The 66,021-nt window shown below is 57.4% G+C and overlaps 6 protein-coding genes and 1 long non-coding RNA gene across 12 annotated transcripts; 3 read left to right on the plus strand and 4 right to left on the minus strand.

The window, feature by feature from the left end:
• SRRM2 (serine/arginine repetitive matrix 2) lies at positions 217 to 18,684 on the plus strand. Of its 5 annotated transcripts, none has more exons than XM_005662196.3 (15): positions 217 to 449; positions 3,597 to 3,870; positions 4,758 to 4,865; positions 5,066 to 5,230; positions 5,406 to 5,483; positions 6,218 to 6,280; positions 6,390 to 6,422; positions 6,635 to 6,685; positions 6,858 to 6,950; positions 7,635 to 7,833; positions 8,996 to 15,642; positions 16,342 to 16,626; positions 17,709 to 17,822; positions 17,906 to 18,013; positions 18,101 to 18,672. In XM_005662196.3, exons 2-15 carry the CDS (start codon positions 3,629 to 3,631, stop codon positions 18,108 to 18,110), a joined length of 8,196 nt encoding a protein of 2,731 aa, XP_005662253.1. In that variant the 5' UTR covers positions 217 to 449; positions 3,597 to 3,628; the 3' UTR covers positions 18,111 to 18,672.
• On the minus strand, positions 19,042 to 23,135 carry ELOB (elongin B). Its single transcript, XM_003124746.4, has 4 exons — positions 22,854 to 23,135; positions 22,594 to 22,728; positions 21,238 to 21,343; positions 19,042 to 19,201 (listed from the first exon to the last, which is right to left on the minus strand). The coding sequence occupies exons 1-4, from the start codon at positions 23,118 to 23,120 to the stop codon at positions 19,089 to 19,091; spliced, it is 621 nt and encodes a 206-aa protein (XP_003124794.2). The 5' UTR covers positions 23,121 to 23,135; the 3' UTR covers positions 19,042 to 19,088.
• On the minus strand, positions 26,862 to 29,939 carry PRSS33 (protease, serine 33). The gene is made up of 6 exons (XM_021086741.1): positions 29,357 to 29,939; positions 28,974 to 29,000; positions 28,697 to 28,859; positions 28,209 to 28,480; positions 27,796 to 27,965; positions 26,862 to 27,587 (listed from the first exon to the last, which is right to left on the minus strand). The coding sequence occupies exons 1-6, from the start codon at positions 29,400 to 29,402 to the stop codon at positions 27,429 to 27,431; spliced, it is 837 nt and encodes a 278-aa protein (XP_020942400.1). The 5' UTR covers positions 29,403 to 29,939; the 3' UTR covers positions 26,862 to 27,428.
• Positions 36,825 to 38,590, minus strand: LOC110259940 (testisin-like; the record flags this gene model as incomplete). Its single annotated transcript, XM_021086742.1, has 2 exons — positions 36,825 to 37,688; positions 38,364 to 38,590. Coding segments are annotated over 2 exons (615 nt in total), but the record flags the coding sequence as incomplete, so codon positions are not given.
• LOC110259941 lies at positions 38,648 to 39,042 on the minus strand. Its single transcript, XR_002342440.1, has 3 exons — positions 38,953 to 39,042; positions 38,826 to 38,855; positions 38,648 to 38,732 (listed from the first exon to the last, which is right to left on the minus strand). It is a non-coding gene; the product is annotated as an uncharacterized LOC110259941 (long non-coding RNA).
• Positions 43,077 to 47,718, plus strand: LOC100737333 (testisin-like). Of its 2 annotated transcripts, XM_005662218.2 has the most exons (7): positions 43,077 to 43,166; positions 43,264 to 43,293; positions 43,387 to 43,413; positions 43,590 to 43,755; positions 44,431 to 44,714; positions 46,948 to 47,102; positions 47,405 to 47,718. In XM_005662218.2, exons 1-7 carry the CDS (start codon positions 43,100 to 43,102, stop codon positions 47,639 to 47,641), a joined length of 966 nt encoding a protein of 321 aa, XP_005662275.1. In that variant the 5' UTR covers positions 43,077 to 43,099; the 3' UTR covers positions 47,642 to 47,718. The 2 variants fall into 2 exon arrangements, with proteins under 2 accessions (XP_005662275.1, XP_020942402.1); XM_021086743.1 differs by lacking the exons at positions 43,264 to 43,293; positions 43,387 to 43,413 and having other exon boundaries at positions 43,560 to 43,755.
• Positions 59,065 to 61,807, plus strand: ZG16B (zymogen granule protein 16B). The gene is made up of 4 exons (XM_021086744.1): positions 59,065 to 59,173; positions 59,258 to 59,336; positions 59,553 to 59,658; positions 61,327 to 61,807. Exons 2-4 carry the CDS (start codon positions 59,282 to 59,284, stop codon positions 61,673 to 61,675), a joined length of 510 nt encoding a protein of 169 aa, XP_020942403.1. The 5' UTR covers positions 59,065 to 59,173; positions 59,258 to 59,281; the 3' UTR covers positions 61,676 to 61,807.

Below are 66,021 nucleotides of genomic sequence, written 5' to 3' on the forward strand. Positions count from 1 at the left end.
GGAAACTGTCGAGAATGCGTTGCTTGCATTCTCGGTCCGCTCCTCCGACCGCGTCGGCAACGGGCCGACGGGAATCATAGTTCTTCGACAACGGAGTTGCCCTTCCCTCGGGCCTTAATTAACTACACTTCCCGGTGCAGTCTCGGCGCCTGCGCACAAGGCCGTGGAGAGTACTACGGCTCCCGGCGTGCCCTGCGACGCGCGCGGTAGCGTGCTGACGTTCTTAGTCCGTCGTGCTGACGTGCAGCGCGGCCCAGGCGGGGTGCGAGTGGCGCAGTCGGAGCCCGCTGCGGCCCCTGAGGAAGCGAGGAGGCGTCTGTGTCGGCTGAGACGGGCGGACCGGGGAGGCAAGGCGGCGACTCCAGGCGCCGAGGGACTCAGGACCTCGAGCGGCGGCGGCGGCAACAGCTCTCCCCCTCGGAAGCGGCGGGCGGAGGCGGCGGCGGCGGGTGAGGGAGCGCGCGAGCCGGGTGGGGGAGGGGCGGCGGCCCCGGCGCTAGGCCAAAGCGCGCGGAGAACGGCTCAGGCCGCCGCGCGCACGCGCGCTGGCCACCCCTAGCTCGTGCGGACGTTCTCGCTTGCCTGCCTTCCCTTCCCCCTCCTCGGGGTTCTTACCGCGCGCGGGTCTTTATTCCTCCTCCCCTCCCCCATGGTAACGGCGCGCGCCGCCGACTGCCCTCGGCCTCGCGCGCGTTCTCGGCGAGGAGGGGGGAGCGCGCGACTCGGCTTCCCGGCTCCCCAGCGCGTGCGGCCGGGAGGCCCTCCTGCAGCTGTCCTTGCCGACATTTTCTCGGCGGGGAGGGGGCGGCGGCGGCGCGCCGGGGGGGGGCGCTCCCGGCTCCTCACCCCTGAGCCTCTCGGTTTGGTCAACCCGTCCCTCCCGGAGGCTTGTGGTCCGGCCTTGAGCCTCCCAGACTACGGGGCGCCGCTCAGCCCCCTCCCTCTCCCTCAAGGCCGAAAATAGGCCCTGGTGGCTCAGCCAGTGCAGAGAAGGCCTTGAACTTAAACGCCCAAGAGATTTAAGACAGTTCGGATGCGTTACTCTCTGTCTTGAAGCGTTAAAAAAGGGAAACGTTTAGGAAAAAAGTCCTTCAGTCTAGGTACGTAGAGGCAGGCCATGTACTGCTTTCTCAGTTTTTCTTTTGTTTCTTTCGCTCCTTCTCTTTCTTTCCTCTTTCCCCGTGTTTTGTTATTTACCAAAAAGTTATGTTAAAGTTAGGGAAGAGGCTGCCAGCCTCAGGAAACGCTGGACTTTGTCTTCATTTGGCGCCCAAGTCTTCTAGTTTTTGGTTTCCTCTCAGACGCCTCTTTAAGATATATTTTGGGTCGAAAAATTGAGAAAGTGTTTTGTGTTTTTTTTCTTCTCCTGAGTGTGTGAGTTTGGATTTCTTCCTGAGCGAGTATTTTCGTTTTCTGGGCTGCCTAGTGTCCACTCAGCTACCACACTGCTCCTGTACTGAGCTTATTGCGCTGTTACTCAGGTCCATTTTTCTGCACACTCCCCACCCCTTTTGGTGCATTTCTCTTCTTAAATACCGTATTATTGGATTTTGAAACTCCTTTCTGCTTAGTTAGTTTGGTACTGTGATGATTTTCCAACAGTAAAAAAACCTCCCTTTCGTCTTTCTTTGCAGCTTGCTTTTGCTTTTTTGCCGCATGCTTGGGTGATGATTTTTTGCATATGCACAGACTGCGAACCCCAGTTTAAGAATCCTTATGTGGTTTTGATGATCTGTGTGTGTTGTTGATACACTTTTTTGTCTATTCGTTCTTAAAATGTTTTGAGCGCCGTCTTGAATGGTGTGTTTGTGGCTTCGTTATTGGCTCATTCCCTATAAGCGTTCCCATCTGTTGTGACTTAATAGATTTTAAAGTGCACGCTTATCATCTACTGGTTTTCCTTCTCCAGGGAGTGGGAGGATTATTGTGTGAGGAGGTATGGAAGTGTGGGTGAATGGTTGAGTTGAAGAATTAATTGCAGATCAGAAGCGTTCTGCAAGGGAAGCAGAAACCAAGTAGGGTATAGAAAGCCAAAGAGGACTTAGGTTTAGAGTGGGGCGGAGAAAAATAACAAAAAAAAAGATAAAAATGGAGGTTGAAGGATTTCATATGCTATAAAGGTTTTCATTTATTTTCATATAGTTCCACTGACTTTTCGTAGATTTAGCTTTATGTGTCACTCCTTTACCCCAGTAGGGATTTTTTTTTTTTTTTCCCTCCAGAGTCTGCAATTGGGATTGAACAGAGTCCCAACCTTAGAGTTGAGGGTTAAGGGGCTCCAAATTGTTAGAGTTGGGCCATTGCCATTTCAGTCAACATCTCTCTCCACTTAGGTGTGGGGAGGGCTTTTAGTACCTTCATCCAGATGTTCCTTCTGGGGGTTTCTAAAATGAAGCCTTCCCTTTTATCCAGTTATATATATTTTTTTTCCCCTCTGCTTTCACTACTTTCTCCCTTTGTTCCTTGGGTTCGTTCCTGGGGTTGTTTCCCTCACACATTTCCCCTGTGAAAACTACCTTTGACAGGATGAGTTGGAGAAAAAAAATATATAGCAGGAGAAAGGAATAGAGTATATTTAGCCAAGAAATTTAATCAGAAAAACTAGGGTTTGAGGGCTCTTCAGAGCCACACCCGGGTTGGGACAGGTTGAGAGGGTAGAAGTTCTGGTGGCAGGTGCAGGATGATGAGTGAGAGGGCGAGGAGGGCTGGAGGAGGAAGCCAGGAAGTGAGGTCCTGGGACTCTTAGGGAAAGCTGATGTAACGAATGTGAGGTACGAAGAGTGGGAGTTTTCTGAGTAAGGGTAGGGGAAGGAATGTAGAGAAGGGGACAGTTGAAACAGGGCAGGCTAGTTTGATGTGTTCAGAGAATTGAGTTGAAAATTAATATTTATCAGGAACTGGTGAGACTTGGGAGCCACACACCACACGAGAAAGCCTGTTGGGAAGGAATCCACGTCAGTTGGGATAGTTAATAGGAAGCGGCCCCTTGTCTGGGAGGTGAGGTGTGAGGGTTATATACAAATCAAGGTTCATGTGTTTCGGATGTTCGTGCTGGCCTTTAGTCTGGGCCACTTGTTTGAATACTTAGGGGCTATTTAGTCGATTTGTATTCATAATTTCAGGGTACTTTCAGGGTAGCATGAAATCTTTAGGTCAATTCTTAGAACAGTCTTTAAACTTGGAATGCAGGCCCTTGGGTGCCACAGATCTTTCTTTGGTGTTTGTTGTGCCCAGTTTGGAGGCCTCAGTTGCCAGGGGTTAGGAGTTAGTTGGGCCAAGGGAGAATAAAAGGACAGTGTGGAGAAATTTGGGATAAATAGTATCTTTGGGGTGGGAAAAGAACGAGCTGCAAACAGGAATGGCTTTCACGCGGTGAGGGAAAAGGTTGTAGGGCTGGGCTGTGATTTCGTGGAAGGAATGCAGAGTGACAAGGATGAAGAAAGGCTTTTCTTGGGAGACCAGGAGGATCATGCAGCTAAAGGTTTAGTGTGGAGTTACATTTTGAAATAGGATTGAAGAAGAGCAGGGATTTGGGTGGTGGTGAGTGGTTAGTTTGGGGCCAGGGGCCTGACCCGTGTCTCCCCGCTCCCCTTCAGGAGCGGTGGTGCCCCCCCCCGGGCACGGGGCCATGTACAACGGGATCGGGCTGCCGACGCCCCGGGGCAGCGGCACCAACGGCTACGTCCAGCGCAACCTGTCCCTGGTGCGGGGCCGCCGGGGTGAGCGGCCTGACTACAAGGGAGAGGAGGAACTGCGGCGCCTGGAGGCTGCCCTGGTGAAGCGGCCTAATCCTGACATCCTGGACCACGAGCGCAAGCGGCGCGTGGAGCTGCGATGCCTCGAGCTGGAGGAGATGATGGAAGAGCAGGGGTGAGGGAGGGCCGGGGGAGAGCCAAGCACTGAGTGAGTGCAGAGCTGGGGGCGTTAGGTGGGATGTAGGGAGCTTAGGGCTGGTTGAAAGAGGCCTGGAGTGGAGTTGCAGGAGGGGAGGAGGTAAAGGATCCTGTGAATTGAAAGGAGTTAAGGGACAGTTCAGTGGGAGGTGAGGAACCTGTGTCTGGAACACGAAAGGGAACCTGAGGGAGTTGGAATTATTTAGCTGGAGGCACATGGGGAAAGAGGGGGGCCATTGAAGAACAAAAATGTGCTTTAAGGGAGTGGTGGGGAAGCAGACAAGGCCAGAGACATGAGTTAGGTAAGCTGATACGTGGTGTTATTGGTAGAGTAAAGGGACAAAAATGGATTTAAGGATTGAGGCCTTGGAGAGTAAGTAGCAAAGGCAGGAGAATAGGAGTTGGAGTTATACCTGGATAGGGGGGATCATGGGTTGGGTAGGGAAGTGCAATTCTGAAGGAGTGCATTCAGAAAAAACAGGCAGAAAACCTTTTAGAGCAGTGGTTTTCAAACTTCAGTGGCGTCCCTTTTATATAATGCATGCTACTTTTGAATCCCAGGAAATGAAAGACCTGTTTTTGTTGAAGTTGAGGAGGAACACCTGGAACCCTGCTTAACTTTCCTCTCTTGGCCTGGAGTGTAGCATGTTTAAAATCCACTGTTCTAGAGGGTATAGTAAGTGGAGGGCAGAAAGATGACAGAAGAGCAGGATTTAGTAGAGGGGCCCTTTGGGTGACAGTGAGTGAAAAGTTACGTGTGCATGGAGAGGAAGGGGGATCCTGCTGGGAATGAGGGAACCTTGAACTAGGGACTGGGGAGAGTCAACTAGTTGAGTTCTAACCCCAAAGGGATTTGTCCTTCAGGTACGAGGAACAGCAAATTCAGGAGAAAGTGGCGACCTTTCGACTCATGTTGCTGGAGAAGGATGTGAACCCTGGGGGCAAGGAGGAGACCCCAGGGCAGAGGCCAGCGTGAGTGTTTTCCTCTCTTGGGTTTTCTCTGGGTTTTATTCTGCTCTGCTTTTGTCTTCTCTGTCCTTACCTTGGACCTTTCTTCCTTCTCTCATCGTCTTTTTCTTCCTGCCTGTCTGGTTCCTGTCTACAATTGTGTGAACATAACTCTGCTTTTTGTTCTCTGTCTCCTTCAGACCTTTGACCTTTTTTTTTTCTAGGGTAACTGAGACTCACCAGTTGGCAGAACTGAACGAGAAGAAGAACGAGCGACTCCGAGCTGCCTTTGGCATTAGTGATTCCTATGTGGATGGCAGCTCTTTTGATCCTCAGCGTCGTGCTCGAGAAGCTAAACAACCAGCTCCTGAGCCTCCCAAACCTTACAGGTACACAAGACCAAGGAGCCAGTGTCAGTTTCTCATCCTAATTCTAAGCATTCTGGGTTTGGTGGTGGTGGTGGTGAGGTATTCTCAAATTCTTGACATCTTGTTTTTCTAAAGTTGAAACGTCTAACAAGATTTGTCTTAGCACCCATTTCTGCCTCTTTTTATCTTTGCTTAGCCTTGTCCGAGAGTCTAGCAGTTCTCGTTCACCAACGCCAAAGCAAAAGAAGAAGAAAAAGAAGAAAGATAGAGGACGGTAAGTTAGTTCGGAAGTTATTCTGGTAGCCAGGAGACCCATCCTGTCATGCTGTCATGTCTTCTCACTGTCTCTCTCTCTCTGGCAGTAGAGAATTCTTTTTTTTTTTTTTTTTAAGGGTTACACTCTTGGCATATGGAAGTTCCCAGGCTAGGGGTCAAATTAAAGCTTCAGCTGCAGGCCTACACCACAGCCACAGCTACTTGGGATCCGAGCCGCATCTGCCACCTATACCACAGCTCATGACAACACCAGATCCTTAATCTGCTGAGCAGAGCCGGGATCGAATCTGCATTCTCATGGATACTAGTCGGGTTTGTTATCACTGAGCCAAGATAGGCACTCTTCTTGTTTCTAGGAATCAGGAGAGAGTTGTCAGAAAAGTCAGGGGAGAGGGAGTTATCCTTCGGGTCTCAGCTGGGAAAAGAAATAGTGTATGCTGCCTCATTGGGGAAGGGTTGGTTGATCCTGCAGCTCTGCAGAACTGGTCAGGAGCATTTTGGATTTGTTGAGGGTTTTTTGTTGTTGCTGTTACCATTTTGAGGTTTCCTGGTATTAGTAGGAGGTACCTACACTTCTTGGAGAATAAGTCCTGGGCTTAGGCCTAGTACATTGGTGATAATTGGAGTTGTTCTGTGTTTCAGAAGCCTTTCTTGAGACAGATTTTAAGTGGGTGAGTGGGCAGGCCAGGGAAGGAGCCACGCGGAATGACTGTTTCTCAACCCCCTCTTCAGCAGGTCGGAGAGCAGCTCTCCTCGACGAGAGAGGAAGAAGAGCTCTAAGAAGAAGAAGCACAGGTATGAGGTGGGAGTACATGGAGTATCAGAGAGGGTTGGTGAGTCCAGGCATAGGCAATGGTTTATGTTTTATGTTTTTGTTTTTGTTTTTTTTTTTCTTTTCCAACAGGTCAGAATCTGAATCCAAGAAAAGGAAGCATAGGTGAGAGCTCTGTGGCATAGGGTACATAGTGGCGCACGGAGCAGCGAGCCATTGTTCGATGGCCTTGCTTACTCACCGAGGGGTTTTTTTCTCCTTGGAATAAAGTTCAATTTCTTGATCTCCTGCTGTCAACTCAGTTCTTTCTCACTTTTCATTTTCTTTCTTTCTTTAAGAATGATTGTCATTTTAAATAACCTTGCCTTATTTCCCAGGTCTCCTACTCCAAAGAGCAAACGTAAATCTAAGGACAAGAAGCGGAAGCGGTGAGTGAGTTTGTGTGAATTAGCGGGGGATTAGAGTAGATGTGTGCCACCTTGGGGATAGGGTTGACTTAGTTATGTCCCCGACTGGTAGAAGCTTGAGAGACAGATGAGGGGACTCTACTGCGGGTGTGACAGCTCAGCACCCTGAGCTGTGGCGGTGGTCTCCCTTCAGGTCTCGAAGTACGACTCCAGCTCCCAAGAGCCGACGGGCCCATCGTTCAACTTCTGCTGACTCTGCTTCCTCTTCTGATACTTCTCGAAGTCGGTAAGGTGTGGTCCAAGAGGCGGGGAGGGAGAGGGACATGTGGGTTAATCAATTTAATATTTATTGAGCGCCCACGGTGTGCTAGGCGCTGCACAGACCATTCGGAAGACACGGTCCCTGCCCTCTAGGAGCTGACAGGCTAAAGCATCAGGATGGACAGACATAAACATTTCCCCTTCTCTTTTTTTTTTTTTGTTTTTGTTTTTGTTTTTTGTTCTTTTGTTCATTTTATTTTATTTTGTTATTTTTTTGTTTTGTTTTGTTCTGATGTATATGGACTGCCAGAATAGGGGGGGTGGTGGTTTGTTCGTGGTGTCTGGGGGAGGAAGGAATCCTTACCCTGGCTTCCTTAATCGGGGAAGGCTTCCTGAAGGAGGTGGGCTCAGAGGTGAGTTGTGAATGAAGTGGGTAGGGAATGGACTGGGTGGAGGGGTTTGGGGGGTCTGGGGGAGGTAAACATGAAGGGGTAGAGGGAGAACATCTTTGGGGATTGATGCTGAGAGGAGAAGGAACGAAGCGAACTGGACTTGAATTTCAGTATGAGTGATTTGAATCTTGTGAATAAGAGATTTCTTGGAAAAGGGTTGTAGTCAGGAAAGGTGGATGGGAGCTGGGGAGGGGGTTTTCCATTCTCCCCTGAACTGATTTCCTTCCTCTTTTCCCATCCTCAATTACCCCCCTCAGGTCTCGAAGTGCTGCAGCAAAAACCCATACAACTACCTTGACTGGCAGAAGCCCTTCCCCTACTTCTGGGCATCGAGGGGAGGGAGATGCGCCTTCCAGGGAACCAGGTACTGCCAACACCGGGCAGCCTAGTAGCTCGGAGCCTTCTGCAAAACAGCCTGGCAGTCCTTATGAGGACAAGGGTAAAGACAAGAAGGAGGTGAGTTCCTGAGTTAATGGATGTGTTCATTGGGTTTCAGGGCTATGGTTTTAGTTAGGATATAGGTATTTGAAGTGAAAGAGAACTGAGAACTCATTAAGAGAAGTGGAATGAGTTTTGTTTTCTGCATGTGTTTCAGTCACTCATCAAGTTCTCTTCCAGATCTGCAAAATCCATTAAATTGTGTCTTTCAGACTTGAGTGGTTATTACTAGGTTTTACATCACTATCCTGTTTGTACATGTACATTGATAGAACTTGAACAAAAGTTTTTTATTGCTTATTAACCTTGCTAGTATCTGTTCGTATGGTTTTTGTTTTTCCTTTTAGGTCCGCAGCATATGGCAGTTCCCAGGCCAGGGGTCATAACGGAGTTGCAGCTGCTGGCCTGTGCCACAGCCACAGCAGCTTGGGATCCAAGCTGCATCTGTGACCTACACCGTAGGTCAGGGCAGCACTGGATCCTTAACCCATTGAATGGGGCCAGGGATTGAACCCGTGTCCTCCTTAGTTGGGTTCATTACTGCTGAGCCGCAATGGGCACTTCTTTAGTGTCTGTTTTTTAAATGCTGGTTGTCGCTCATTCTGTGTTATCCAGAAGTTACTTTTCTAAACTACAAGTTGGGCTGCTTCAGAGACTTAATTTACTTTATATTGCTCTTGCCTTAGCTATATTTAAGGCTGTTATAACTAGGTTGCTTTTCCTGTTTTTCAGTACTTTATCCTAGTCTTTTCATGTTCACGTAAATCATGTTTTCAAACCTTTGTCTTTGTTCTTTTACTTAAATATAGTTATTTTTTTAGCAGTGAAGTGAGTCACTTTGGGAAAGTGTTTTATCTCACCATTTAAAAATACTCTTTGTGCACTCAGCATTTTATGATGGTTGTTGTGAAATGGTAGTAATGGTAGTTAGCTTTCTGTTCTTTGTCTAGGTTATAAAACACTTGAGGTCACAGACTATATCTTTGTTTCTCACTGTTTTTTAAAGTATTTGATTTCTTGTTATTGGATGATGTGACTGCTTGTGGTGAGGAAAAGGACAAGTTGGTATAATGGGGTTTGTAGAGGAAATGTTTCATTGGAAAGGGGGTTGGGATCTTACAGGTGATGGGAAGTTTTGGTGCTTACATATGCCTATCCTTACTCTCTTTTCTACTCTTAGAAATCTGCAGTTCGATCTAGCCCCTCTCCGGAAAGGAGCAGCACAGGGCCTGAACCACCTGCTCCTACTCCGCTCCTTGCTGAGCAACATGGCGGCTCCCCACAACCCCTTGCAACAACCCCCTTAAGTCAGGAGCCAGTGAACCCCCCATCTGAGGCTTCACCAACCCAGGGCCATTCACCACCTAAGTCTCCTGAGAAACCTCCCCATTCATCTTCAGAGAGCTGTCCACCATCCCCTCAACCTACTAAAGTTTCTCGACATGCCAGCTCTTCCCCTGAAAGTCCTAAACCTGTACCAGCTTCTGGGTCCCGCCGAGAGATTTCTTCTTCTCCTACACCTAAAAGTCGCTCACGTGGCCGAGCAAAGCGTGATAAGTCACATTCTCATACTCCTTCTCGTAGGGTGGGGAGGTCTCGTAGCCCTACTACCACTAAGAGGGGGCGATCTCGGTCACGAACCCCTACAAAGAGAGGTCATTCTCGGTCCCGGTCACCTCAGTGGCGTAGGTCCCGGTCTGCACAGAGGTGGGGACGGTCTAGAAGCCCCCAGCGCCGTGGCCGCTCTAGGTCCCCTCAGCGACCAGGCTGGTCCAGGAGCAGAAATGCACAGAGAAGAGGCAGGTCCAGATCAGCAAGACGAGGCAGGTCACACTCTAGATCCCCTGCCACTAGGGGCAGATCTCGTTCTAGAACACCAGCCCGAAGGGGCCGGTCTCGGTCTAGGACACCCACCAGGAGGAGGTCACGATCTAGAACACCCACCAGGCGCAGATCTCGTTCTAGAACACCAGCCCGAAGGGGCCGGTCTCGGTCTAGAACCCCTGCTAGGCGCAGATCTAGGACCCGATCACCAGTACGAAGGAGGTCTCGTAGTAGATCACCAGCCAGGAGAGGTGGCAGGTCACGCTCCAGAACCCCAGCCAGGCGTGGGCGGTCACGCTCCAGAACCCCAGCCAGGCGTGGGCGGTCACGCTCCAGAACCCCAGCTAGAAGAAGTGGTCGGTCTCGCTCTAGAACACCAGCCAGGAGAGGGAGATCTCGGTCTAGGACACCAACAAGAAGAAGGTCGCACAGTAGAAGTCTAGCAAGACGGGGAAGATCTCACTCTAGAACGCCACAAAGAAGAGGCAGGTCTGGCTCATCATCAGAGCGGAAGAACAAATCCAGAACATCTCAGAGAAGGAGCAGGTCCAACTCAAGCCCAGAAATGAAAAAATCACGAGTTTCTTCGAGGCGGAGCAGGTCTCTCTCTTCACCAAGGTCCAAAGCAAAATCTCACTTGTCTTTGAGACGAAGCCTTTCGGGGTCCTCTCCATGCCCTAAACAAAAGTCTCAGACACCACCAAGGCGCAGTCGCTCTGGATCATCCCAGCCTAAAGGTAGAACACCGCTAAGGCGAAGTCGCTCTGGTTCTTCTCTGCCTCCTCATCAGAAGTCTAAAACGCCATCAAGACAAAGTCGTTCCAGTTCATCTCCTCAACCTAAAGTGAAATCTGGAACACCACCGAGGCAGGGGTCCGTAACAAGTCCTCAGGCAAATGAACAATCTGCAACACCACAGAGACGGAGCCATTCTGAGTCATCACCTGACCCTGAGGTGAAGTCCAGGACCCCTTTGAGACATAGCTGCTCTGAGTCTTCTCCTAGAGTGAAATCTAGCTCACCTCCAAGACGGAGCCGATCTGGGTCATCATCTCCACAACCCAAAGTGAAGGCGGTCATGTCACCAGTCCAGAGCCGTTCTGGCTTCTCTTCTCCAAGTCCTAGTAGAGTGACATCTAAAACTCCTCCAAGGCAAAGCAGATCAGAGTCTCCATGCTCCAAGGTAGAGTCTAGATTGTTGCAAAGAAACAGCCGTTCTAGGTCCCCATCTCCAGATACCAAAGTGAAACCGGAAACACCACTGCTGCAAAGTCACTCAGGGTCTACTTCGCCGTGCCCCAAAGCAAAACCCCAAACTCCACCAGGGCATAATCTTCCTGAGTCAAAGTCACCATGTTCCCAAGAGAAGTCTACAGATTCACCAGCACAGAGTTGCTCTGGATCCTTCTCCTTCTGTCCGGGAGTAAAGTCTAGTACACCACCTGGCGAGAGCTATTTCAGTTCATCTTTGCAACAGAAAGGACGGTCTCCATCTTCACCAGATCCCAGATCTGTTACTTCAAGTCCAGAAATGAGACAGAGTCATTCTGAATCTCCATCTCTGCAGAGCAAATCTCAAACATCTCCAAAGGGTGGTCGGTGCAGGTCCCCATCTCCAGTCACTGAGCTGGAACCTCCAACAAGACAAGATAGAAGCGAATTGTCAACAAGTCCTAAGCTGAAATCTGGACTGTCTCCTGAGCAGGTCAGGACCCATTCTGATTCTTCTCCATATCCTGCATTGGACTCTAAGTCTCTTCTGGGGCGGGGTAGATTAGAGTCTTCTGAATCAAAAGAAAAAACTGGCTCAGTCCTTCAGGAGGATGTCACTGCATCATCTCCAAGACCAGGAGACAAACTGAGTTCTCCTTTGGTTCAGGACAGGCCTGAATCTTCACCAGTAATCAGAGACACCCCTGAAACTGCCTCGAGGGAAAGAGGTGGTGTCGGGTCATCTCCAGATACAAAAGACCAGAGTAGTGTGTTAGCTAAGTCAAGCCAAGATGAGGAATCAATGGAGGTGACAGAGAAAGCTGAAGAATCCTCAAGCCAGATCCTGCCCCATTTATCTCCAGAACTTAAAGAAATGGCCAGAAGTAACTTTGAATCATCTCCTGAAATAGAAGGAAGATCTGCTGTCTCTTTGATTCTTGACCAGAGACAGTTGCAGGCTTCTGTGGAAGAAGTCCCTGCGGTAGCCTCAACTTGGAGTGGGCCGCAGTTTTCTCCAGAACGTAAAGAACTGTCTAGCTCCCCTCCCAGGGAGAATAGTTTTGGATCACCTTCAGAATTTAGAAACTCAGGCCCTGTTGCAGAGATGAGCACTGAGTTTTCTCCTGAGGGTAAAGATTTGAATGGACCTTTTCCTAATCAGCTGGAGACAGATCCATCTCTCGACATGAAAGAATCAACAAGGTCCTCCAGACGCAGCAGTTCAGAGTTATCCCCAGATGCGGTGGAAAAAGCAGGAATGTCCTCAAATCAGAGTGTCTCTTCGCCAGTACTTGATGCTGTACCCCGAACACCCTCAAGGGGAAGAAGTAGTTCCACGTCTTCTCCTGAACTGAAAGATGGTTTACCCAGAACCCCTTCACAGAGAAGCCGGTCTGGGTCATCCCCAGGACTGAGAGATGGGTCTGGGACTCCCTCAAGGCACAGTTTATCTGGGTCTTCTCCTGGGATGAAAGATATACCTAGAACACCATCCAGGGGGAGAAGTGAATGTGATTCTTCTCCAGAACCAAAAATTTTGCCTCAGACTCCTAGGCCAAGGAGTCGGTCTCCATCATCCCCAGAGCTCAACAACAAGTGTCTTAGTCCTCAGAGAGAGAGAAGTGGGTCAGAATCATCAGTGGAACAGAAGACTGTGGCTAGGACTCCGCTGGGGCAGAGACGTCGGTCTGGATCTTCTCAAGAACTTGATGGGAAACCCAGTGCTTCCCCTCAGGAGAGGAGTGAATCAGAGTCTTCTCCAGATTCTAAAGCTAAGACACGAATGTCAGTTAGACCAAGGAGTGGCTCTGGATCCTCTCCAGAGGTCGACAGCAAATCTCAGCCTTCTCCTCGGCGTAGTTCATCCCCTGAAGATAAAGATAAGCCGGGGGTGGCACCCAGGGCACAGAGTGGTTCTGATTCTTCTCCCGAACCCAAGGCTCCTGCCCCTCGTGTCCTTCCTAGACGAAGCAGATCAGGTTCATCCAGCAAAGGCAGAGGCCCTTCTCCTGAAGGAAGCAGCAGTTCGGAGTCTTCTCCAGAACACCCACCCAAATCCAGGACTGCTAGAAGAAGCTCTAGGTCATCGCCAGAGCCCAAGACTAAGTCTCGCTCTCCACCTCGCCGCCGCAGCTCTCGATCATCTCCTGAGCTGCCTAGGAAGACCAGGCTCTCCCGTAGAAGCCGCTCAGCCTCATCCTCACCAGAGACCCGCTCTAGAACTCCCCCAAGACGCCGAAGAAGTCCCTCAGTGTCTTCGCCAGAGCCAGCTGAAAAGTCGAGATCCTCACGCCGGCGGCGTTCAGCTTCATCTCCACCCACTAAGACAACTTCAAGGAGAGGCCGTTCTCCTTCACCAAAGCCTCGTGGGCTCCAGAGGTCCCGTTCCCGCTCGAGAAGGGAGAAGACCAGAACAACCCGGCGTCGGGACAGGTCTGGATCTTCTCAGTCAACCTCTCGGAGGAGACAGCGGAGCCGATCGAGGTCTCGGGTTACTCGGCGGCGGAGGGGAGGCTCTGGTTATCATTCAAGGTCTCCTGCCCGGCAGGAGAGTTCCCGAACCTCCTCTCGACGCCGAAGAGGCCGTTCTCGGACACCCCCAACCAGTCGGAAGCGTTCCCGCTCACGCACATCACCAGCCCGGTGGAAGCGCTCCAGGTCTCGAGCCTCTCCAGCCGCTCACCGGAGATCCAGGTCCAGAACACCTCTGGTCAGCCGACGTAGGTCCAGGTCTCGAACATCACCAGTCAGTCGGAGACGGTCAAGGTCCAGGACGTCAGTGACTAGACGAAGATCTCGATCGAGAGCTTCCCCTGTGAGTCGAAGGCGATCCAGGTCCAGAACACCACCGGTAACTCGCCGGCGTTCGAGGTCCAGGACACCTACTCGTCGGCGTTCCCGCTCTAGAACTCCACCAGTGACTCGGAGAAGGTCGAGATCTAGGACTCCACCAGTAACCAGAAGGCGATCTCGAAGCAGAACTTCACCTATCCCTCGCAGAAGGTCGAGATCCAGAACATCCCCAGTCACCCGTAGGAGATCGAGATCTCGCACCTCTCCGGTAACTCGAAGAAGGTCCCGTTCTCGAACCTCTCAGATGACACGCCGTCGATCCAGGTCCCGAACTCCTCCAGCTATTCGTCGCCGCTCTCGGTCTAGAACCCCACTGTTGCCACGCAAGCGTTCTCGAAGCCGCTCCCCACTGGTTATTCGCCGCCGTTCTAGATCCCGTACTCCGCGTGCAGCTCGGGGCAAACGGTCCTTAACAAGATCTCCTCCAGCTATCCGCAGACGATCTGCATCTGGAAGTAGTTCTGATCGTTCTCGTTCTGCTACTCCTCCAGCAACAAGGAATCACTCTGGTTCTCGCACACCTCCGGTAGCTCTCAATAGCTCCAGGATGAGCTGCTTCAGTCGTCCTAGCATGTCACCAACTCCTCTGGACCGCTGTAGATCACCTGGAATGCTTGAACCCCTTGGCAGCTCTAGAACCCCCATGTCTGTCCTACAGCAAGCTGGGGGTTCTATGATGGATGGTCCAGGCCCCCGAATTCCTGATCACCCAAGAGCGTCTGTGCCAGAAAACCATGCGCAGTCTAGGATTGCGCTTGCCCTGACAGCCATCAGTCTTGGCACTGCTCGGCCGCCTCCGTCCATGTCTGCGGCTGGTCTTGCTGCAAGAATGTCCCAGGTTCCAGCTCCAGTGCCTCTCATGAGTCTCAGAACAGCTCCAGCTGCCAACCTTGCCAGCAGGATCCCTGCAGCCTCTGCAGCAGCCATGAACCTGGCCAGCGCCAGGACACCTGCCATCCCAACAGCAGTGAACCTGGCCGACTCAAGAACCCCAGCTGCAGCAGCAGCCATGAACTTGGCCAGCCCCAGAACAGCCGTAGCACCTTCGGCCGTGAACCTGGCTGACCCTCGTACCCCCACAGCCTCAGCCGTGAACCTAGCAGGAGCCAGAACCCCAGCTGCTTTGGCAGCTTTGAGTCTCGCGGGCTCTGGCACACCCCCGACTACTGCAAACTATCCCTCCAGCTCCAGAACGCCCCAGGCTCCAGCCCCTGCAAACCTGGTGGGTCCTAGATCTGCACATGCCGCAGCCGTGAATATTGCCAGCTCAAGAACGCCTCCAGCCTTAGCCCCTGCAAACCTCACTAGTGCTAGAATGGCTCCAGCCTTGTCTGGTGCAAACCTCACCACCCCTCGAGTGCCCCTGTCTGCCTATGAGCGTGTTAGTGGCCGAGCCTCACCACCACTCCTTGACAGGGCCAGGTCCAGAACCCCACCATCAGCACCGAGCCAGTCTAGAATGACATCTGAGCGGGCTCCGTCTCCTGCCTCTAGAATGATCCAGGCTCCCTCACAGCCTGTTCTTTCTCTAGCTCAGGATCGGCCTAGGTCCCCCGTGCCATCGGCTTTTTCTGACCAGTCCCGATCTTTGCTTGCCCAGACCACCCCTATGACGGGGGCTCAGTCGCTTTCCTCTGGGACTGTGGCAAAGACCACGCCCTCTGCGGGTGACCACAATGGCATGCTCTCTGGCTCTGTCTCCGGGGCACCCCACCCGGAGGGTGGGGAACCAGCTGCCTCGTCGGGGGCCCAGCAGCCTTCCGCGTTGGCTGCCCTGCAGCCAGCAAAGGAGCGGCGGAGTTCGTCCTCCTCGTCCTCCTCTAGCTCGTCCTCGTCGTCGTCCTCGTCGTCATCCTCGTCGTCCTCCTCCTCCGGCTCCAGTTCTAGTGACTCGGAGGGCTCTAGCCTTCCCACTCAACCTGAGGTAGCGCTGAAGAGGTGAGGGGCTGTGGGAACTGCACGGGCAGGTTTTGGGGGTGGCTGGTGGGGTCGGGAGGGAGAAGCCCTGTGCAGAGGTTCTTGGCTCCTTGAGGAGGTATGGGGACCCTGACCCTTGAGCTCGGGGTAGAAGAGAATGCGGGGCGGGGGCGATGGTGGGAGGGGCGGGACAGGTGAAAGTCTCCGAAGCTCACTTCTCTAGAGGATAATGATGAGTTTTCCGTCTCTACAGAGGACAGAACTAGAGGAAATGGACTTAATTTTACAGCAGGAGGGATGGCAGTTAGACCTCAAGAGGAACTCCCTGGGCTGGAAGGATCTTCAGAGGTCATCCTATCCCTCTCCCTGCCTCCAGGCAGGCCGGCCCCCCCCCAGCCAACCCGCAAACACACAGGCCTCCCCGAGCTGCAAGCTGCGGGCTGCGGCTCTCCTCTCCGAGGACGACCACCCGGCTCGGCCTCCACACCTGAGCCCAGGGGCCTAATCCTCCATCAGGGACATTCTTGAGGTTTAACCTTGATCCCTTTTGCTGCGGGCCCCAGCCTGTTGCTCGCGTTAGCGGAGGTCACCGGCTCAGGCTTGCAGAGCTCCCGGGGCCGCTCGCAGGCACCCCTCCCCCACTGCCGTTCCTCCAGGCCAAGGAAGGTAGGGTTGGGGCTGGGGCAGCCTGTCTCCTTGTGACACCCTCTTCTCCCACAGGGTCCCCAGCCCCGCCCCAGCCCCGAAGGAGGCTGTTCGAGAGGGCCGTCCTCCAGAACCGACCCCAGCCAAGCGGAAGAGGCGGTCTAGCAGCTCTAGTTCCAGCTCCTCCTCGTCTTCCTCCTCCTCCTCGTCTTCCTCCTCCTCCTCTTCCTCCTCCTCTTCCTCCTCCTCTTCATCGTCCTCTTCCTCCTCTACTTCTTCCTCCCCCTCCCCTGCTAAGCCTGGCCCCCAGGCGTTGCCCAAACCTGCAAGCCCCAAGAAGCCACCCCCTGGCGAGAGGAGGTGAGTGCTGCCTTGCTTGAGGTGGAAGGGGTGGGCCGTGCCCCTGGGTGTGAGATCCCTGCCGGGCTGTCGAACTCGTCTGTGGTGTCTGGTTGTACGGGAGGAGTTGGGTTCTCCTCTCCCTGCTTGTGACTCTGTGGTGCCCTGTTCTGGCAGAGGGCTGCACCATCCGAGTGGGTGCTCAAGCCAGAACGGGGAAGTCCTAGGTTCCTTCCTCTCCCTGCCCCTGACGTGCAGCCTGGTCCCAGGGATTCTAGCCTTTAAGTGTCCCCGTTGCTACTGCCAGGGCTCTGGTCTGGCCACCGTCATCTTCTCCCGACTCTATCCACAGCCTCTTCCCTGTCTCCCTGCCTCCACGCCATTCTCTTCCACATGTAGCCAGAGGGATCTTTGTAAAAGCACATCTGGTTACTCCCTTCACTCCACAAATCCTTCCGGGACGCCCTGTGGCCTGCAGGATAAAGCCCCACCTCTGCGGGAATGGCGTGTGAGGCTCTGCACCAACTGGCCTTGCCTGCCCTGTGTTCTCCTCTCCTGCCCGCCCCCACACATGCCCTGTGCTCCAGCCACACTCGGCGCCTTGCAGTCTAAGGAGAACCCCATGCCTTTGGACATGCTGTTCCTCCTGCCTGGAATTCCCTTGTCCGCCTGGTGAACTCCTCGTTCTGCAAGACTCTGCTCAAACAGCACCTTCAAGAAGACTGCCCTGCCCCTCCCCTTCCCTCCCCTGCCCCGTGGCTCCCTGTCCTGGGTCCCGAGACCCGCGTACACCGGTCCTGCGGGGCTGCTTCCCACACATGGGGCCAAGCGACCCTCTCTTGGCCTCCCTTCACCATCAGACTGAGCCCCTCCAAGGGCAGGGACTGTCTTTATCTTTGCCTCCCCCGCTGCACCCCGTGCCCTGCCTGTTGGGCACTCGGATGGTGTGTGGGCGGATGGGTGAGTGAGCGGATGGAGGTGGGTCTGAGGTTGGTCCCATGTGGTGTGAGGTTTGGTGGTCAGGACCTGGGGGGGGTGGTCCTGAGTGCTGGCTGGTGGGTGTGGGAGAGTGTGGCACTATGGGGACCTCCTCTGACCCCCAGGTCTCGCAGCCCCCGGAAGCCAATAGACTCCCTGCGGGACTCTAGGTCCCTCAGCTACTCACCTGCAGAGCGCCGCCGCCCCTCACCCCAGACGGCGCCGTGGGACCAGCAGAGGTATGGCCGCTACCGGTTCTGCAAGGTGGAGGGGGTTGGCCTTGTCCCCTGTCTGGTCTCATGTCTGTCCTTCATTGCAGCAGCAGCGAACGGGGTTCCCGGAAAGGCCAGCGTGGGGACAGCCGCTCCCCAGGCCACAAGCGCAGGAAGGAGACACCCAGCCCCCGCTCCGCGAGGCACCGCTCCTCCAGGTGGGTGTCTGGGGCCGCGCTCCCTTCTGAGAGCGCCGGGGCCGCCTGGGGTGCCCTGTGTCTGCATTGATGGTTTTTCTCTTTCAGGTCTCCATGAATCTTGTGGTGGGGAACACCCCCACCACACCCCAAATTCTGGAGCCGCAGGGAGTGCCCCCCTTTCTCCCGGACAGAGCTGTGGGAGGGCCCTTCTCTTCCTCACTCCCCCCCCCCTTTTACCCTGGCAGCATCCTTGGGGGGAGGACTCCCTTCTTTCTCTCCCTCTTCCTTTTTGTTTGTTCCTGTGAAATGTTAAATCTCTGTGAGTTTTTCCTGGTTCACATGTTTTAGGGGGTTGGGGTGGGTGGGAATGAGAATGGGAGTTGTGGGAGGGGAGCAGACAGTTTGGGGCTCCCAGGTCTTGAGTCAGAAAGGACCTGGGAGGCACTGCCCCCCCTTTAACCCCCAAGTTCCTGGGGGGGGATGATGGTTGGGACCTGGGAACCTGTGCGAGGTGTTTCTGGAAGGAAGGGGCAGCAGGAGTTGAAATGAGTTGGCTCCTCCTGGCTCCCCAGTGAGGTGGTGACGCCCTCCCCCCAACTTTTCACGTTTCTTAAAGGCATTTTTGGTTTTTTAAAATCTGTACAGCAAGAGCAACTTTTTCTGTCAAATAAAAATGAGAAATGCAGGAAGTGGGCATATAGAGCGTTTATTAAGGGCGGGAGAAGAGCTCTTTGTACAGCCCCGCCCTTGCCCAGGACACCATAGACCGTGGGGCCCCCCTGGGGGGGGGTGGTTCTGCATCAAACTATGCCAGGAGAGGGGCGCCTCGGAGGAAGTGGTGCCCCAAAGCTTTTGTCCCCAGGCTCTGGGTTCCTTTCTTCCCATGGCCTTCAGGAGGCTAGGCTGTGGGTTTCGGATGGATAGCTCGACTCGAGCTGGTGGTCCAGCAGGTTGACCTGGCAAGGAAGCCGGGGGGCGGGGGGGGGCGGGCAGCGGCGGTGGGGTGATGCCTGAGTCAGGAAAGGGTGTGCAGAAAGAGGCAGTAACCAGGTGGACACCCAAATCTTTTATTGGGGGGTGCGCAGGGAGACCCTCACTGCACAGCTTGTTCATTGGCGCTGCTTCCTGAGTCCTGCGGCTTCATCACGTCGGGCAGCTCAGGCGGGCTGGAGAAGGGCTCAATGCGCAGGGCCTCGAACGCTTCATCTGGGGAACGAGGCGGTGGGGGGAGCTGAGTCGGGGTGGCCCCTGCGCCTCGAGCCTCCCGCCCTTCCAGGACCAACCCCCCGCCCTGTCCACCCTCCAAGCCTGGCCACCCCAGGGACCTTTCCCCACCCTCTGCGTCCCTCCACACCTGCCTGTCCCTACTGCTTATGGGAACATGGGGAGCACGAGGAGACAGTAAGCTCGCACTTGACTTTGCCTGTCCTTCGTCTGCCACTCGGAACAGCTGGCTTCTGGGCATCCAGGGGCACGCAGACATCACCTCTTAGAAGGTGACCACATTACACCCCTGTGCTTTGCCCTGAGACTACCACCACTGGGGGAAAATGCTCTGCTTTCCTCATTAGAACAGAGGCCCCAGAAGGCTTTCCCTGTCTCGTTCCTGCTGTCACCTTGGCGAGTAACTTCTCTGGTACTTCTACCCGGAAAGCTGTCCTTTCCACCTGGCTCAGGGATCTCAACCCACGAGACTCCGCCAGGAAGTCACACCTGCCGTGATGACTCCAGCGGCTCTGATTTCAGGGGGCTGGGGGACTGCAACCCGCCATCTAGTGGGCAGAAGACGGCTAAACGTCCTGCCAGGCGCAAGACGACCCCCCCCCCCAGAGCCAGCCAGCCCCAGAGATCAACGGTGCTCAAGACGAGACACCTGGCGGGGCCTTAATAACAAATTCATCTTCCAAGCCGCAAATCTGAAGTGACAAGTCTTGCTTCTGGCCCTCTCTCTGCTGTTTGGAAATAGTCCGGGGGCCTGCCCGTCTCCCCCACCGGGCAGCAGGTTTGGGGGATGGGGAGAGCAACCCCCGTCTCTGCACACCCAGAAGTGATTTTTTTTAGGTGGAAATAGCCCACCTACAGTCTACACCACAGCCTCTATCAAGACAGCAATTGTGAGCCTGAGGTGACGTCACCCAGGGTCGCCAGTCACCACCACAATCTACCCAGTAAGTGGGAAAGCCTGAATCCCGTCCGTGTTCATCTTTTTTTTCACCTGCAGAGTTTTATCCGCACCTTCCCACCAAGAATAGCTGTGGGTCCACAGGGTGTCCTTGTTCAAATTGGAGAAAGGGGTTCTTTTCTGGGAGAATACAGCCGGGCCTTGGCTCAGGAAGGACAGGAGATGCGCTTTCAGCCCTCACCTACCTGCCTCAGAACACCCTGAACCGGGCCCACCTGGATCAAGTCCGCACCTGCCCCGCACCTGCCTCGTACCTGCCTCCGCATCGCTGTGGGAGTTGAGAAAACCCACAGAAAGGCGCCCAAGACCGCCCTTTCCTGAGCACGAGCAGGGCCTTGCCCCGAGGCTAGTCTAGGATCAGCCTCCTTACGGAGGGAGATGCCAACCCCAGCCCAGGGGGTAAAGGACGCAACTGAGAGGTGCGGGGAAGCCTACCAAGTTGAGCCAGTCACGCAGGCACCTCGGTCTCCAGGCTACAGCTGTGTGAACACCCTACAGCCCTTCCAGAGACCTCAAAAAACTTAAATCCCCTTTACTAGAGGGAACTGAACCCCCCCCCTCAGGTTTCTAGCCTCGGGGCAGGGTGCATGCAGCTGATTTGACTACAGGCTCTGGCACAGAAAGGGCTGAACCCGCTCTGCAGCTCCCCAGGCTCAGCTGACCCATCCCCAGAAAGTCAAAGCCCAAGTGCGGGCGGGAGAGATGCCCGGCAAGTCAGCGAGGCAGCACGGAGACGGGCTGGGACCAGCAGCTCCGTGAACTGCCTGCAAGCCTCACCGCCCACGCCTCCCTCTCAGGGCCACGAGAGCACTAGAGGGGCCGGGCCCTCAGGCAGGCCCCCGCCCGTGTAAGCTGGGGCCCTGACCAAGGACCTGGGAGGCCTCCACGGGACAGCCATCAGGTGCTTCACGCACCTCGCATGCTCTCCCCACTGCCCCCGGGGAAGCACACACCACCGAAGGATGGGCCTCGCTGGGCCGGCGGGGAGACACCGCGAGGGAGGCCTGGAGAAGGACTGCAGGCTCCCCCGACGGCCCCACCCCAGCCCTGTCCCCCTCACCTGCCCGGAAGGCCAGCCCCACGGTGGCTGGGGCCTGAGGCCGCGCGGTCTGGCTGGTGAAGCCGCACTCGCCCAAGGTCTTGCCGTCATCCAGAAGCTGGTCGTCCTGAGGAGAGAGGCAGGCAGGGTCTCAGGGGCAGCCCCGGAAAGGCAACTACACTGAAAGCCAAACAGGGCCCAGAACCACCCGAGGACGTCCAAGAGCGTCCAGGCTACGCCCCAGGCCTTTCAAATCAGACCCTCCCAGGTGAGGGCTCTAAAATCTGCAGTTGTTCCTCCCCAGTTGCAGGTGAATCTAATTTCAAGCGTCAATGGTCCAATCTGGCCACAAGCAGACCTGGCTGAATGCCCACTCTACCACTTTGCACAAAGGGGCTGATTTTTGGAGGTGAAGTTTCCTTCTCTGCAAAACGCGTGGCGGGTGTGGATACGGCAATCCCCAACTCCCAGGGCCGCCCGGTTTTCATGCCCAAAGGACACACAGAAAGCAAGGAGCATAGCACATGGAAGAGCTCAGGCAGCAGGCAAGGTCCTTATCATGGAAGCCCCCCCCCCACCCCCAGGAGGTATCAGCAAGGAAAGGCCTTCAGTGACAAAGGGAATGAGGACTCAGCTTGGAATGAAAGACCAGTTTCCAGCCAGTATTAGATCGAGGCACTTCGGGGGAGAGCCTTTAACGAGAGGCTGACACACCGGATTCCCAAAGAAAGCCCCGAAATCCAAGCCATCCTTGCTGAATAACTGCAGTTGGTTTGTAAGGGGGAGCGGAGCGGGGGGGGGGGGGGGGGAGCTGCGTTTAGAACCCCAGCAGCATGGTAGGGAGTCATAAACAGCTGGTAGGCGAAGAACCGACGGGACCCAACTCATCCCCAAACCCTCCATTTCTTTGTATTAAGCGGTGTCCAGGGCGGATGGGGCGCGTGTGATGGGCCAGCAGAAGGTTAAGGGCCCCGGGACTCAAATCCCGACTCTGCCCATGACCTTGGGATAGTTAAGGAACCACCTCCCAGCCTCAGTTTCTCCAACTACGGAGGAGACAAGTCCAGCAAGAGCCTGCACGTCTCGGCGGGCTGCTTCTGGGATTATTAGATGCGACGCTGGCCCCGGGCACTCGGCAGAGGGCCTGGCGCGCGCCTTCAAAGCCACCGGAATCGAGATCCTCCGGTGGAGCAGGCGCTACCGGGGCTTCACTTCTCTGAGTCCGAGCAACGGCCCCACGCGGGGGAGTTCCGGCCCGCGGCGGTCAGCAGCCGATGTTTACATCGACGACGCGGCTGCCGGGCGCCCCCGGCCAAGCTCCGGCGGCGGTTCCCAGCAGCACGCGCCCCCGGCCGCCCGGAACCGACAGGACCGCACCTTGTACAGCCGCTGCTCGTCCGGCGGCCGCTTGAGGATGCCCTCGACGATGCGCTTCAGCTCGAACACGGTACTCGACTCCTTAGCGTCAGTGAAGATGGTGGTCTTGTGGCGCCGGATCATGAGGAACACGTCCTGGGGGCGGCGGGCAGGCGTGAGCGCGGAGCCCGGGCTGCCCCCGCGCGGCCCGTGGCCCCCGTGGCCCCCGCGGCCCCCGGCCCCGGCCCCGGCCCGGCGCCCCTCCCCCCGCGCCCGCTCACCATCGCAGCGGCTACCTCTCCCCCTCGACGCGCCGGCGCGGCCGCGCTCCTCCCCGTTCCCGGCAGCCCGGGCGCCGCACCCCAGCGTGCCCCGCGCCCGGCGGCCCCGCCCCGCGCCCGGCCCCGAGGCCGCCATTTTAAGTAATCCGCAAGGGAGGGGCGCTGCGGCCCTGTGTCTGGCAGCCATCTCGGCGCCGTGGCGTGGGGCGGGGCTGGTTGGCCGAGGGGCTGAGGCTGTGGGCGTCCGGCAGTGGCCGATGGCGCCATCTTGGGTGTGGCAAAGACGAGGTCCCCAGATTGATGCAGTGAGGAGATGCCTGGGTGCAGGCCCATCCTTTTTGGGGGGATATCAGGGACTAACTGTGTGAGCTAGGGTACCTCACATCCCAAGGAGAGAGAAGGAAAGATGTGTCCCTGAGTCATCAGGGCGGCAAGACATTCACATCTCAATGAGATCTGGGCTGCCATATTGGGGAGTCCGACTCGAGAACAAGGGCTCCCTGGCGGCCATTTTGAGGAGGTCCACGGACGTTCCCAGGCTAGGGATCGAATCTGAGCATCGGCTCTGGCAGTGCACCACAGCGGGAACTCCTCTACCTAAGTTTGTTTTTTTGTTTTGTTTTGTTTTTTTTGTCTTTTTTTTGCTATTTCTTGGGCCGCTCCCACGGCATATGGAGGTTCCCAGGCAAGGGGTCTAATCGGAGCTGTGGCCGCCAGCCTACGCCAGAGCCACAGCAACGCGGGATCCGAGCTGCGTCTGCAACCTACACCACAGCTCACGGCAACGCCGGATCGTTAACCCACTGAGCAAGGGCAGGGACCGAACCCGCAACCTCATGGTTCCTAGTCGGACTCGTTAACCACTGCGCCACGACGGGAACTCCTAAGTTTTTTATTTTTATTTATTTATTTATTTTTGGGGCCACACCCGCGGCATATGGAGGTTCCCAGGCTAGGGGTCCAGTCGGACCTGTGGCTGCCAGCCTACGCCACCACCACAGCCACACAGCCACGCCGGATCCTTAACCCACTGAGCCAGGCCAGGGATCAAACCCGCAACCTCATGGCTGCTAGTCAGATTGCCTTCCACTGACCCATGATAGGAATTGCAAATTTTTTGAAGTGCTCATTAATAAATAGTAATTGTGGGAGTTCCCGTCATGGCGCAGTGGTTAACAAATCCGACTAGGAACCATGAGGTTGCGGGTTCGGTCCCTTCCCTTGCTCAGTGGGTTAAGGATCCGGCGTTGCCATGAGCTGTGGTGTAGGTTGCAGACTTGGCTTGGATCCCGCGTTGCTATTGCTCTGGCGTAGGCCGGTGGCCATAGCTCCGATTGGACCCCTAGCCTGGGAACCTGCATATGCCGAGGGAGCGGCCCAAGAAATAGCAAAAAGACAAATAAATAAATAAATAAATAAGTAAATAAATAAATAGTAATTGTCAATAGCCACCAGTTGCTCGTGTGTCTCTCATCTGTAGTGTTTTATAACTACTTTCATTTCTAAAAAGGAAGTGATAGAACTCAGTGTGGAATTTGAGTTGGTTGCCCAAATTCAAACCTGGTTCCACCTCTTGTCTGCTGTGGGTCTCTCTCTCTCTCTTTTTTTTTTCTTTTTGCCATTTTTTGGGCTGCCCCTGTGGCATATGGACTAGACTCCCAGGCTGAGGGTCTAGTCGGAGCTGTAGCCGCTGGCCTACGCCACAGCAACATGGGATCTGAGCAGCGTCTGCAACCTACACCACAGCTCACGGCAACACCGAATCCTTAACTCACTGAGCAAGGCCAGGGATTGAACTTGCAACCTCATGGTTCCTTGTCAGATTCATTAACCACTGAGCCTCGACGGGAACTCCTCTGCTGTGGATCTTAAGGCACGTTCCTGACCTGGGGGATCAGCCAAGAGACCATCAGTGCCTGGCACTGTGTGCATACTCAGTGGGCAGAACTGAGTTGTTCTGACTCTCTCAAAGGCCACGCTAGGGTAGGCGGTACCAGTTCAGATCACAGATGGGGCAACAGATTAAGTCGGCACTCCTGGGAGAGGCTGGGCTATCTAGTTGTAGTACTGCCAACTGGAAAACGCCTGCCTGGACAGTAGCCCACTGTCCCTTGTCCCCAGGGAGCGTCTCAGGGGTACCCTTGCTGCCCCAGGGGCTCTCTTCCTGGCAGACTAGGCAGCTATCCTGAGGCCGAGGAGGAGACTGATGCAGGGCCAGGTCAAGGCCCCACCCTTCACCCCAGGCGCACTGACCTTCCTGACGGGAGGGTTGCAGCGGCACATGGTGCCATGCCCCTGAGCCTGCTGGGCGGAGAAGAGCTGCACGCACGCCCAGCCCTGTGAGGCAGAGAGGGGTGGACCTGGAGGCCGCTCTGCTTGCTGGGGTGGGAGGAAGTGGAGACGACGCAGGGGGGCCACGCTCCCATCGCCAGCTGCCTTCTGGATCAGACCGCCTGCGTTCGAATCCCAGCCCACCACCTACCAGCCGTGTGACTTAAGGCCTGTTTTCTCATCTGACACACAAGGAAAACCCACCTGACAGAGCCTCAGGTGAGAATCCCGCCAGATGGGGGCCACAGAGCCCTCTGCCCGGTGTCTGGTGAGAGGACGAGGAGTGGCTGATTTCTTCTCATCCCCTTCCACGTGCAGCCCTGCAGTCCGCTGCCAGGACGGCCCTGCTTAGCTCCCAGGTTATGCTGCGGAAGCACCGGATTCTCAACAGGAACTCACGACTCCACTCACGGCAGGTCCAAGGCTGAGGTGACCTGTGGCAGTCCTCTTGGCTGCCCTCGGCTGAGGGAGGGATGGGAGACGGCCAGCATCACCCAGCAGGGGCTATCAGGCCCCACTGCAGCGGTGTCCACAGCCTTTGGCTGGGCCTGCCACCGCCATGCCCGTTTCTGGGTACCCTTGTCCCTGATGGCAACCCCCACCCCCTCAGGGCAGCCAGGCTCTACCCCCCAGATGGCTGGCCCTCTGCCTGGTGCTTCCTTGCAGCCCCAATCCACAGACCCACCCTCCCTGTTGGTCTGGCCCAGCAGCCACCACCTGCTTGCAGCCACCTCTCCCCTGGGGTCTTTGTGGTTGGTCGGTTTTTTGGCCCTGCCCACGGCACGTGCAAGTTCCTGGGCCAAACCCACGCCACAGCAGTGACTACCTGGGAAGCTTAGCTCGCTGCCCCACAAGGGACTCCCACTTTTGCCCCTGGGAATAAAGAGAGGAGGGGGCTGAGGCTCAGGCCCGGGTGACAGCAGCTGCATCTGTTCCTGTCCAGCCAGGGTGCACCTTCATGATGGCCTCCTTGTCCCCACCTTTCTCCATTGTCCCTGTCAGCTCCAAAGGGTAGGCTTTGGAGGCTCCAGGTTTTGTTCTGGTTCTTGTTCTTTCTGCCGTTCTAGAAACCAATTTCTGGCTACAGGGGTGGATGCTGCTGAGCCTGGAGATGAGGAGACGGCAGAAAGCGCCGAGGGGAGTTCCCGTTGAGGCTCAGTGGTAATGAACCCGACTAGTATCTCTGAGGATGCGGATTTGATCCCCGGCCTCACTCAGTGGGTTAAGGATCCAGCATTGCCATGAGCTGTGGTGTCGGTCGCAGACACGGCTCAGATCTAGCGTTGCTGGGGCACGTACTCCAGCAGCTGCAGTTCTGATTGGACCCCTCGCCTGGAAACTTCCCCTGTGCCGCAGGTGTGGCCTCAAAAAGCAAAAAGAAAGAAAGAAAGAAAAAGAAACGGCATGGAGTGCCAGGCACACGAGTGTGGTCAGGCAGCCGCAAAGGCGCCAGGCCAGTCTCCAGATGCAGGTGGGGGAAGGGGGGCCCTGACAGTTTGCATCCAAGTTTGCTCAAGCTATGGGCCGAATTTGGTTCTTTGCAGGTGCAGCACGGGAGTGTCCCTTTCCCTGCTGGCTGTCAGTCAGGGGCTGCCCTCAGCTCCTTGCCACAGGGCTCCCCCCCCCCCCCCCCCGTCTCCAAAGCCAGTGATGGAAAATCACCTCCTTGGTGCTGAATCCCTCTCACATTTCTTTTTGTTTTTATTTGTCTTTTAAGGCCGCACCCACAGCATGTGGAGGTTCCCAGGCCAGGGTTCAAATCAGAGCTACCGCTGCCAGCCTACACCACAGCCAGAACAATACGGGATCTGAGCTGCGTCTGCAACCTACACCACAGTTCACGGCAACGCCGGATCCATACCCACTGGGCAAGGCCAGGGATCAAAGCCGAGTGGTCGGGGATACCAGTCAAGTTCATTAACTGCTGAGCCACGACGGGAACTCCCCCTCTCACATCTCAATCTCCCTAACTTCCCCCAAAAAAGAGGGGCACACAGACCCACCCCAGCACTGACCCCCTTGCCTGTTTTGGGGTCCCCTGGCTGGAGCAGAGGGAGGTAAGTGTGAGCAGGAAGGGAAGGGAACGTGAGACCTGCAGGACACACAGCATGGACAGATAAGTGGATGGATGGCCGGCCCTTTAGCTTTATTAGGCCTCTGAGCCTTAGGTCAGAAGGGGCGGGTGGGGGATGTGCAGGTCCCCAGATGGACCCCAGCGTCTGGCTTCAGGTCAGTGTCACTGCATCAGAGGCTGAGGTGAGCCTGAATCCAGGGGCTGTAAGTGGCCACGTTGGTATAGACACCTGGGCGGTTGGGCAGGGCACAGCCCTGGCCCCAGCTCACCACACCCACCAGGACCCAGCGGCCAGACTTCAGGCAGGTCAAGGGTCCTCCAGAGTCCCCCTGCAGGAGAAAGGAGAGCTTAGGTGCCAGCCCTCCAGGGACTCTGGGTGGTGGTCCCAGGGCTGCAGTTCCCCAGGTGATACCTCTGGGTTGGGGTCCAGGGCACTGAGCCTGGAGGTGGTACCCTCTGGGGGCTCCTGAGCTCTACCGGGGTAGGGTGTTGGCCGCGGGGGCATGGACTGTAGAGGTTCCGGGAACTTTCTCGCACCTGGCAGGTGTCCTTATGGCCCTCGGCGTAGCCGGCACACAGGTTCCCGGGCAGCACTATGAGCTCAGCCCGGGGCACGGTGGTGCCCACGTGGTAGAGGCGGTCACAGGTCCGAGCATCCAGCAGTGGCACCCTTACCCCCTGCAGAGGTTGCCACTCTGGGAGTGGCACTGGAGGAGAAGGGGGGGGCTTCTAAGAGGAGGGGGAGGGGGGAGCAGGAGTGGATGGGAGAAGCCTGGACCCTGCCAGGCCAGGACTCTCAGGATTCACTGCCAGGGCCTTTAGGTCCCAGGAGGTGGAGGCCGGGTCCTGGATTGGGGTGGGGGTGGGAGGCTGGCATTCCTAGCCTGAGAGAGGTGAGCCAGATGGCATGTGCCCCCACCCAGGGCCCCGGTGCCCGACCCCCGCCTCACCTCCTGGCTGGAGGCTGCCCCAGCCAGTGACCCAGCATGGCGAGCCGGGTGGTGGGTGAGACCCCGGCTCCGGCAGGCAGACGGGCTGGACTCGGGCGCTCAAGGGCACCGCATGGCGCAGCTGCAGCAGCGCCAGGTCGCCACGGGCCCTGTCCTCCGAGTAGTCCGGGGGCAGCAGCACCCTCCGCACAGGTGCCAAGAGAGCACCGGGTGGGGCGGGACCCAGGCGCAGCGCCCCCAGGCGCACGCGGTACTCGCACGGCAGCGCCCTCCTGCGGGATGGGGCGGCTCTACTCACAGCAGTGGCCCCTCCATCCCTGGGTGGGGTCCCCGCCGCCCTCTCACTCAGAGCTCGGGGACCAGGCCTCCGCCAAGGGGTGCCCCCCTCTTACCCCGGCCCTGCTCCCCACCCCCCCCTTACCCCGGCCCTGCTCCCCACCCCCCACCTTCTAAGTGGAGCCCCGTCTGAGTCGGGGCTGCGTGCTAACCTTGGGAAGCAGTGCGCGGCCGTCAGCACCCACTGGGGGGCGACCAGGGAGCCCCCGCACACGTGCGTCCCGCGGTGCTGGATGCTGGCCTGCCACGGCCACTCTCCGGCCCGGGCGTCGCGGCCTCCCACGATCCGACTGGCCACACGAGGCTGCCCGCAGCCTGCGGAGGGCAAGGGGGACGCCGGGGTGGGCCGGGGAGGGGGGGCCGGGTGGGGGGAGACGCAGGGCCATGGTCAGGGAGGGATTGGCAGCAGGGGACTTGAGGCTTCCCTACCTGCGGATTCCAGCGTCCCAGCAGCTCCTAGAGGCGGAAACAGGGAAGGGACTGGATTATGGGACTGGAGTCAAATAACAGAGTGGGGGTGGGGGTCAGAGATTAGGAAGGAGGGTGGAACAGGCGTCTCACTGTCCCCACGCCAGGTGCTTGTGCAACTAGCTCCCCGATGATGAAACCTCCCCAGAACCCTCGGAGGGGGGCCTTACACCCATTACACAGATGTGCACACTGGGATCAGAGAGCCCAAGGTCCAGGATAGAGAACTTGAACCCTTGGGGCCAAGAGAAGGATGCCGTGGAGAACTCCAGGGAAACCAGGAAAGGGGGGACAGATGGGAGCCCACGTGCCTGTGGTCAGCACCCCGTGCCGCCCCCACTCACCCAGCAGCAGTGGGAGCAGGGCCCAGAGGCAGGAAGTCCCCCTCATTCTGTCTTCAGGGCTGGGCCGGCTAAGGGTGGTACTGCCCTCGGGTGGGAGCTGCAGAGAGAGAAGAGGAGGGTCCTGGTCCAGGGCTCCCCCCCCGTCTCTCCCCCACGCCGTTTTCCCAGTCCTAGCCCTGTGGCCCAGGCTCTATGCCCTCCGCCCAGGTCCCTGAGATCACCCCTGCCCTCCAAGCACTGAGAGCTTTGGGCAACCTAACGTAAGCCCTGGAGCCCAGCCACTCACCGCCCTGTATCTCTGTGTCTGATGGCTGCTCCCCCCACCTGCCCCAAGCCCCGGGACCCTGTTCTCACCCTTGCGCCTGGTGTCCCTGCTAACTGGGCTGGGGGCGGGCCTGGGGGCTTAAAGAGCCAGGAGGGCTGGGGGCCGGGCCAGGGGCTAATTAAGGAGGTCAGGGCGGGGCTGCGGCTTCCTCAGTCCAGCCTGGAACAAAGATGCTTTGAACAGTACTTTCAAGGTGGCAGGAAGGGGACACCTGGGTTTCTCAAAGGAAGCCTGGCTTGGCCAAAGTGCTGAGAACGGGGGGCGGAGGGGAGAAAGCCTGGGCCCAGCCAGGCAAGGGTGGGGATGGGGTGGGGAGGTGGGGGGGTTGTGGTCAGGCCAGGAAGCTCTGGGGCATCCTTGGCCGCTCATCTCTGAACTTGATCCTGGCTCCTGGCTCCTTTCAGTGCTCAGCGGTCAGGGCTTCTGACCGCTATTGTTCTGTGCAGGAATCCAGTCTCCAGGCCTTGCATAAAGGCGGGAACGAGTGACTTGTTCAAAGCTGGCAGTTCACCACATGGTAAACCGACTGTGCTGTGATATAAAATAAAAATCAGGAGTTCCTGTCGTGGTGCAGCAGAAACGAACCCGACTAGGAACCATGAGGTTGCGGGTTCGATCCCTGGCCTCTCTCAGTGGGTTAAGGATCCGGTGTTGCCGTGAGCTGTGGTGTAGGTCGCAGACGTAGCTCAGCTCCCGCATTGCTGTGGCTGTGGTGTAGGCCGGCGGCTACGGCTCCGATTCAACCCCTAGCCTGGGAACCTCCATATGCTGTGGGTGCGGCCCTAAAAAGCAAAAAAAAAAAGAGGCAGGAGCAGACTTGACCTTGGGCGACAGTCTACTCTTCCATTTGGGGTGGCCAGGACAGCCAGGCTGCCGGGCTGAGGATGGGGCTCAGTGGCGGGCTGGGCCCATCCCCTGGAAGCAAGTTAATTCTCCTCAGCCGCCGGGAAGGGGAGCTGACACGATGGAGGTGGTTGGTTTGCATCTGTTTGTCTCCCGGCCACGAGGCGGGGTTGGGCCCTGGCCACGTCTTAGTTCAGGCTGGCTGAACAGAGCACCACAGACGGGGCCAGGTGGGGTGGGGGGGTTTCAACAGCGCTTATTTCTCACAGGTCTGGAGGCTGAGGTGCAAAAGCAAGGTGCTGGCGAGATGGTTCCACCCTGAGGCCTCCTCTTTTGGCTCCGAGACGGCTGCCAGTTCACGGTCTCATCACATGGCCGCTCCTGGTGTCTGCTGGGTGGGGGGCAGAGAAGGGCAGCTGGCATCTCTTCTTATAAGGACCTTAATCCTGTGAGATCAGGGCCCACTCTTATGATATCATTTAACCTTAATCATTTCTGCAAAGGGCCCATCTCCAAAAAGAGTCATGCTGAGGGTTAAGGAGTCAACATATGAATTTTAGAGGGGACAAAGGCGTTTAGTCCATAACAGCCCCCGTGAAACCAGTATGGAGGTTCCTCAGAAAACTAAATATAGAACGACCCTATGACCCAGCAATCCCACTCCTGGGCACATATCTGCACAAAACTATGATTCAAAAAGATCCATGTTCCCATATGTTCACAGCAGCACTGTTCACAGTAGCCAAGACGTGGAAGCCACCTAAATGTCCATTGACAAGTGAATGGATCAGGAAGATGGGGTACACATACGCAATGGAATACTACTCAGTCATAAAAAAGAACAAACTAATGCCATGTGCAGCAACATGGATGCAACTAGAGATTCTCCTAGTAAGTGAAGTATGTCACAAAGAGAAAGACACATACCATACACTAGCACTTCTCTGTGGAATCTAAAACAGGGCACAGATGAACCTTTCTACAAAAGAAAAAGAGACTCCCAGACATCGAGAGCAGAGTTGTAGTTGCCAAGGGCGAGGTGCGAGGGAGTGGGATGGAGGGGGGTTTGGGCTTAATAGATGCAAACTATTCCATTTAGAATGGATGAGCAGTGGGGTCCCAGTGTGCAGCCCCGGGGACTCTATCCAATCACTTGTGATAGAACGTGATGGAAGATAGCATGTGAAAAAAACGTGTGTGTGTATATGTGACTGGGTCAGTTTACTGTACAGGAGAAATCGACAGATCATTGTAAATCAACTATACACATTAAAAACAAACAACAATAGTCCCCAAGGACCAGAACAGTGCCCAGCCGAGGGTGGACCCTGAGCATTCTGGAGAGAGTAAGAAGGGCCAGCAGGGCAGGAGGCTGGGCTGAAGGTGAGGGATAAGGACAAGGGGACCCAGTGGTGACCCAGCCCAGCCCCTCCGAGTGAAGGGGGGGAGGGCAGCCTCGGGCCTGACCTCTGTGGTCTGCGCTCTAGGACCACACTCAGGCCCACGCTGGAGACGGGTTATAGAATGCCCTGCGACCAGCCTGGAACCCTTGGGGGAGTTCCCTCTCGTGTAAAACCCACCCCCAGGTAGGTGAGGAGATTAAGCGGGTTGGCTCACGCAGAGCCTGGAATAGTGCCTGGCTAGTGCAAATGCTGCAGGAGAGCTACAAGAATATAAGAAGCACCCCCCCCCCAAAAAAAAAACCCACATCCTCCCCGAAGCTCCCAATCTGCTGTTACCCGGATTCAGTTTCCGTCAGATGGCTTGGCAGGAGTGGAGCCCGCTGAGCGCTGTTCCCCTTGGTGCAGAGCCAGGGCAGCCGGAGAGGCTGGTGGGAGAGTGACAAGGGACCCTGGGAACACACAGCCATCTCTGGGGATGTGGGCCAGACCTTGAGAGGGGTTCACTGGAAGGCTAGACACCCTGTTCAGCAGGGGAGCTGGGTCTCTGCTTGTGGGAATCTGGGTGCAGCGGGAAGCCTGGGGGACAGCTGGGGACATGGACAAGGGAACAAATTCTGAGAAACTGGCTTATGGTGAGAGGATTGGGAACTGGTTGAACAATGGACAGTCACACATGAGGGGACAAGGAAAGGAAGCTCTTTCCAGGGGTCCACCCAAACCCGGCCCGTCTCAGACAGAGAAATGGAGGCGCAGACGCTGCTGGGCCCACCTGCATGTCAGGCTCACCCTCGAGGCACACTGCGGAAGTGGCCCCTGGGCAAATGCCAGCCACCCTTCTCGGGGCCACAGCTCACCAGAAGTGGGCACATGGCCCCAACTGAGCCATCACCCCACCAAGTCCCCCAGGTCACAGTGATTGGTCAAGAAGGGACACATGACCCCAACCAGCCAATCACAATCCTTCCCTGGGATTTTTATCCTGAGAAGGGAGAAACAACCCCTCAGCGCCCAGGCAGGGGCAGGATTCTTACTTGGCCTGAGAGTCGGGAAACTTCCAGGGTGGACTTTCCAGGATCCAGTTGGGGTGCTCAGATTATGTCCCAGCAGATCCTGCACCCTTGGGAGAGCTGGAGCCAGGGTCCACACCATGCTGACCCATCAACCAGGAGTTCGCGTCGTAGCGCAGCGGAAACGACTCTGACTAGGAACCATGAAGCTGTGGGTTCGATCCCTAGGTGGGGGAAGTGGGAATCTCACTGCAGACAAGCCCCATGGGAGACCCTCCCCCAGAGATATGGCCTTTCCCAGTCAGGCCCTGATGGATCCAAGCCTGCGGCTGCCAAGGCAAGCAAAGGCCAGGAGGGACCCCTCCCTAGGTGCCCCCACCTGCCCCTCCACAGCAGGGGCTGCCAGTGGGGGGCAGGGCAGGATGTGGACCTGCCCGAGCTGCTCACACTTCCCACAATCTCAGCATTTGTGGAGCTGCACATGGAAAAAGCACACCTGCCTGAGCAGCTCCCAGGTGCCGAGGCGACCCCGCTGAGGCTGGTTCTGGGACCCCAACAGGGGCCAGACACGCTTCATGCTGCCCTCCACCCAGGCCACCTCATGGAGCCTGGAGCCCCAGCCCCCAGGACGTCCCTCAACCACAGTCAGGACAGGCGGGGCTGCATTCAGGCCTGACATCACGGGTGATGCTGAGGCCTGTCCCCGTGGCTGGACTGCGCCTCGACTGCCCATCAGGGTGCCCTCCACACGTGGGCAAACATCCATGGGTTCTGTCCCTCCTGCTTTGCCTTCCCCACGCTTACGGGGGGCTTCTTACTGTCATCCCCCAAATAAACTGCCTCCACCCTCATCTGCTAGGACTGACGGAGGACCAGGAGGCTGTGGCCACTGGGTGATGGGGAGCAGGACCCGAGCGCTAGGGTATTGGGGACGTTTCCTCCGCAGCATCCCCACGCCAGCCTTTCATGCCCCCAGGAACTCTGGTGCTGCTCATGTCCTTCCGGAAACTAGCTTTCTAATCGAATTCCCTGAGAGGGTTCTGCTGTGGGCGTCGGCAACCTGCATCGCGCAGGCGGTGGCCAATGATTCAGGAGTTAAGGAGCCGTCTTGGGGTGGATGGGACGGGGTGACCCTGAGGGTGTCCAGGAAGCCACGTGGGTCCACAGAACACTCTGCATGGCATCGACTTGAATACGCACACGTCTTTATTAACAAAGGGACAGAAGGGGACTTGTCCTGGTCCAGCAGGAAGTTTTGCCACTGGGGTGCCCCCAGCCCCTGGTGAATGTGCCAGGTGCTACAGTAACTGCTGCACCCTCACGGGCCCAGGTGTGCACAGACCAGCTGCAGGAGTGGGGGAGCCCAGAGCAGAGGGAGGCAACTGAGCAGCAACTGAGAGGCACCTGGCCTGGGGGTGCTGTGGGCCACCAGCTTCTGGATCCAGTTGAAGTAACTACTGACGTTGGTGTAGACACCGGGCCGGTTGGGCCGACCACAGCCCACTCCCCAGCTCACAATTCCAATCTGAATCCACAGCCCTTTCTTTTTGCAGGCCAAGGGTCCGCCTGAGTCACCCTGGGGAGCAGTGTGGTTGAGCGAGGCTTGGGGCAGGGCAGGAGGGGGAGCTGAGCGGCTGGGAGAGCAGGAGGGGCTGTGGAGCAGGGCAGACTGGCTTTAAACCCCACCCCTCCCCCTGGAAGCCACCAAGCCTCAGTTTCTGCCTCTGCAAAGTAGGGCAACCGTCTATCTGCTGGATTTCATATAAGGATCAAAGAAGGTACAATTACTATAAAAGGGGAAGCTTGTTTCCCAGGCTGGAAAAATGGGGTCTACAAAGGTTTTCCTCATGAATAAACTCATGAGGGAGGATTGGTAGGGGGTCAAGGGGGTTTCTCCCAGGCCCAAGGTCGGGAGGGGTGGTACTTGGTCTCACTGAGGCAGGACTACTCACTCTGCAGGTGTCACGGCTGCCATCCTCAGAGCCAGCACAAATCATAGCATCCCTAGTGCTACTGCGGTAAATGGGCTGACGGAACAGGAAGGAACACCTGGACTTGTTTATGATAGAGACCTGCCCTTCCTGGAGTGCATAGGGAGGTGGCAGTGCTGCTGGGGTCGAGGGTGGGAAAGAGAAAGACAACAACTTTAGCTTCTCCTCTGCCATCTGGGGAAGGGGCACCCACAGTGCCTGGGACATTGCCTTTGATTTTACTGCTTTAGCCCAGCACCCAGCACATGGTGGGGGAGGAATAATATCACAGAAGAGCCCAATGGAGGGACAGGCTGTTACAGCACCTCCCTGAGACTCAGTTCCTCTCTCTGCAGCAGGCAAATGACAGACGCTGCCCGAGCCAGTGGGGAGAGACCTTGGCTGAAGCATCCAAGGTGGGGGAGGGGGCTGAAGCAGCTGAGCTTGATTATAATCAGCACATTCTAGCCTCAGGATCCAGGCTGAAGTTTTCCCAAATTTGATGAACGGTATGAATCTACACACTCAAGAAGCCCAACAAACTCCGAGCAGAATAAACACAAGGAGATTCACATGGAGCTAGATTTTCATGCAAATATCAAAAGGCAGAGATAAAGAGAGAAGCTTGTAAACAGCAAGAGAAAAGCTACACATGAAGTATAAGGGCTCTTCAAAGAGATGACAGCCAAATTCTTTTCAGACACTCCAGAAACCCAGAGGCAGTGAGATGACATGTGCAAAGTGCTAAAAGAATGAAACGGTCAGGAGTTCCCATCACAGCTCAGTGGTTAACGAACCCGACTAGGAACCATGAGGTTGTGGGTTCGATCCCTGGTCTTACTCAGTGGGTTAAGGACCTGGCATTGCTGTGAGCTGTGGTGTAGGTCACAGACAAGGCTTGGCTCTGGCATTGCTGTGGCTCTGGCATAGGCTGGCAGCTACAGCTCCGAGTGGACCCCTAGCCTGGGAACCTCCATATGCCACAGGTGTGGCCCTAGAAAAGACAAAAAAAAAAAAAGAATGAAGTAGTCAACTAAGAGTTCCGTATCAGGCAAAACTATCCTTCAGAAAAATAAAGGCGGAGTTCCCGTCATGGCTCAGTGGTTAATGAATCCAACTAGGAACCATGAGGACGCGGGTTCCATCCCTGGCCCTGCTCCATGGGTTAAGGATCCGGTGTTGCCATGAGCTGTGGTGTAGATCAGATGCGGCTCGGCTCTGGCGTTGCTGTGGCTGTGGTGTAGGCTGGCAGCTACAGCTCCGATTAGACCCCTAGCCTGAGAACCTCCATGTGCCACAGGTGTGGCCCTAAAAAACAAACAAACAAAAAAAAAAGACAAAAAAAAAGAAAAAGAAAAAAAAGGCCAGATTAAGACAGTCCCAGGTAAACAAATGCTAAGAGAAGGTTCATCATTAGTAGGCCTGCCCTTTAGGCAAGGAATGAAAAAGGGTGCCCTTCAGGCTGAAATGAAAGGAACTTAAACCCAGAGAATAGAGAACACTGGTAAAGGTAACTACACTGGTAAATATAAAAGCTAATATTATTATTGTTTCGATTCATAATTTTCTTTCCTATACAATTTAAGACAATTGCATAAAACAATAACTATAAATCTGTTAATGGTTACACAATACATAAAGATGTAATTTGTGACAATAACAATTTAAAGACTAGAATTGTAAAGGAGCGGATTTTTTTTTGGTCTTTTTGTCTTTTTAGGGCCACACCCGAGGTATATGGAGGATCCCAGGCTAGCGGTTGAATCGGAGCTGTAGCCGCCGGCCTACACCACAGCCACAGCAACACCAGATGCGAGCCACATCTGCAACCTACACCACAGCTCATGGCAACACTGGATCCTTAACCCACTGAGCGGGGCCAGGGATTGAACCCACATCCTCATGGATGCTAGTCGGGTTCGTTAACCACTGAGCCACGACGGGAACTCCTGTCAGATGGTATTTGTATGAAGTGTCCATTGTGGGCAACTCATGGGCAGAAAGCCGGTTAGTGGCTGCCAGGGGCTGTGGCCCTAGCACAAGGGGGAATATGGAGTAATGGCTAATAAGCTGGGGATTTATTTTGAGGTATGAAAATGCTCTGTAACGAGGTAGTGCTGATGGTTACACCACTCTGTGAATATACTGAAAACACCCCGCTGAACTGGATGCGTTAGGAGGGGTGAATGTGAGAAGCTACGAATAAGAGCTCAGTAAAAGAGAAACAGCGCTTGCTGCCTTTCCGACAAGTCCATCCAAAACTTTGCACACTGCTGCAGGGGGCCCGGGCCTGCACCGGCCTCCCTCTCAACTCTGCTTCGCAAGGGGGAGTCGAGTGTGCCGACAGAGAGCCCTGCTCTTTAAGGGGCAGCGGGAGTGGAGAGCCAGCGTGCGGATCATGCAGGCCCGGCCAGGGTGCAGCCCAGGTGGTGGCTGGTGTGGCTGGAACTGGGTCTAGAGGATAATGCTCCCTTCCCAACCCAGCTGTCCCCCATCTCACGCTTTTTCTCACGGATGTGCCCCCAGCCGGTCACCCAGCAGTCGGTCTGGTTCTGGAACTCCGAGGAGGAGGCCAGGATACAGACGGGCTGGATGTGCTTGCTGTAGGTGACGGAGGAGGCCAGCCGCAGCAGGGCAATGTCGTTCCGGGAAGGCATCACGCGCTCCGAGTACAGGACGATATCCTGAACCCGGTAACGATGGAGGTAGGCTCGCAGGCTCCAGAAGGACGGCGAGGAGGTCAGCTCGCCAAACTGGACCGTCCATTCATTGGGATTGGCGCTCCTGGCAGGGGAGCAGGACGCAGTCAGGGGCCCTCGGAGGGACCTGGCCACCTGAGCTCACCTGGGGCTGCTCCCTGAGGGGAGACCCTGGGGCGGCGGCGGCGGGGCACACCCCACCCCCAACACCATCAGCAGCCCTTTCCACGGCCGCGGAGGCCAATGCAGAACCGGGGAGCGCCCAGAGGCCTGCTGGGGACCGGGTCGGGGGCAGGAGGGGGCCTCCGCTGCTGGCTCAGGTGCTCAAGCACTCAACCGCCTGTCACCTGCCAGAGCTCTCCTCAAAAGGGGACAGGCAGATGCACAGGCCAAACAGCAGGCCACACGCCAACCAGCTTCCCTGGCGCCTGCCGCCACACGCCTGGCTCTGGGTCCCGCACCCACATCCCGGAGCTGCTGGGAGGGGACGGGCTGAGGAAGCTGGAGCCTGGTGGGGCCATGTGGGGACAAGGGCAGAGATGAAACGGTGCATGGGCGTGTTCAGCGAGAACATTCTGGAAGAAACCACCCAGGGTTTCCTCCAGGAGCAATGGGGGGCGCTCGCGTGGGTGGAACGGGCTGCAGCCAGGCCTGGGTCTCAGGGGCACACGACGGCCACGTCCCATGCCACCTGCACGCAGCTCCCGGGGCAGACCCAGGCAGGGCCTGGGGTCCGCGGCCCGCCCGCCCCCTTACTCACTCTTGGAAGCAGTGCGCGGCTGAGAGCACCCAGCGGCGGTTCAGCAGGCTCGCCCCGCAGAGGTGGACTTTATTCCAGCGCAGGCTGCCCTGCCAAGGCCAGCGGCCAAGCTCTGAGTCCTTTCCACCCACCACGCGCGACTGGATGCCCCGGAGGCCACATGGCCCTGGGATGGACAGACGGACACCAGGCTGAGCTGTGGGAGGCAGGCCCTCCCCGCCCCCACCTCACCCACCAGGCTGCTCCAAGGAAAGGGGCGCCCCGGGGACGCGCCCCGGAGGGAGGGCTCGCCGGGCACCCGCCCCACGCGGCCGCCCCTCCCGCCAGGGGCCCATCAGTTACATGTGAGCAACGACGAGTTCTCGAAACCTGGCGCGGGGGAGAGCAAACCATCAGGCGGGCGCCCGTCGCCCTCCCGCCCCGGGGCCCAGCGCGGGGAAGCGCGCCCCCTGGACGCCTTACCTGGAAACAGCAGGTCCTTATCCTGCAACTCTGCGGGCGGGAGAGAAGGTGAGCGGCTCTCGCTCTCCGCCCGCCCCCTCCTTCCCCATTGCCCCTGGCGGCGCCGGCGGCCCCCGCCTGAGCTCACCCGGCCTCGCGATTTCCACTCGCGCCAACAGCTGCGCCAGCAGCAGCGCCCCGACCCGCGCGCCCATGGCCTCTTCTCCCGCCGCCTGGCGCCCCCTCTGCTTCCGCCCGCTCCGGGGGGGCCCCGCCTGGGGCGCCCCCTGGGGGAGAGGGAGCCGCGCGAACCCTGGCCTGTCGGTGGGAACGTGGCACCTCCCAGGGCCCCAGCTTTGAGCTTCTGCTGGGACTGGGTCCCGCGCCTACATGCCTTGCTACGGCCCCGGGACCGCTGCACCCGAACCATCCCTTTCTTGTCTGCAGCGCTGGGTGCCTGGCTGCCCGCCCCCCCCTGCCCGAGGTGGCCCTCTTTTCTAACCACTGCTTCCTCCAGGAGGGACCAAGGAGCTGGCCCACAGCCGGGACTCCCGTGAAAGCACTGTGTTATCTGCTGTTAAATGTGATGGACCAGAGTTCCCATTGTGGTGCAGGGGAAAAGAAAGACTAGTAATCCTGAGGTTGCGGGTTCGATCCCTGGCCTTGCTCAGTGGGTTAAGGATCTGGCATTGACATGAGCTGTAGGTAGCAGATGCAGCTCGGATCCTGCATTGCTGTGGCTGTGGTGGAGGCCAGCAGCTGTAGCTCTGATTTGACCTCCATATGCTGTGGGTGAGGCCTTAAAAAGCCTTCTTCCTGCTCCTGCCTTGGTGCAGGACACAGGTTTTCGCAGGGATCTTCTCCCCACACCCTCCCTGGACAGCCACCTTCCAGCACCTGCCTAGCCTCTGCCCCCAGGAGAAGCCCCCTCCTAATACCTGTGGTCTCCTCCCTTCAGAGCCCCCAGCCCTGGGCCCAGCGCCCACCTCCCATATGTCCCCAGTGGGCCCTACGTTGCCCTCTTGCTCTTCCTGCCACCATGTGCGCCTCTGGGGACACAGCCTGGTGTGCCCTGTTCCTGGCCCACCATTCCAGGCTGAGTCCCAGGGAGCACCTGTGCTCTAGGGCTCCTTGAGTGGTTTCTGGGACTCTTTGAGCTGGTTTACAGTCCCGTGCTGGGCCAGTGCCTTTGCAGGCACGTCTGTCTGAGAGGCAGTAAAGCCTGGCTGGAGAAAGTGCCTCTGGCTGGTGACCTGCCCTCGCCACTCCTCGGGCCTAGAGGGTGTTCATGGAAGGACCTCCCGCATGTGGGAGCTTAACCCACAGGGCACCGCTTGACACGGCAGCCCCGCAGACAGCGTTACTGTTATCTCCACTTTTCCCACAGGAAACGGAGGGCTGCACACCCCGGGGCTTGCCCACCCCCCTCCCCAGCAGCCCTGCCCTTCGGCTTGGTGGACAACATGGCCTGGGGCCCAGCAGGGCTGGGGCTGCATCCCCATCACCCAGACGAAGGCAGTGAAGGCTCTGGGCCAGGCTGGGCTGGCTCTCCTTCTTGTTCCCTCCTTCTCCAACCCCCATCTGTCTTTCCAGGGAAGCCTGGGGACTGCTGGGGAGGCAGCAGCAGGAGGAGGAAGCACAGGGCAGGGACCTCAGGCGGGGGCGGGGTGTGACTGGGGGCCCTGCTGGGCACTGCACAGGGCAGAGGAGACAGAGGGGGACAGGCTCAGCCCCTGTGGGTGGAAGCTGCAGCCTTGGTCCCGAGACCCCACCGGACTAGCCCAGCCTTTCCCAGCCCTTTGACTGCCCTCAGCAGCCGCCCCCCAACCCCATCACTCACATGTCACTTTCCAGAGCTTTCTCCACGGCATCCAGTCCTTGCTGCCTAGCTCACTTGAACCTGGGAAGCCCTCCCTCAAACCTCTGACTGCAGGGCCTGCATATCCCTGTCTTTGCTGTCTGCCTCCAGGGTCCTTCTGATGGCCAGAAAGCCTGGGAGCCCCCCTGCCACCTCATCCTAGTCAGGGTAAGGGGCAGGTAGGGCAGGGCTGTGGCTGAGAAGGCCACCCGTAGGCCACCACGAGATCGAGCACAGCCGACCTGACAGAAGGAGCCTGTGCTTGGTCCCCAGTGTCATCCAGCATCCAGACAGCAGCTGCAGGCTGACCACCAGGGACGTTGCTGTGGTCACGGCACACGCAAGGCCCCACACACTGCCTGCATCCAACATGCCAGCCAGGACCCTGTGCTGGGGTCCACCAGGCAGGGGCATGCCAGCCCCCTACCTCTACTCGCTGCCTCGCCCAGAAGACCCAATACACATGCAACCATGGACGTGAACTCCCACTGCTATTGGCCACCTTCTCCAGGTTGCTTTTCCTGCAGGCAACTCGTGGGATGGCAGCCAGGTGTGACTGTGGATGACGGAGGAAGGGGAGACATGCTCCTTTCCCCCACCTGGGGGGCCCGGTGACCTCCGAGGGGCTCCCTGAGCCTCCACAGCACTCCTCCTGGGCCAGGGGACGGGCAGGTGCCTCCGTGCTGGCGACAGGGACCTCCCAAGCCAGACAAACCTCCCCCAAGTCAGAGCTATGCACGCCACGCTCTGCCAACCTGCAGCCCTTCTCAATTCCACCAACGTTCACCGGGTGTGTCACACCCAATCCTTGGAGGCAACCGACGGCTACACACACACACTTGACCAAACGAGATGGGTTTGGACACTGCTAAGTTCTGGAAAGAACATACAACAGGTCGGTGAGAAGGATGGTCAACAGGGGCACCATGGGGTTTGCTTTAGAGGGGAGGGGACGGGGAAGCCTTCCTGACGAAGTGGCGTGAGCACTGTGCGTTGAATGCCCAGAAGCAGCCCCTCACGAGACCGTGTCTGTGCAGTGAGTCTGCAGGGAGAGGCCCCCCCCGGAGTCTGGAGCCAGCTTGGCATTTAGTAGGAAGGGACAGTGGGCAGGGGACAGGTGGGTGGTCAGAGGGAGGAGCCAGCTTGGACACGAGGTTTGCAAGGGTGGTGGGCAGCCCCGAGGATCCGCACAGGACCCGTGGCTTAAGTAAGCCGCCATGATGAAGGGGCTCCTGGGTGTTCCCTGTAGCCCCAGGAAGCAGGCACTGGCTCTGTGTCTTTTGTTAGGAGCCACACTTAGCTGTGATCCACGGAGCTCATGGGGGCAGTGCCAGGTTGCCAAAGGCAACAGAGGGGAACCATCTTACAGGAAACTCAACCCCCTGCCATACCCAGGGGCCAAGTCTGCCCCCAAGGCCGCCAGCCTGCACCCACGTGCCCCCTCTGCAGTGTGTGAGGTCAAGGAGGTGTGATAAGGAGTTCCCACTTTGGCTCAGTGGGTTACAAACCCAGCTCATGTATGAGGATAGGGGTTTGATCCCTGGCCTCGCTCAGTGGGTTAACAACAATCTGGCATTGCCGTGAGCTGCAGAGTATGTCACAGACACGGCTGGGATCCGGTGTGGCTGTGGCTGTGCTGTAGGCTGGCAGCTGCAGCTCCAATGCGACCCCTAGCCTGGGAACTTCCATATGCCGCACCTGTGGCCTTAAAAAGCAAAAGAAAACCTCCAAATCCAAGACCCTCACTTCCCCAAGAAAGGATCCGGAGAGAAGCTTCTCGTGGCTCAGCCCCACAGTCCTAGGTCTCCAATCCACACTCAGTCTTTTTTTAAGGGCTGAACCCAAGGCACACGGAAGTTCCTAGGCTAGGGGTGGAATGGGAGCTACAGCTGCCGGCCTGCACCCCAGACCCAGCAATGCAGGATCCGAGCTGCATCTGCTACTTACCTGGAGCTTGTAGCAATACTGGATCCTTAACCCACTGAGCAAGGCCAGGGATCGAACCCGCAACCTCAGGATTACTAGTCTTTCTTTTCCCCTGCACCACAATGGGAACTCTGGTCCATCACATTTAACAGCAGATAACACAGTGCTTTCACGGGAGTCCCGGCTGTGGGCCAGCTCCTTGGTCCCTCCTGGAGGAAGCAGTGGTTAGAAAAGAGGGCCACCTCGGGCAGGGGGGGGCGGGCAGCCAGGCACCCAGCGCTGCAGACAAGAAAGGGATGGTTCGGGTGCAGCGGTCCCGGGGCCGTAGCAAGGCATGTAGGCGCGGGACCCAGTCCCAGCAGAAGCTCAAAGCTGGGGCCCTGGGAGGTGCCACGTTCCCACCGACAGGCCAGGGTTCGCGCGGCTCCCTCTCCCCCAGGGGGCGCCCCAGGCGGGGCCCCCCCGGAGCGGGCGGAAGCAGAGGGGGCGCCAGGCGGCGGGAGAAGAGGCCATGGGCGCGCGGGTCGGGGCGCTGCTGCTGGCGCAGCTGTTGGCGCGAGTGGAAATCGCGAGGCCGGGTGAGCTCAGGCGGGGGCCGCCGGCGCCGCCAGGGGCAATGGGGAAGGAGGGGGCGGGCGGAGAGCGAGAGCCGCTCACCTTCTCTCCCGCCCGCAGAGTTGCAGGATAAGGACCTGCTGTTTCCAGGTAAGGCGTCCAGGGGGCGCGCTTCCCCGCGCTGGGCCCCGGGGCGGGAGGGCGACGGGCGCCCGCCTGATGGTTTGCTCTCCCCCGCGCCAGGTTTCGAGAACTCGTCGTTGCTCACATGTAACTGATGGGCCCCTGGCGGGAGGGGCGGCCGCGTGGGGCGGGTGCCCGGCGAGCCCTCCCTCCGGGGCGCGTCCCCGGGGCGCCCCTTTCCTTGGCGCAGCCTGGTGGGTGAGGTGGGGGCGGGGAGGGCCTGCCTCCCACAGCTCAGCCTGGTGTCCGTCTGTCCATCCCAGGGCCATGTGGCCAACGCGCCGTCCCGACACGCATAGTGGGTGGAAAGGACTCAGAGCTTGGCCGCTGGCCTTGGCAGGGCAGCCTGCGCATGTGGGGCTTCCACCACTGTGGGGCGAGCCTGCTGAACCGCCGCTGGGTGCTCTCAGCCGCGCACTGCTTCCAAGAGTGAGTAAGGGGGCGGGCGGGCCGCGGACCCCAGGCCCTGCCTGGGTCTGCCCCGGGAGCTGCGTGCAGGTGGCATGGGACGTGGCCGTCGTGTGCCCCTGAGACCCAGGCCTGGCTGCAGCCCGTTCCACCCACGCGAGCGCCCCCCATTGCTCCTGGAGGAAACCCTGGGTGGTTTCTTCCAGAATGTTCTCGCTGAACACGCCCATGCACCGTTTCATCTCTGCCCTTGTCCCCACATGGCCCCACCAGGCTCCAGCTTCCTCAGCCCGTCCCCTCCCAGCAGCTCCGGGATGTGGGTGCGGGACCCAGAGCCAGGCGTGTGGCGGCAGGCGCCAGGGAAGCTGGTTGGCGTGTGGCCTGCTGTTTGGCCTGTGCATCTGCCTGTCCCCTTTTGAGGAGAGCTCTGGCAGGTGACAGGCGGTTGAGTGCTTGAGCACCTGAGCCAGCAGCGGAGGCCCCCTCCTGCCCCCGACCCGGTCCCCAGCAGGCCTCTGGGCGCTCCCCGGTTCTGCATTGGCCTCCGCGGCCGTGGAAAGGGCTGCTGATGGTGTTGGGGGTGGGGTGTGCCCCGCCGCCGCCGCCCCAGGGTCTCCCCTCAGGGAGCAGCCCCAGGTGAGCTCAGGTGGCCAGGTCCCTCCGAGGGCCCCTGACTGCGTCCTGCTCCCCTGCCAGGAGCGCCAATCCCAATGAATGGACGGTCCAGTTTGGCGAGCTGACCTCCTCGCCGTCCATCTGGAACCTGCAAGCCTACTACAACCGCTACCAGGTGGCGCGGATTTTCCTGAGCCCTCGGTATCTGGGGTCCTCGTCATTCGACATTGCCCTGCTGCGGCTGGCCTCCTCCGTCACCTACAGCAAGCACATCCAGCCCGTCTGTGTCCCGGCCTCGTCCTCGGAGTTCCAGAACCAGACCGACTGCTGGGTGACCGGCTGGGGGGACATCACAGAAGATGAGGGTGAGGCTGGGGACCGATGGATCTGGGGTGGGGACAGGGGATCACGGCACGGTCCACTTGTTCCAGCCACACCAGCCTCGGCGGCCCCCACCTGGGCTGTGCCCTGGCCTGGCCTGCATGCTCCCTACACCGGCTTCGCTCCTGCTGCCCCATAAAGAGCAGGGCTCTCTGTACCCACACGCAGCTCCTCCTCCCTCCCCCTTCCGGAGACTGTGAACCAGAAGCCAGAGCAGGAGGCCCCCCAGGCTGGCGCCCCCAGCCTTCCCGGCTATGTCAGGAAGGCCCTCTTCCCCCCCAGCACCCTGCTCTCCCACCCACCGTGCAGCCACCTAGCCTCCCGCCTCTGGCTTCCCCATCCCTTCCGCATTCGAGGGGCATCCTCTCCCTGCGGTGCCAGCTCATTTTCTCCCCTTGAAATGTCAAGCCTTGACTCCCCGCTCCATCTCTGTGCTCTGATGGCACATCCTCTGAAATCGCTAGGCACAGGCTCCCAGGGGTGCCCCGGGGGCTCTAGACTCTGGGATGGGACTGCCCCTCCCACGCTCCCTGGCCCTGCCCACGCCTGCACCATGCGTAACCATGGCAACCATGAGAGCTGATGCTCCTTTGGGGCTGTGTGTACCTGGAGCTGTTCTGGGCCCCAGGAACCCTCTTCCTTCTGGAGCCCATCTACCCAGGAGGCTGGGGGCATCCTCTTACCTACTTTATAGATGAGGAAACTTGGAGGGACCTGAAAGTTGCCCAAGGCCCCAGGGGTCATTGGCTTACAGAGGGCAGTGTCCCCGAGGTTAAAGACCTGGAATCAGGGGTGACAGATGAATCTGTAGGAGACCTGCCCCCACCCCCGGCCTTCCCCTTCCCCCGAAGGGACTGAAGAAAGTGCCCCTGTGCAGACTTCCTGCGCCCACAGGCTGGGTGTGAGCCAGGAGCCCCTCCAGGCAGCCTGTGCTTCTTCCCCTCCACTGACAGGCGACCACATCCAGGCCCAGGCTCAACCCTCCTCACAGGGAGCAGGCGGCTTCTGGAGTCCCCCGACTCCCCAAAGCCCATGGACCCTGTACCCTGGGCGAGGCACTTTATCTAACTGCGCCTCAGCTTCCTCATCTGTGAAATGGGATCATAATGAGGTGGTGGGTTCAATCCCTGGCCTTGCTCAGTGGGTTGGGGATCCGTCATGGCTGTGGCTGTGGGGTAGGCCGGCGGCTGCAGCTCCGATTCAACCACTAGCCTGAACCTCCATATGCTGCAGGTGAGGCCTGAAAAGCAAAAAAATAAGGGGAGAGGGTAATAATAGTTCCCATCTGAGAGGGTGGCTCTAAGGCTTAAAAGGGCTCACATGCAGGAACGTAGCGGAGCCCTGGCAGACAGGAAGCTCTGTTTGCACACCAGCACTCATGGTTGTCGGGGGTCGCCATCGTCGAGGATGAGGAGGTGATTCTGGGTGGGATTGAGGACCTGGACACATCTGGGTTCACATCAGGCTGCGGTGGTGGGGGAGGGGGAGGGCAACCCTGCTCCTGAATTTTTTTGTGTGTGTGCTTTTTAGGGCTACACCCGTGGCATATGGAGGTTCCCAGGCTAGGGGTCCAGTCGGAGCTAGAGCTGCTGGCCGACACCACAGCCCCAGTAACACAGGATCCTAGCTGTGTCTGAGACCTACACCACAGCTCACGGCAACGCCAGATCCTTAACCCACTGAGTGAGGCCAGGAATCGAACCTGCGTCCTCACGGATGCTAGTCAGATTCGTTTCCGCTGCGCCACAACGGGAACTCCCCTGACTCTTTTCTTTCCTGAGAGTGGGGCTTTGCACTGTTTCCTGGGGTGGGGGCTGCAGGAGTGCATCCTGGAGCTCGGCTCAGACCCCGGGAATGCCCAAAGGCACAGGGACAGAGCTCCAGGGCCACCCCACCTCCTCGGCTGGCTGGCTGGATCCCGGTAATTCTAAACGGTCTCGGGGACACTAGCCCTGCCCCCATGCGTGCTGCGGTCTCCCCCACTGGCTCGGGCAAGGCCGGCGCTGTAACAGCACGCCCCCCACCCCCAGGCTCCTCTGTGAGACGCTTCGTCCCCAAGGCGTGCTGTGGGCGGGGCTAGAGCCGAGGGGTCAAGGGCGATGCCCCAGGCTCGGGAGGGAGGGACTCTGCCCTGGAGCCTCCACCCTTCCTCCCCACTCAGTGGCAGAGGAGAGGCTGAGGGTGCCACCCTTCTCTGTCCCCTCAACTCCTTGGCAGTGCTGCCATCTCCCCACACCCTCCAGGAAGTCCAGGTCGGCATCATTAACGCCACCATGTGTAACCACCTGTTCTCACTGCCTGATTTCCGCCGCAACATCTGGGGAGACATGGTTTGTGCCGGCGACCCTCAAGGCGGCAAGGATGCCTGCTTCGTGAGTGTCCCTCCTGCCCCCAGCAGGCCTTCGGGGCCCTGGCATCCCACCCCCACCGCAGCCCCACCCCCCAGGCCCGAGGGCGGCCTGGATCGTGGCCCCTCACTGGCTCCTCCTGTGAAGCCCGGGGGGAGAGGCTCTTGCCCCACTTTGCAGAGGCAGAAACTGAGGTTTGGTGGCTTCCAGGGGGAGGGGTGGGGTTTACAGCCCCTGCCCAGCTCCACGGCCCCTCCTGCTCTCCCAGCCGCTCTGCTCCCCCTCCTGCCCTGCCCCAGGCCTCGCTCAACCACACTGCTCCCCAGGGTGACTCAGGCGGACCCCTGGCCTGCAAAAAGAAAGGGCTGTGGTATCAGATTGGAGTCGTGAGCTGGGGCGTGGGCTGTGGTCGGCCCAACCGGCCCGGCGTCTACACCAACATCAGCATGCACTACGAATGGATCCGAAAGATAATGGCCAAAAACCACATTCACAGACCAGACCCCCGCCCGCTGCTGCTCCTCCCTCTGCTCTGGGCTCCCTTGCTCCTGCAGCTGCCCTGAGCCCAGGCGCGCCCCCTGAGACCTGGGGCCATCTGCTGAGTCGGTCCCGTCCCCTTTGCTAATAAAGACCTGTGCATATTCAAGTCGATGCCATGCAGAGTGTTCTGTGGACCCACGTGGCTTCCTGGACACTCTCAGGGTCACCCCTGTCCCATCCACCCCAAGACGGCTCCTTAACTCCTGAATCATCGGCCACCGCCTGCGCGATGCAGGTTGCCGTTGCCCACAGCAGAACCCTCTCAGGGAATTCGATTAGAAAGCTAGTTTCCGGAAGGACATGAGCAGCACCAGGGTTCCTTTTCCTGGCAGATGCCTGCCTTCTTCCACCCTCTGCTGACAACTTTTTTTTTTTTTTTTTGTCTTTTTGCCATTTCTAGGGCCGCTCCCGCGGCATATGGAGGTTCCCAGGCTAGGGGTCTAACGGGAGCTGTAGCCTCCAGCCTACGCCAGAGCCACAGCAACGCAGGATCCGAGCTGCGTCTGCAACCCCCACCACAGCTCATGGCAATGCCGGATCCTTAACCCACTGAGCAACGCCAGGGATCGAACTGCAACCTCATGGTTCCTAGTCGGATTCGTTAACCACTGCACCTTGACGGGAACTCCCTCCTCTGACATCTTGTCTCTCTCAGGGCCTGCTGCTCCCTCCACCCCATCACTCCTTTTGTCACACCCTTCACAGTCTCTCAATGCCAGCTACCACAGTTTGTCACGTATGTGAGCTGTGTGGTGCTGTCCCACATGGGTGGCCCTCAGGCTGCTGAGGCCATTTGTCCCCTGGTCTGCGCTCAGCACCTGAGGCTATAGCCGCACTGAGTAGCCTCGAGCTCTCCTGCAGGTGACATGACACACTGTCATGGTGGAGACCCCCCGTGACCCCATCGCTGACCAGTAGACGCTGACCTGGTTTGAACGTGGAGCTGCCTGTTCTGCCACCACGCAAGCTGGAGTACCACGACCCAGGGGACAGTTGACGTCCCTCTGACTGCTGGGGGGACATGCAGTGTGGGGACAGGGGGGCTTATCTGATAGGTGACCGATGTCCGATGGTGTGTTTTCTGTGTTCACGGACAGGGGCTTCCTCTCGTTCTCAAATCTGCTAAGACAGTTAAACTTGCAACTGTCCTCCTTAGGTCGAAGTCATAAGATGCTTTTTGTGTGTGTGTGTTTTGTCTCTTTAGGGCCACACCCGCGGCATATGGAGGTTCCCAGGCTAGGGGTCGAATCGGAGCTGTACCCGCCGGCCTACACCACAGCCACAGCAACACGGGATCTGAGCAACATCTGTGACCTACTCCACGGCTCAGGGCAACGCCGGATCCTTAACCCACTGAGCGAGGCCAGGGATCAAACCTGCATCCTCATGGTCGCTAGTCAGGTTCATTAACGATGAGCCACGACGGAACTCCCATAAAATGTTTTTTTAAGCCTGGTTTATAGAGGGCAGCCGTTTGCAGAGCTAACGTCTGCTGTCTTTCACCAGCGACTGGACGGCACCGCTCATACATTTTCCCCCAATTTTTTTCTTATTCTCCAAAAAATTGTAGAAAGCCCGAGCGGACTTTTTAGACAGCCACTAAGAATATTGTTTCCCTTTGCAGGTGTGTAATAGAACAACTATGAGAAAACTGAAGTAGTTGTGACAGGTTCTAAACGTGAACGCAATTCTGAGCTCTGTATCTATTTTAGCGCAGGGAGAGCTGGGTGCACGTACAGACACCAAAAGACCCACACTTGTTACTCCTGAACAAATCTGATTCATCCTTGCCAGATTTTCTTCAATAGCCATTTACTGTCGTGTTGTAATCAGACCATAATAACCAAAACCAAATAAGGATCTGGTTGGCTGGGAGCTGGACACATGACATATTCTCAGGCTTCCAAAGACACTCTGCTCGGATGCAGATTCAAGCCCCCGGCTTCCAACCAAATGTGGTTCCGGCCACGTCTAAGTAAAAATCTCAGATCCGTGATGCTTAATAACAAGAAGATGCCAGGGAGATGCTGGAATAGGGTCTGCTGGAAGATGATACAGCAAGGTCTGAGAGAAAACTAATTTAGTTTTCGAATCGTAAACGCAGCAAATCAACGGTTAAACGGGAGGGCGGCAAAATGATGTCACTCTCAGGCAGAAAAGCGTAGAAGGTTGATCTCCCACCTGCCTTTCCCAAGGAAGTTATCAGTAGTCAGAAAAATAATGATGGGTCCCGGATTGTCTGGGGAGCCAGTGCCATCAGAGGATCCTTCACAGCAGGAGTTAGAAGAGACGGTCAGAGTGAGATGGTGTGACCTAGGCCGGCACCGCCCACAGCTGCTGGCTTTGCAGACGGAAGAAGGGCCGCAAGCCAAGGAGTGAAGGCAGCTTTTAGAAGCTGGAAAAGGCCAGGAAATGGGAGTTCCCATTGTGGCACAGTGGAAACAAATCCGACTAGGAACCATGAGGTCGCAGGTTCAATCCCTGGCCTTGCTCAGTGGGTTAAGGATCTGGTGTTGCTGTGAGCTGTGGTGTAGGTGGCAGACTCGGCTCAGATCCTGAGTTGCTGTGGCTGTGGTGTAGGCCGGCAGCTGTAGCTCTGATGCAACCCCCTAACCTGGGAACCTCCATATGCCACGGGTGCAACCCTAAAAAGCAAAAAAAAAAAAAAAAAAAAAAAGGAGCCAAGGCATGGATTCCCCCAGAGCGCCCTGGCAACACCTTGATTTTAGCTCAGCGAGGCGTGGTGCTTGTCAGAATTCTATAACCCATAAACTGTGAGACCCTTGTCTGCCTGGCACCAGACCCAGCATGAGGCTGAAGTCCTGCAGTTTGGGCTTCAGAGTGACCTGAGGACTGAAGGGTGGAGAGGGGCGCCCCCTTGTGGCCTTGGCCCACAAATGCATGCTCCTGGACTGTCCTAACAGGAACCTGGCTGGGGCGGCTGTCCGAGGTGAGGGCACCTCAGGCCCAATTGGGTGGCGAGGCGGTCAGCGTCGTTTGGGGAAGAAAAGTCAGGGAAGCTCCCTGTGGGGCCCGAAACCAGCCTCCAGGGAGGATGGGGGCGGTGGGGGGAGCAGGATGAAGAAGGTCCTGGGAGGTGGCCAGGACGGCCCAGTCATCAGCCCTGTTTGCCCAGGTCCAGCCCTCGGGACACTGGGACACTCTGTGTCCAGGAAGGGACAGGCAGGAACGAGAGCCCCCCACTGATCCCTTCCCAGGGACCAGGCCCTGGGCCTGGCCTGGCTAGGAAACTGTAGGGCCCGCAGGGGTCAGGACCAGGAGCATCTGAGCCAACCAGGCAGACGGGAGGCCCAGCCCAGGGGCCGCACGTAATGAAGGCGCCCAGGACATGGCGGGGGCGGGGGTTGGGGGACAAGACAGCTGACAGCATCCAGCCAGGGCCCGAGGGGACTCGGAACCCACGCTGAGGAGCTTTAAGCCCAGCGTAGGGCCTCTGTGGGGTGGGGTGGGGGTGCAGCTCCCTCTTTCAGAGCTGGTGACCGGGGAGTGACACGGAGAGGACTGGGCCTGCCCTCGGCCAGGTCCCCTCCTCACTGGGGGCCTGTCCAATTGACAAATCAGGGAACAAACCCAAGAGACATCCACGCCTTGCCCTGGGGGTCAGCTGGTCCTTATGTTCCCCTGACCCTCCTGGACGGGTGGAGGGGGGGTGGTCTCCCAACTGCGGTGGGCGTGGTAACGGGGTTGTGCCCACAGGGCTGCTCTATGGGTTAGGACAGCACCCCTTTCTGACCCTGGGAGGATGCCCCCACATCAACCCTGATGGGTGCAGCTGGCAGAGCCAGCAAAGGAGCACAGCCCCCAGCCCAGCTGCCTCCAGCCCAGCTGGCGGGACCCCCTGGGCTCTGAACAGTGACTCCCTTCGGAAGAAGTGAAGTCCACCATACTGCCATCCTCACCCGCCCTCCCTCGCACCTGTGCCTCTCACCTGAGACAGGCAGGTCTGTTCTTTTTCCCCCTCAGGAGGCCTTCTCGCATCTGGAGAAGGAGCCCCTTCAGGCCATCGGACCGCGGGGGTGGCCCTGAAGGCACTATTTTGATGTAACCATCCCAAACCTCACGACGTAAGAGACATGCTTGCCTCCCTAAGCAGATGTACCAGCTTTGCGCTCCCTCCAGCAATGAATGAGGATTCGACTTCATTTTTTCCTTCTAATAAACTTTCACCTACCCCCATAGACTGCTCGAATGAAGGGAGTTATTATATAAAGTGCTTAGAACAATACCTGGGATCGAGTAAGCCCTACACATGCGTTCTCACCACCACCCTCACCACCTTTTCTGTGTGTGTGTTTTTAGGGCTCCACCCACGGCATATGGAGGTTGGCAGGCTGGGGGTCGAATCAGAGCTGTAGCCACTGGCCTACACCACAGCCACAGCAACACAGGATCCAAGTCACATTTGATATCTACACCACAGCTCACGGCAATTCCAGATCGATGGCCCACAGAGCAAGGCCAGGGGTTGAATCCGTATCCTCATGGATACTAGTTGAATTCGTTCCGCTGCCCACAATGGCAACTCCCTAAAGCAGTTTCTTTGTTGTTGAACTTTCAATGACTCTGATATGTTAAAATGCCTCAGGAAGCTGGAGGAGGGAATATAATAGGCAATAGTCCCCAAATTTACTGGACCCCAGGACCCGTGCTTTGGAGGAATTTCACAAGGGCCGTGTGATTTGCTGCCCCAGTGTCTCTAGGGCTGAGCTGGATCCTGGCAGTTCCCTTGGTCTCTCTCCCTCGCAGGATTCCCTGATCCAGACAGCTTCCATCCTTGGCAGACTTTTCTCCAATAAAATCTCATTTCCTTTCAGCACCTGTCCCTGCCATGAGCCCCATCAGACACAAGGGGGCGCGAGTGAGCTGAGACCCACCTGCCCCTGCCCTCCCAGGCTTCATTTGAGCAAATGAACAGCGCTCTCTCTTCCCCGTTGGATGTTTACTACATAAAGCAGGTGGACGAAAATGCAGTGAGGTGCCTGAGACAGTGCTTCTTTCCATGCACTAATCTCCACGTGGTGACGACTCTGGCTCCCTACCTCCCCGTTGCCATCGCCCCCATTCTCCATCCTCAGCTGCTCAGGCTCCCTGGGCAGAGTCCTTCTTCTTCACCAGGGACTCCCTTTCTCTCTACCCACGGGTCTCTCTCTCTCTCTCTCTCTCTTTTTTTTTTTTTTTAATCTTTTTCTAGGGCCGCACCTGCGGCATATGGAGGTTCCCAGGCTAGGGGTCCAATCGGAGCTGTAGCCACCGGCCTATGCCAGAGCCACAGCCACACGGGATGCAAGCCACGTCTGCAACCTACACCACAGCTCATGGCAACGCTGGATCCTTAACCCACCGAGCAAGGCCAGGGATCGAACCAGCAACCTCATGGTTCCTAGTCGGATTTGTTAACCACTGAGCCACAACGGGAACTCCAGGGGTCTCTCTCTTACTGAGTCCTACGGTAGAGCCACCAGGTCATCTATCTACAAAGGAGACTTGCTTTTCATTTTAATGTGGATAGTGGATTATGACTTGGAGAACCGGCCTATGACCTGTGTCCAGCAGGCTGCCCATCCACTCCTTCTAGCCTCATTGTGCCCCTGCCCTGAACAGATGTTTCAGATAATGGGAGCAATGGTTCTGCAGAAGTGGACTTCTTTTCCTTATTTTTTGTGTTTTTAGGGCCGCACTTGCGGCACATGGAGGTTCCCAGGCTAGGGGTCCAATCGGAGCTGTAGCTGCCGGCCTACGCCAGAGCCACAGCAACACGGGATCCAAGCCGCATCTGCGACTTACACCACAGCTCATGGCAACGCCAGGTCCATAACCCATGGAGCAAGGCCAGGGATCGAACCCATGTCCTCATGGATACTAGTCAGGTTTGTTAACCACTGAGCCACGAAGGGACTCTAGAACCAGACTTGTTAGCAAAGTAGAAATAGCTTCATGGTGGTTACCCAAGCAATGCACTCTCCTTAGAAAATAAAAGTCAACCAAAAGAGCATAAAGAAGAAACTTTCAAAGATCACCAGAACCAAACTTGTAGTCAGTCTCCTAGAGTCAGACACTGGGGCTGTTGGCAAATTGTCATTAAAAACACCACCTTCAAGGAGTTCCCATTGTGGCTCAGTGGGCTAAGACCTTGACGAGTAGCCATGAGGATGCAGGTTCGATCCCTGGCCTCGCTCAGTGGGTTAAGCATCCAGCCTTGCCGCAGCTGTGGTGTAGGCTACAACTGCGGCACAGGTTCGATCCCTGGCCTGGAATTTTCACGTGGGCATGGTCATGGGCATGGTCAAAAAAAGAACAAACAGAAACACACAAAACCTTCATGAAAACTTTCATGTATAAATCTTGGTATACTTTCTTAATCATTTCTTAGGGTAACTTCTCTATGGGCGCAACATCAAACGGGCTTCATGTTTTTAAGGTTCTTAAACCATGAGAAGGCCCCCAGGACACACACTCAGGAAAGTAAGAGGGACCTACTACCCACACTCGGCCTGACGCCTAGGGCTTCCAATCGGCTATCGTTTGAAAACTTAAAGCTTAAAAAAGCACCTCATGCATTTTTATCATTTCCCCCCCTTTTACTTAGGGCCATGCCCGCGGCATGTGGAAGTTCCCAGTCTGGGGGTTAAATCAGAGCTGCAGCTGCCGACCTACACCACAGCCACAGCAACACGGGATCCGAGCCGTGTCTGCCACCTACACTGCAGCTCACGGAAACACCAGATCCTTAACCCACTGAGCGAGGCCAGGGATTGAACTTGCATCCTCGTGGATCCTAGTGGGATCCTTAGTCTGCTGAGCCACAACAGGAACTCCCATTTTTAGCATTCTGAAAGACTATTCAAAACAGAATAATCATTTTGTCTTTGTAAAATTGGTACAATCTTATGTTAAAAATTGAAACAATATGACAAAGAACAAAAAAGAAAATTGAAAAATGTCCCAGATCCTACTACCTGGAAATCACCGTGTTTGGTTTGAACATTGTTCCAGAAATCTGTTTGGAAAGGCAAACTCGAGGACAAGCAGGAGGAAGGACGAAGGAGCCTGTAGGTCCCCATGGACACAGGTGCCTGTTTCTCCCAGATGCCTCAGATCTCAGAAAACCACGCAATACTTATAAAGAGATTCATTCTCCAGCAACGCTGGACCCCAGCCACATGGTGGAGCCTCTCAGAGAGAGAGGCAGAGGAGTTTCCACGGTGGAGCAGCGAAAACAAATCCGACTAGGAACTGTGAGGTTGCAGGTTTGATCCCTGGCCTCGCTCTGTGGATTAAGGATCTGGCGTTGCCGTGAGCTGTGGTGTGGGTCGCAGACACAGCTCGGATCCTGTGTGGCTGTGGCTGTGGTATAGGCTGGCAGCTGTAGCTCCAATGTGACCTCTAGCCTGGGAACTTCCATAGGCCGTGCGTGCGGCCCTAGAAAAGGCAAAAAGACAAAAACAAACAAACAAAAAGTGTAGTTTCTCTGGGGAAACGTGGAGAAAAATGGTTTGCTTAGAGTGTGGCCCCCAGAGAGATTTTGCAGAAGTAGGGAAGCGGGGGGCGAGCTGAGAGTTTTAGAAAAAGGCGCAGCCACGCTGTCGTGTGAAGATGGGCACCCTGTCTGCCCCCCCCCCCGCCCCCACAGGCAAGCCCAGGCACCAAGGGCAGAGACGGAAATGCCCCTTCTCTTCCGGCCTCCCGCCTCTGCCCGCACAGCAGGCTCTTCCATCAGATTCCTGCGGCATCAGAGGAGGCCACATGGAGGGGCCTGCCTGGCAGCTCACCCGGGGAGTCTGGGCCAGGCCAGGCTGCAGGGAGGTGCCGGCTGGCCGTTGAATGGGCTGGGATGGAGGCTCTCTGGTTGCTATGCCTTGGGCTGCAGACACAGTGGGGTCTTCCCAAGCCCTGCATTCAGGGAGCAGGGAGATGGGGCGGGTCCGAGGGGGCAGCCCTGACACGCACCCCCCCCCCTCCGCCACAAGCCAGCCAGTCCAGCGTCTGTCTCTGCTGGGAAGAAGAGGCCCAATTGTTCCAGGCTGCTGGCAGTGGGTTCTGGGGCACGCCCCCAAAAGGGATTATGGGTTCAACACTTGCAAATCCCCCTTGTGGGGAGCCTTGATCCCAAGGGACAAAGGCGCTGTGTTGAATGTCCTGAATGGGCTTGGGGCCAGTGCTAGGCCTGGGTGGACGGGGGTGGGGCTCCTCCAGGGGCGGGGCCTCCAGTCTAGGTGGGTGCCGTGTACATGGCTGTGTGGGTGCAAGCGCATATGTGTATGGGGCAAGGGTGTGTGTTACAGGATGCATCCATTCGTGAGCCTGTGGCGCACATGGTTTTTTTTTTTTTTTTTTCCTTCTTTTTAGGGCCTCACCCATAACGTATGGAAGTTCCCAGGCTAGGGGTGAAACTGGAGTTACAGCTGCCGGCCTGCACCACAGCCACAGCAACGTCACATCTGAGCCACATCTGTGACCTGCACCACAGCTCACAGCCATGCCAGATCCTTCACCCACTGAGTGAGGCCAGGGATTGAACCCACGTCCTCATGGATGCTAGTAATGCCGTTACTGCTGAATCACAACAGGAACTCCCACAGATGCATTTTGAACACACGTGTATGCATGTGTATCCTACTGGGCATGCGTGTGCCCTTGAAATACCCTTCCTGTGTGCTCATGGGCAACTGCTGTCATCCCCTCCTTGTCCAGCCAGCAACTGTCACTTCCTCCAACACCCATCGCAGGTGGCGCTTCCAGGACTCCCTGCCCACACCGACCCTCCACTGGGCACCAAAGCCTGGCAGCCTGCGGGAGAAGGAAGGCGCCCGGACTGGCAGCATTAGCGGGAAAGGCCAGGCAGGGACAGAACACAAGCTGCCCTTGTGCTGCCTCGGGCCCTTCCTCCAGGAGCGGTCCCTGCCCAGGCCCCAGGCCTCTTCCACCTCCTCCTCCAGGAGGTTCCAGGGCCTCGGGAGGGGACCTCTGTCCCTCGGAAGCCTGCTGGCCCCTGCACTTCTCATCCAGGCTCTGCTGCATTTAAGGGGCTGAACGCCTGTGGGGGCGGGGGGAAGAGCTTTGGGGGACAGGAGGGGTCCTCCCTTGGCAACGTGAGCCCGTGGGGCCTGAGCCCCAAGGAGCCGGTCCCGGGAGAGCAGCGCAGGGGCAGGAGAAGGGGCACTCAGCTGCTTCTCCCCACTGCAGGCTGGCTGTTAAAGGAAGCCCCCGCCCCTGGGGTCAGCACCATGGACAGGGCCGCCTGGGTCCCAGGGAAGGGGCCAGTGATCCCCCAGGGCTGCTGGGTTTGAGGGTGAAGGGCCACACTTGTTAGGCTGTCTGGGTCCTAAAGCCTCTGACACGGTTGCTCCCCGGTGCCTCTGCTCTGGGAACACAGCCCCCGACAACATCCAGCACACAGTCATGGGCAAAGACGGCGGGATTTCAGGGGTTTTCACTGGTCACACTCTTTTTGGAATTATTCTTTTTTCTTTTCTTTTTAGGGCTACACCTGCGGCATATGGAGGTTCCCAGGCTAGGGGTTGAATTGGAGCTACTGCTGCCGGCCTGCACCACAGCCACTGCAACACCAGATCTGAGCTGCGTCTGTGGTCTACACCACAGCTCACGGCAATGCTGGATCCTTGGAACCTGGGTCCTTATGGCTATTAGTCGGGTCGGTTACTTCGGAGCCACGATGGAAATTCCTCGGAATTATTTCTAATCATTTACACATTAAAAAGTATGCTGAGCTCACAGTTTCTTGCGGTGGTGGGGGACAGGACGTGGCCTTCCGGGCAGAGTGTGCTGACCCCTGGCCAAGGTGCCTGATGGACGTCACAGAAGTGCCACCGAGACAGGGCCTCCTCCCAGACCCCAGGCCCCAGCATCACCACCGTCACAAAGACAGGGACCCCAGGTCCTGGTGAGCCAGCACGTTCCCAAGGAGGCCGTGCCCATGCCAGGCCCTGCTCTGCACCCCTTCTCTCACGGGGGGCGTTCTACACGGAGCCTGTGTCCCAGGGCAATGCGGCAGCACAGACGCGGTGTCCCATTCCTGCTTCTCCCCCGCAGCAAGGCCACCACCACTCCTGTACCCCGTTCACCTAGACGGACAGGTCTGTGGGTTCCTGATCCTGGGTGGTTCCAAGGTTGCTCAAAGAATAAGCTGCACGCACTGCCCCTGCTCAGACCCCTCCACGGACAGGGTCACACTGAATGCTCAGAGCCCCATGTGACAAGGTTCTACCACATCCACAGTAACAGAGGGACAGCAGAAGTACAGGGGGGTGACGTGAGCGCCCCAAAGGGCAGCCTGGGAAGTAGGGAGGCAGGGATTCAGACCCAATCTGGATGCAGGTCTACACCCGAGACACCCTGGGTGGAGAACTGTGACCCAGATGCTCTTCCCAGAAGTTGGGGAGGCCGGCACGCAGCCTGAGCTCCGTCCTGTCCCAGAGAGCCTGGGCTTGCTGTCCCAACGGGGCCCCTACCCCGAGCCTCTAAAGCACCCAGCACCCCCTGGCGACACACTGCTCGCTTGGCCAGGCCCCAGGTGCTCTCAGAAGAACTGGCCTGGAGAGGAGTTCCCGTCGTGGCGCAGTGGTTAACGAATCCGACTAGGAACCATGAGGTTGCTGGTTCGATCCCTGCCCTTGCTCAGTGGGTTAACGATCCGGTGTTGCCGTGAGCTATGGTGTAGGTTGCAGACTCGGCTCGGATCCTGCGTTGCTGTGGCTCTGGCGTAGGCTGGCAGCTACAGCTCCGATTAGACCCCTAGCCTGGGAACCTCCATATGCCATGGGAGTGGCCCAAGAAATCGCAAAAAAAAAGACAAAAAAAAAAAAAAAAAGAACTGGCCTGGAGAACCGGCCTGTCCTGGACCCACTGTGCCTCCTGTCATGGGGTCATTGATGCAGGTCATCTCATAGCCCAGGAAACCCCGTTCATCACCAGCTACACCCGGACCCGGCACAAAGCAAAGATCACAGATCCTCTAGGACAGGCCGTGAAGGGCCAGCGCGTGGGATGTCTCTGCCCCCTGGCACCAGGCCCCAGCACTGGACTGTCCACTCTGGCTCTCAGGGGTCAGAGGGGACAGCCCAGGGGACAAGGGGCTCTGCCCAGCACTGAATACGGCCCTGAACCAGGTTCTGCACTAGGTTGGAGCCCTGGCCCCCGGGAGGCTTCTGGGGAGGAAACCTGTTTGTCTTAGCACCTGCCCCACCTCCAAAGTCAAGGTCCAGTCCAGGTGCCCCAGAGGGAGACACAGAGATGATAGTGAAATGCCTCTCATTGTCCCATATTGTTTTTGTAGGACAGCCACCAAGACAATAAACACGGCTCATCCGGGAGCCTCCCCCTGGGTGGCTCTGGGGATTCCCCAGCAAGAGTCCCCACCGCCTAGCTCCTTCCTGTCCCCCTGGCAGACCCTTGGCTCCTTCCTTCTGGAGGGGGGTCCATGGGGCCCGGGAGGGTATAAAGGGCCAGGTGGAGGGCGCTCAGGCACAGCAAGTGTCCCCAGCACCAGGACTGCACCGCGAGACTCCCCAGCCCAGGTAAGCCGGGGCCCCTACCATGGCTGGGGCCAGGGTGGTTGGCAGGGGTCCTCTCTGTGCTCAGGTGGCCTGTCTTCTCTCCAGGGTCCTGATCTCCAGCCAGAAGCCATGCTGCTGTGGCTAACCCTCACCCTCCTGTGGAGCAGCCCCTGCTGGGCGGGGCGTAAGTCTGGCAGGGTCTGCCCCCTCCTGCCCTTCCCCCGGGCCCCTCTCCTCCCCCAGCCAGGACCTGGGGGCTGGGCCCAGCCTTTGTCACAGACGAACTCTAGTCTCAGGACTGTCCCATCCGCCTGCAGGGGCTGTGTCCCTTCTGGGCAGACACAGCCCACATGTCACTGTGGCCTTCCCCCCACCCCAACCCACCTGGTTCTTTGTCTAGAGACGTACGGGATTGGAGGAGGCTCCTATTTCAGCACCTCTAAAGACAATGAGAGTGAAATCACTGGGATTCGAGTGTACATAGGTCTTGTGGGCCTAATCAAGAGGTGAGTAGGGTCAGGGCTGCGAGCCCCTCCCTGGTCCCAACTCCCACCAAGGTCTCGGGGGTCTGGGGAGGGGGCTTAGGGCCTCTGCTCCCAACATCCCCACTGGGACCTGAGGACTCTGTGACGCCAAGGGGTCCTCAGGTCCTGGAGGCACCAGCCGTCACCTTCCCCCTGTCCCTCTGCCTCCACCGCTTCCTCTCCCTGCTGCAGCCACACTTTTTCTCCCTCCACCTGCAAGCCAGGCTCCTGACTTCCGGGGGATCCAAAGCGAGGGGCAGCTGAGGCTTCTCGCAACTTCCTCTTTTCAACCAACCCACACTCAACTCAGCCCAAAATAGTCTCCCACTGCAAGAATGCCCCATGGGGAGACCCTGTCGTGACTCAGTGGAAACGAATCTGACTGGCATCCATGAGAACACAGGTTCAGTACCTGGCTGCTCTCAGTGGGTTAAGGATCTGGCACTGCCGTGAGCTGTGGTGTAGACTGCAGATGAGATTCAAATCTGACATTGCTCTGGCTGTGGTGTAGGCCAGCAGCTACAGCTCTGATTCAGCCTCTAGTGTGGGAACCTCCATTTGCTGTGGGGTAGGGGGGAGCTTAAAAGAAAAAGAAAAAAAAAAAGAATCTCCTGTGGGAAAAAGCTGGGGGAACGTCTGCCCAGGTTAAGGACAAAGAGAAAAGGAAGTGAGGCATTCCCATCCTGCGCAGTGGAAACAAATCCAACTAGGAACCATGAGGTTGAGGGTTCGATCCCTGGCCGTGCTCAGTGGGTTAAGGATCCGGCATTGCCGTGAGCTGTGGTGTAGGTCGCAGACGCGGCTCGGATCTGGCATTGCTGTGACTGTGACATAGGCCAGCAGCTGTAGCTCTGATTAGACCCCTAGCCTGGGAACCTCCATATGCCATGAGTGTGGCCCTAAAAAAAAAAGAGAAAATAAAAGAAAAAAGAAAAGGAAGTGAGAGTCCAAGTGGACCACTGGCTGACGGAAGGAGACGTGGAGAGGCGGCAAGGCCAGGGTGTCTCCCCTCAGGTTGGGGTGCGCGCTTTCCTCAAGGCCTAGGGTGGATCTTTGCTCTGCATCGATGGGGTTCTGGGGATCCTGGGAAGGGAACCGGCCAGAGCAGCAGGTGCCAAGGGGACAGAGTGTGGGCGGGGCCCGGTGAGCAGGGGAGGCTCTGGGATGGGCACCTAGGCAGGGGAGGGGCCACAGGTAAGCCCAGGTGGGTGGGGCGAGTGGAGCTCCCCCAGGTGAGCCTGGGAGCCTCCTGCTCCTCAGGCCAGCCACCTGGCACGTCGGAGTGACTTGGCTCCAAAAGCCCAGGCTGGACCCAGGCTCGGCCCCCTGCTCTGGGCAATGACAGCAGCTGGCACCTCCTCAGGGTCAAGGTGACCAGGCCCCTTGAGGAGCTGTCCTGAGGGCAGAGCTCAGCACCTGCGCCCCAGTCATCCCGCTTTGCGGATGAGCACACGGAGGCCGGGAGAGGCTGGGAAACAAGCCCAAACCACAGAGGGGGAGGGCGCGGCAGGGGGTGGGGACCCGCGTGCCTGTCTCAGGACCCCAGTGGCACCTTCCCGGGACGTACGCTGCCGTGACAGGGCTGTCCCCCTCGCTGGTGGTTGGGAGTCACCCTGTATCTGGGGCTTCAAAGCTCGCCCTTCCCCCCAGTATCCAGGTGAGGTATGGATCCTCCTGGAGTGAAAAATACGGAAGCCCAGGTGGGAACGCCCAGGAGTTCATCCTGCAGCCCGGCGAGCACATTATAGCCGTCTACGGCACCTACAGGCTATACCTCCGGTACTTGGTCCTATACACAGACTTTGATCGCTGGGCCACATTTGGAGAGAAAACTGGCCAGGAGTTCTTTGCCTACCCTGACGCCAGTGAGAAGGTACTCACTGGACTCTTTGGGCACCACAAGCTCCTGGGCATCACAGACATCGGCTTTCAGTGGGATTATCCTCTAATAGACGTGACTTCTGCTCAACCAGATACCACCTATATCCAAAATAAGTGAGCACTCCTGGGTCCCTAGAGCTGGGATGTGGGTCACCCTGCCAGGGCCCCTGGCTGGTGGGCTGACAGCACAGGGGAATCTGAGTTGAGACCCTGAATCAGGACCCACCAATAAATCAAGCTTCTGCAGGAACAGTGCGTCCAGCTGTGGTCCTTGAGTCTGGGATTCGATAAAAGCCTTCTGGGCCTGTGGGGGCGGAGGCCTCGGGGGTAGAACCCACTGAGCAGAACGGCAGGAGGGGGCAGGAAGCGGCGCTGACAGCCCAGGCCTTGGAGAGTCTGCCCATGACAAGGGACCTGCCCGTGCAGACCCTGGGCCAATCGCATCATCTGTGACCCTTTGGGGCTCCGAGCGTGCCCATCCCCCACCACCTGCCCCAAGTCCATCCACGTGGGATCCTCTGGGTGTGCAAAGGGCCTCAGGGAGGCTGCTCATTCATTCCTTCACTCAGCATATGATTATCAAGTCCTGGCCCGCGTGAGGCTCCCTGGTCACCAGAGGAATTAGGAAGAGCCCAGCTGCCGAGCGGGGGGCACCCTGTAGGGGGACAGATACAGAAGCAGATGGAGGCAGTAGGTGGTGGCATCTGCACTGATAAGAACAGGTGTCGCACCCTGTGCACAGGCACCTGCCTGGAAGCGGGGGTGAAGGTGGGCTGTGCTTCAGGGAAGGCTTCCTGGAGGAGGCAACATCTGAGCTAGGTCCCAGAGGCTGAGTGAGAACTGGCCCGGAACTGGGAGCTGGGGGAGGGGCACCTTCCAGGCCAAAGGACCCAATGTGGGCAAAGACCAGATCCAGGAGGAGGCGAGGGCAGCACGTGTCGAAGGCTGGTCATGGGTCACAGCCCAACGGAAGACGCAAGCAGACCCCAGGCCTCGCACAGCCTGTGTCTCCCATCCCAACCCTGAAACCTACGTGACGGCTTCCAAGCTCTGAGTCCCACGTCCCCCCGTCGTGGCCCACAGGGACCCACTGCCGGGTGACAGAGAACATGCACGCACCCACTCGACGGCAACCGCCAAACACGCAGCAATGCTGCCAAGTGCCAGGCCCTGTGCCACCTCCACTCCCTCCACAGCAACCTGAGCGGACGGGACTCTGTCCACTCTGTCTGCCAAAGGAGGCCGGGGAGGCCCACGGAGCACGTGGCTCGGCTGGTGGTCACACAGCTCTGAGTGGCAGAGGGGGGATTCAGGCCAGGGGGGGTCTGGCTGCCCGTCAGGGCTCAGACCCCCGGACCAAGCAAAGGTTTCCCAACCCGTCCCCATCTCTCTGCTGACACACAGGCCGACACATTCCTCATCTATACTTTTTTTTTTTTTGTCTTTTTAGGGCCGCACCCACAGCATATGCAGGTTCCCAGGCTAGGGGTCGAATCAGAGCTGCAGCGGCCCGCCTATGCCACAGCCACAGCCACAGCCACGCCAGATCCGAACGGCATCTGTGATCTACACCATGCTCACAGCAACACGGATCCTTAACCCACTGAGTGAGGCCAGGGATCGAACCTGCGTCCTTATGGATGCTAGTCGGATTGGTTTCCACTGCGCCACAACGGGAACTCCCCCCTTTCCATTTTAAGTGCCGGCTGAGACACACTAAGTGGTTCTTAACCTGGAGTCTCAGGAAAGTCCAGGAACCCACGAACCCAGATCAAATCCATTTTCTTGTCTTCCACAGGAAAATTCTCATTTCCTTGGGTGGGAAGGACACCCGGACAGCACTTTAATAGTCCCCGTGACCTCATGCCAATTTCAGCTGTCCCTGAGAGCTTGCATTCCCACTCAGCACTACTCAAAACGGGGCTGTGCAGATTCGCCTTTTCATGTGTAAATGAAAAAGGCACGTCTCCCAAGGCAACCAAATAAAAACAAAAATAAACCAATGGGAACTAATCAAACTTACAAGCTTTTGCACAGCAAAGGAAATCATAAAAAAAAAAAAAAAAAAAAACACGCAACCTACAGAATGGGAGAAAAGAGTTTCAAACATTGCAACCGACAAGGGCTTGATCTCTAAAATATACAAACTCATACAACTCAACAGCAGAAAAACTAACAACCCAACTGAAAAATGGGCAGAAGACCTGAACAGACATGTCTCCAAAGAAGACATAAGATGGCTGATAGGCACATGAAAAAATACTCAACATCACTAAGAGAAATGCAAATCAAAACTACAATGAGCGGGAGTGCCCATTGTGGCTCAGGGGTAATGAATCCCACTAGGATCCATGAGGACACAGGTTTGATCCTTGGCCTTGGTCAGTGGGTTAAGGATCCGGTGTTGCCGTGAGCTGTGGTGTATGTCGACAGCTTCAGCTCTGATTCGACCCCTATCCTGGAAACTTCCATATGGCATGAGTGCAGCCTTAAAAAAAAAAAAAAAAAAAAAAAAAGCTAAAAAAAACCCCTACAATGAGGTACCACCTCACACCAGTCAGAATGGCTACTATTAACAAGTCAACAAATAAAAATGCTGGAGAGGGTGTGGAGAAATAGGTACCCCCCTACGTTGTTGGTGGGAATGTAAATTGGTGCAACCACCATGGAAAACCGTATGGAGGTTCCCCAGAAAACTAAACATAGAACTACCATATGACCCAGCCATCCCACTCCTTGGCATATATCTGGACAAAACTTTCATTGAAAAAGATACATGCACCCCTATGTTTATTGCAGCACTATTCACAATAGCCGAGACATGGAAACAACCTAAAATGTCCCTTGACAGATGAATGGATTAAGAAGATGTGGTTCATACACACAGTGGAATACTACTCAGCCATTAAAAAGAACAAAACAATGCCATTTGCAACATGGCTGCGACTAGAGATTCTTAGACTAAATGAAGCACGTCAGAAAGAGAAAGACAAATACCATATGGTATCACTTATATCTGGAATCTAATACATGCACAAATGAAGCTATCTACAGAAAAGAAACGAACTCATGGACTTGGAGAACAGACTTGTGGTTGCCAAGGGGGAGGGGGAGGGAGTAGGATGGACTGGGAATTTGGGGTTCGTAGATGCAAACTACTGCCTTTGGAGTGTATCAGCAATGAGATCCTGCTGTATAGCACTGGGAACTATATCCAGTCACTTGTGATGGAACATGATGGAGGATAATGTGAGAAAAATTATATATATATATATATCACTTTACCGCAGAAATTGACGTAACATTGTAAATCAGCTATAATAAAAATAAAATAAAATAATAAAGGCCCAGGTGTTCATAGGACGCTTGTCAGACATGAGTTGACGGTGCATCTGTAGCTGCTCTGCGGGACCTCCTCACTTCCTGCTTGAGAAGCCAGTGGAGCATCAGGGGAGATCCCATCCCACCTTGGCTGTGGTTCCTTGATGCCCTGAGGCCCATTCTGTAGTATGATCACTGCCTTGCCCCCCGTTTGCTCACAGGGAAAGCTGTGTTCAGTACTGAGGGGACTCCACCCCGTCCACAGACACCCATTCCTCCCGGAGCTGGCAGCTGCGGGGGGACCCTCAGGGTCTCCTGGTGCGGCAACAGTGCCGGGCAGCATGGGACAGTGCTGCTCTGAAGAGCCACAGCCCTGAGCCCCATGGCTGTCCCCCCTTGACCGGGGTCAGGTGGGATGGAGGAGGGGTCAGAGAAGGGCAGGAAGCGGGGCAGGGGGAGGCAGGCACATGGGCGGCTCCAGGTCAGGGGCTGCTCTGAGAACGCGTGGCCCAGCTCCCTCTGTGGCCCAGGCCACCCCTCTGGGTGGGGAATTCCTCCACGGTTCCCACTGCCGACACGGAGGAGTCCCCTGGGCCCCCTAGAGTCTTGGGTGGTGGAGACGCCGCACCTGTTCTCAGGACCTGGGGGTCATCAGGACGCAGGGCTGGCTCAGGGCACGGGCGCGGGGCCAGCCCCGGGCCAGGGAGTTTGGGGGCCCCGGAACCCCTCCCTGGGGTGACAGGAACCAGGCGGGCTCACGCGTGGGCGGAAACTATTCACCGCGCGCCTTCGGGGTCACGCTGGCCTGGCTACGGCTCCGCACCTGGAGTCCCCTGGCCTCTGGTCCCCCCGGGGAAGCGAGCCCGCCTGGCGGCGGGACTGGAAGCGGCTCAGGCCCGCGCTGGGCCTCCTGAGACCGGCCGCCCGGCTCTCGGGTCCCCGCGGCCGGCGGGACGGCAGGGGCTGCGGGGCGGCGGGAGGGCGGGCGCCGAACCTCGGGTCCGAGCCACGCGCGCTGGGGCCCTGGCGCCCCCTGCTGGGGCTGCGGCGCAGGTGCCGGCCGCGGGCACGGGGGCGGCCGGACACCTGGCGAGCTGCGGGCACGTCCGCGGGGCCCCTGCGCGCGGCCGCTGGGCCTCGTCC

This window comes from Sus scrofa, chromosome 3, assembly GCF_000003025.6.
Source record: "Sus scrofa isolate TJ Tabasco breed Duroc chromosome 3, Sscrofa11.1, whole genome shotgun sequence".
Classification (NCBI taxonomy): Eukaryota; Metazoa; Chordata; class Mammalia; order Artiodactyla; family Suidae; genus Sus; species Sus scrofa.

What these genes read in the sequence shown, in the direction of transcription:
- ZG16B (XM_021086744.1), top strand. Translation starts at nt 59,282, where the DNA reads ATGCTGCTGTGGCTAACCCTCACCCTCCTGTGGAGCAGCCCCTGCTGG. An exon ending in CAGCCCCTGCTGGGCGGGGC is followed by an intron (nt 59,337 to 59,552) that starts GTAAGTCTGGCA and finishes TTCTTTGTCTAG; the next exon opens with AGACGTACGGGATTGGAGGA. An exon ending in CTTGTGGGCCTAATCAAGAG is followed by an intron (nt 59,659 to 61,326) that starts GTGAGTAGGGTC and finishes CCTTCCCCCCAG; the next exon opens with TATCCAGGTGAGGTATGGAT.
- SRRM2 (XM_021085637.1), top strand. Translation starts at nt 3,629, where the DNA reads ATGTACAACGGGATCGGGCTGCCGACGCCCCGGGGCAGCGGCACCAAC. An exon ending in TCTAAGAAGAAGAAGCACAG is followed by an intron (nt 6,281 to 6,389) that starts GTATGAGGTGGG and finishes CTTTTCCAACAG; the next exon opens with GTCAGAATCTGAATCCAAGA. An exon ending in GCGCCGTGGGACCAGCAGAG is followed by an intron (nt 17,823 to 17,902) that starts GTATGGCCGCTA and finishes CCTTCATTGCAG; the next exon opens with CAGCAGCGAACGGGGTTCCC.
- ELOB (XM_003124746.4), bottom strand. Translation starts at nt 23,120, where the DNA reads ATGGCGCCATCGGCCACTGCCGGACGCCCACAGCCTCAGCCCCTCGGC. An exon ending in GAGAGGTAGCCGCTGCGATG is followed by an intron (nt 22,729 to 22,853) that starts GTGAGCGGGCGC and finishes CGCCGCCCCCAG; the next exon opens with GACGTGTTCCTCATGATCCG. An exon ending in GGGGCTGGCCTTCCGGGCAG is followed by an intron (nt 19,202 to 21,237) that starts GTGAGGGGGACA and finishes CTCGTTCCCCAG; the next exon opens with ATGAAGCGTTCGAGGCCCTG.
- PRSS33 (XM_021086741.1), bottom strand. Translation starts at nt 29,402, where the DNA reads ATGAGGGGGACTTCCTGCCTCTGGGCCCTGCTCCCACTGCTGCTGG. An exon ending in TGGGACGCTGGAATCCGCAG is followed by an intron (nt 28,860 to 28,973) that starts GTAGGGAAGCCT and finishes TGCCCTCCGCAG; the next exon opens with GCTGCGGGCAGCCTCGTGTG. An exon ending in GCCATAAGGACACCTGCCAG is followed by an intron (nt 27,588 to 27,795) that starts GTGCGAGAAAGT and finishes TTTCTCCTGCAG; the next exon opens with GGGGACTCTGGAGGACCCTT.
- LOC100737333 (XM_005662218.2), top strand. Translation starts at nt 43,100, where the DNA reads ATGGGCGCGCGGGTCGGGGCGCTGCTGCTGGCGCAGCTGTTGGCGCGA. An exon ending in GAACTCGTCGTTGCTCACAT is followed by an intron (nt 43,414 to 43,589) that starts GTAACTGATGGG and finishes TGTCCATCCCAG; the next exon opens with GGCCATGTGGCCAACGCGCC. An exon ending in GCCGCGCACTGCTTCCAAGA is followed by an intron (nt 43,756 to 44,430) that starts GTGAGTAAGGGG and finishes CTCCCCTGCCAG; the next exon opens with GAGCGCCAATCCCAATGAAT.